This window comes from Acartia tonsa, chromosome 7, assembly GCF_053477335.1.
Source record: "Acartia tonsa isolate MP-2025a chromosome 7, ASM5347733v1, whole genome shotgun sequence".
Taxonomy (NCBI): Eukaryota; Metazoa; Arthropoda; class Copepoda; order Calanoida; family Acartiidae; genus Acartia; species Acartia tonsa.
This window is the reverse complement of record NC_137266.1, coordinates 6,420,501-6,492,589: the sequence shown is the minus strand read 5'-3', so window position 1 is coordinate 6,492,589 and position 72,089 is coordinate 6,420,501. Positions and strand designations below refer to the sequence as shown.

General features: G+C 32.5%; 3 protein-coding genes across 3 annotated transcripts in view; 2 read left to right on the top strand and 1 right to left on the bottom strand.

The window, feature by feature from the left end:
• Nucleotides 1-4,850, bottom strand: part of LOC145324745 (uncharacterized) — an 11,213-nt gene extending 6,363 nt beyond the window's left edge. Inside the window, exons 1-2 of the mRNA XM_080167352.1 lie at nucleotides 4,800-4,850; nucleotides 3,203-3,249 (exon numbers count right to left, since the gene is read on the bottom strand). Of these exons, the coding sequence (XP_080023478.1) occupies nucleotides 3,203-3,249; nucleotides 4,800-4,848 (96 nt within the window). The 5' untranslated portion in view covers nucleotides 4,849-4,850. The remainder of the gene's footprint in view (nucleotides 1-3,202; nucleotides 3,250-4,799) is intronic.
• Nucleotides 4,851-8,436: 3,586 nt separating this feature from the next.
• On the top strand, nucleotides 8,437-15,291 carry LOC145324744 (uncharacterized). Its single transcript, XM_080167351.1, has 2 exons — nucleotides 8,437-8,683; nucleotides 13,269-15,291. Exons 1-2 carry the CDS (start codon nucleotides 8,437-8,439, stop codon nucleotides 15,164-15,166), a joined length of 2,145 nt encoding a protein of 714 aa, XP_080023477.1. The 3' UTR covers nucleotides 15,167-15,291.
• Nucleotides 15,292-28,619: 13,328 nt separating this feature from the next.
• LOC145324076 (FMRFamide receptor-like) lies at nucleotides 28,620-64,535 on the top strand. Its single transcript, XM_080166701.1, has 15 exons — nucleotides 28,620-28,673; nucleotides 33,266-33,351; nucleotides 34,013-34,107; nucleotides 35,909-35,977; nucleotides 37,560-37,648; nucleotides 48,070-48,166; nucleotides 50,430-50,501; nucleotides 51,306-51,381; nucleotides 53,283-53,347; nucleotides 54,941-54,985; nucleotides 55,157-55,261; nucleotides 55,980-56,040; nucleotides 57,306-57,427; nucleotides 62,042-62,124; nucleotides 62,551-64,535. The coding sequence occupies exons 1-15, from the start codon at nucleotides 28,631-28,633 to the stop codon at nucleotides 62,715-62,717; spliced, it is 1,275 nt and encodes a 424-aa protein (XP_080022827.1). The 5' UTR covers nucleotides 28,620-28,630; the 3' UTR covers nucleotides 62,718-64,535.
• The last annotated feature ends 7,554 nt before the right edge of the window (nucleotides 64,536-72,089 follow it).

Genomic DNA, 72,089 nt, shown 5'->3' with positions numbered 1-72,089 from the left:
CGGATATTCGGCCGGATAACCAGATATCCGGCGTCAAAAATCAGCCGGATAACCTGTAACCGGATAGTTTTAATAGCCGGATTCCGGCCGGATATTGAAAATGGCCTGAAATCCGGCCGGATAACCGGCCCAACCCTAATTGTAATAGCCAATAGGAGTAACCCATGACTTTGGCGTAACAAGTAGCACATCCAATTGTTGTCGGGAAGGGGATAGGTTTGAATCTCGGCCAGACACAGCGTCATGATTAGAGACGTAAAAAATGGTTCCTTTTGCTGATTTGTCAGGTGCGCGACATAAATAGTTAGTTGTAAATTATTGAGTAGCTTTGATACGAAAAAGGACAGTAAACTGGTATTAACCAGAAAATCCTGTGACTTCTTTAGTATACATCAATAACAATAGTAAAATTCTCCTTAATCAATACAATATTGAAGTAAAATCTAGATTTCTTTTAGACTTTACAAAGAAAACAAGGATGACAACATCCATAAAAGCGAAGCACTAAAAAGGGTAGGACAAACAGACATGAACACTTATATAGTGTCAGAACTGAAAAATCTGAATATAAATGTATAAGAGTTGAAGCAAAATTGTAAGTAAATTTGTTGAAAAATTGCTTTATACAGGATAATGTTATGGACATACTTACATATTTAGGACTTAATTATAGAGTTGCTTCGCTTATAATATTATACTTTGTTGTCCCAGGAAACAATATACCAAAAATCAGATCAATCGGATGATTAGATAACATAAAAATTTGTTGTTAAAAATGTAAAAAAAAATCAACATGCTTAAAATAGACGTACGGACATTTTGGTAATGATTATAGAGTTGCTACGCTTTCTAAATCGTACCTTACTACTAAAGGAATCACCATGAAAAATTTGAAATCGATTGGACAATTCTAACATGCCTAAATTAACGAAAAAAGCTTTCCGTTACGGACGGACGGACGGACGTACGGACGGACCGACCCTAATTATAGAAAAGCTTCGCCTTTAAAAATTCCACTGAAGCTTTAGAAAAAGGTTTTCTTTGATAATCTTCTTAATAAATATAGTATGTATCTTTTTAAAGAAACACGGGTTTACGGAATAATAGAAAATTGTGTAATTTACTGTACAAATTCAGATATTAAAAACGAAGATTTTCTACAGCTAGGATCGGTCCATCTGTCTGTATCGGAAATATGTGTATTTTTAAATTGTTAAAAAATAAATTTAAAACTTTGCTTTATTATTCCTGAGACGATTATGTACAATTCAGAGCACCTTTAAAATATTTACTAAGCAACAATTTTAAAATGTTATTATTGGAATATGTTTTCTTGTATTCATTTGAAACCGATTAATGTCCGGTGGATTAGAACCGGTTCTCATCCATACAAAAATATATGTCTAGCATAGTATTACATCCAGTTTTCTACGAATATAAAAATGTACAATCATAAGATTAAAACAAAACTTTTTACCCAGAGCCTTCGGCATTTCGGGGCTAAAAAATGGTTTAATCTTATAATTTTTTATCCGCGGAAAGCTGTTTATAACATGATGCGAGAAATAACTATTACTTTTTGTACGTTAAGAAGTAATTAAATACATGATGTAGGGATTCTTAGGCTAATTTGTCTCCATGTACAAGCTATTAGTTAGTATTATTATACCAGTATAGCTTACATAATTTAAGGGATTAATAAGCAGGGATCTAAAGGGATAAGACAATGGCCGATAAATTGATGTATATCACAATGATAATACACAAAATTACCCCTCTGTAGAGTGTACATCCCAATAAGGAACTTTTTTCACTCAACTTAATGAACCAATCAATCAAAATTCAATAAAAGTTCTAAAAGTTGTAATGCCAATGAATAAGAAAACGTTATTATAAAACTTTGGGGACAGTGTAACAGCCCAATGTCCCCTCTCTCCTTGATTGATAAGTGTCTCAAAAATCAATTTTCGTTTTTTTAGAAGTGCGGCTGCTATTAGCTTCGCCTTAAGATATATTGTCATCCTTGTTTCTATCCAATTATATTTTCGTGCTGTAAGAAATATTTGCAATAGTCAGTTTAGCATGGGGATGGCAGAATGTATGATAAAATATGCATGTTTGCAAAACTTTCTCATAAGAAATATAAATAATATATTAAATAGATATATAGTTTTTAGTAGAGTAGCCTCTCTTTAATTAACAATGTCAGACTTTAACTTTTGGGGTTAAAAATGATTTTTCAGTTGTTATATCAGACATATGACATAATAGTTATAATTGGGGAAAATTTCTGGATATTTTTAAAAAGTATAATCTAAGTAGACCTGTTGAATTGTAATAGTGAATTAATTTACATTTAAGAGGAAAAGTTTATAATTAACGTAACGGATAGCTTTAGTCGTTAATTCATTAAAAAGGCATGTTAATTTACCCTATCGATCTCAAACCTTACAGGTTTATTCCTTAAACAAATAAGTATAATTTAGGTTCTAATTACTTTCTTAACAAAAATCATTTTTTGATGTAGTTGTACTGATTCCAAAGTTTTGAAATTCTGATTCCAAGAATAATTAGACACAATGTAATAAGCAATATATCTCTACAATTAATACTAGAACGTTAGTTTGTTTGTCTGATCTATTGAGCTTCGCTTTCATGAATATTGTCATCAAATTTTTATCTTAAGTGAAACAAAAAATAAAAAGTAAAATGCAATTTAAATTTTGATATTTAGATTTTAATATGTAAAGCATTACATATATCAAAATTAGCTATTCTTTTTCCTTAAAAGTTTTGTTGTTTACATAATTGAATAAACTTTTTTGTACAATACATACTATAACTTACTTTGTTATATATATACATCTGTCTTGCTTAGTTCCTTTATTGTTAAAAGCAATTTTTTTGAATTAGGGTGGGTTTGTCCGTCTGTCTGGACTTTTTAAAACTTTGCATTTGGATACCTATAACGCTATCATATCCGTTCGTCAAATGAAACATAAAAATTTATATTATAAGTTTATACAATTTTGTTCGTTAGTCTTGTAAATTAATATCCTGTTTTTTTTTAAGTTTTGTTACTCTACAAGTGTTAATGTTCGGTTGTCCTAAATTCTTATTTTAGAGTCTCGCTTTTATGGATGTTGTCATCCTTTTTACTATAGTATTAGCCTATTATTAGTTACAAATTGTTTTTAATTACCTTAAACTCCTTTACCGAGATTTTTCCATCTCCATTCAAATCAAACCCTGCAATTAAAATCTTTTTATCATAAGTGTTTTGATAAATTTAAAAATGAGTGTAACAAAAATACATTATAATTCTGGTATAAAAAATAATGTCGATTTTGTGTAGAGACAACCAGAGTTAATTTTAATCAGTATTTTATTAGTAAAGATGCTATTCTATGACCAAAAAAATTCGATTGTTTGATTGTCAAACAATTGTCCTCAAATATAGACAAACTAGCGGCTTCGCCCCTAGCCTCTAGGAGCTTTGCCACAAGAGGTTTAATCAAACCAATTTTTTGTATTTTGGATTTAAAAGAAAAATTTTTAAAAAAATTGGGGGGGAGTGGGGATTTTTTTTTTGGGGGGGGTAGTCGATCCCACTATTTTAATTTTAGTTTTAAGAAGAAAAAACAATTTTTTTTGGGGAGGGGGATTTTTAATTTTTTGGGGGGTTTGGGGTGTCCCAGCCCCAAAGAAAATAGTTAAAAACCTTCCCGGGAGTTATGAGAAGCTACCCTGTAAAGGAGAACCCGATCGGTTCAGCGGTTAGCGAGATCCTTCGCTACAAACAAACAAACAGACAAACATACAGACACACAGACATCGTTCTACCTTGTATTATAGATGGACATTTATATTTTGGGTCAGTTGGTCTGGCTGTACGTACCTAACGGAATTTTCAATTTATGAATATTAGAATTATAATTTTAAACTTTGCATGGTGATTTTTGTGAAATTTTGAAAAAAGTAGCAACTCTATGATTGTTATCTTAAGGTCTGTAGGTCCATTTAAATATGGTGATTGTTTCACCTACTTTTTTGATGCTACAATTAATTATGATCCGTATCTTCAATGATTTGTTCAATAATTATTGCAATGAAGATAAGGAACAATCTTATAAGCAAAGCATCTATAGAGCCATATCTTAAAATATAAGTGTTTTTTTATGCCTTCTTTAATTGAGTAATTTTGACTTTGAGATCGATTTACGAATGGATGGTTAAAAGTACGGAATAATAAACTGATAACACGTTTTTAAAAATTTTACTAAGTAACTCATTTAAATTTTCTTTATAACTGAAGTTTCTTTGTTCTCAATATTTTTATAAATCTTTTTTCTCCTTTATTTAAAATGTGCTTCTTTTATACTATTAATTTTCACATTTTAAGCTTACATAAATCTAGTCTTAATCAATCATGTCTTTACAACATGTTTAAAATATATGTAGTTGCTCTACAAATTTTATTTTCCGTCTGTTATTAACGTGCTTAGGTCAAAATAAGTTTGACACACAATCCAAAAAAGTTTAACAATTTCCATAACAGGCTTATCTTGATTAGAATATATATAATATGTAAAATGGCCTGAAGTCTAAACATTTTTTTCATCATTTTATATTGTAATAGTCAATTTTTATATTTAAATTATAATGTTTTTATTGTTGCGCTATTTAAATGCATTTTTCTATTGATTTGGTCATTTATTAAAGGCGTCATTTTATCTTCATAATTGTTCTTATATACCACGTGTTTTATAGTATCAATAAATTATAATTTGAATAAAAACCTTTGAAGGCATCTCTGAGAAATTCTTTGTTTTGTCCAACCTTTGACATTTTTATCTGAAAATTTCAGAAACATGTTATTACTTTATAATTTGTGTATTTTAGACTTAAGCAACACATTTGATTTAAATTCAATTTCAGCTAAAAATTCAGTTATGACCTTCACTTAGTGATTTTTTTATTCTCACTAACCCCATTTTTAAACACTACATGCTGATTCCTGTAACATTAATGCATAATCTTAAAAGTGCAGAAACTATATGATTTTCAAAAAAATCTCTTTATTACTATTTTAGTTCTTTTGCTTTTATTTATAAGTTAAGTTGTTATGAATGTTGTCAGCCTTGATTGCCCACTAAACATTAAAACCAAAGTGAACCCAAAAAATAAAATTAATGTTGTCAAATGGACGACAAATAAAAAACTAATGCATTCTATATTGTTTGTTGTAAATAAATAAATAAATTTTTGTAAAAGTATTTACAAATTTTAGCAAAAAGTCTAGTTTTTCCAATATTATCCTTCTTTTTATTTTTTTTCTACTTTCACTGTAGATAAATTCAACTATTAAAAATAAAATATTTTTATTTAAATCACTGTTAAATCTTTGCTTAATTATAAACTGTATTTTTTTTTTAAATTAACTAACCAAAAAAGCATTCAATTTTATGATGGTTTGAGGCTATTAATTTTTTTTTCCTATTTCTCAATTAAAGTCTACCAATCGGTTTTAGGTTTTCTATACAGAAACTCTCAACATTGAGAAGGCTTGAATAAAGATAAATATATTTCCTACTAGAAAGTTTGTTCTTGTTGTGTAGTATGGCTCTAGCCGCACGTTTTTGAGGTTTTCAATACAATCCTCTGCACTGCACACCCCCAACCCCCAAAAATCAGAGCCCCTAGATGGTGAATGTGATGTTTATTCTAAAATTTTATAAACATATCAGTCAGAACGATTTTCTATGTTTCAGTTCAGTATCTTAGGGCATTAATATCAAACTCCTGCAAAATGCTATTGTGTAAAATTGGATTAATTGTGGGCCAACTTTTGGGGAAATTTTTTGGACAATTTATTTGTTCCTTATTTATTATTAAAACTAGCCAATACTGGATTTCTTTCTCTTTGCCTGTTTGTATTATATTATATCTAACGGCTGCGCCCCTACGTATCTAAGAGTTCTGTATTTGAACGTTGTGTGTGATAAACAGCAGACAATAGACCAAAACCCCTAACTATTAAACCTAGAATATAATAACCTAAAACCATCCCAAACCCTATGTAACGCTTCCCTAAAATGCAAACCTCAAATAGTTCTCTAGTTATCGAAATCTTGAGCTGGTTCTAATTCAAGGCAATGTACATCGCCCCTATAAATATAAACTATTGCAGAAAATAAAATAAAAAGTAATAAATTTATTCCAAATTAAAGTTTTCTGTAAATTATAATTTTCCCTATAATTTAAATATTTTTAAACCAACCAAGGACAAGTTTATGTTGATCAATTGAGTGATGTATTGAAATATTTTTGGTAATAATGGCATACAAAGAGAGTTTAAAATGCTTAATGTGGAGGAATACAAAGACAGATAGACAAACATTCGTTGATTGTCGTTGATAGTTTGAATTTGAGGTGTAAGGTTGTGCTACACTCTTCCTCCTCCCTACCCACACTTCAACTCTGCTCCAGTCCTGTTTGACCGCCCCTGGCTCCCAACAGTAGCTCATACATAATCATCAAGAAATAAAAACAAAGATAAGTTCAACTTTTTAATTCTTTTTCTTATTATATATTATTTCTCTTAGTTCCAGTACTTAAAGGTAACTTTTTTACAACAATAATGGTTGTTTCTAAAACTGTCCCAACCTTTGCTGATGTTTTAGCTAAACACCTTCCAGAAAGGCGTGGTTCTATCTCAAAAAGGCCTAGACAAGAGTTAGAAAATGAAGCATCTAATGCTAAAAGTTGTCCAAAAGATAACTCGGATTTTGGGCCATTTACCACTCAGGCTTTTGAACATTGGTCTCTTGTCACTGAAGTTATGAGTCATGCCGATACTGTGTTCAATAAGGATCACCCCAATCATGCCATTTTTGAAAGTATCAAAAATGTCCTTAATAGCGCGTCTAACCTTCAGTTTACTATGGCTGTCGAGCTTGATGCACTTAAGAAAAAGGGAAATGACCATAGCTCCGTTATTGAACAACACACAGAGGTTCTAGATAAAAATCGTGCAGGTGGTAATCTTGTCTCTAGTGTAGAATGTTCTACTGCCTACCAAAAAGCTTGTGATGACATGAAAAATACAGGGACACTTTGCAAGGTACTTGACATTGACTTCGGTGCACAATTGAATGACTTGTCAGTAATCACAAAAAAGGCTAAGGAAATTCTAAACTCTCATGATGGAATTAAAGGGGTTTTAAATGATGCCCAAGTTATCCCTCTAGGAAAAACTACAACCCTTAGGGAGGGAAAACACTCCATTCCAATTCTTATTAAATCTCAAACAAAAGAGAACAGGGATAAGGTAGAGAAAGAAATAAAAAACGCAGGGTTTTCCTCTGCATTTCACTGGCCTAAGAATGCTTTAAACCACATTATATCTATGCGTAACCAACTAAAAACCTTCAAGGACGATAAGATTGATCTAACAAAAATGCAAATTATGATTAGACCTGTCTTTTCTACTGGCAAAAAGGTTAATATTCATTACAGAGAAGGAAACACTACTAAATGGAACATTTTGGAATCTGTCAACACTCCTGTTAACACTGATTTGCTCAGTCAATTTAAAGGGGAGCAAATTTGTAAAAGTAAATATTTTATGCTGTTAAATGACTAAATTATTTGTGCCCTTAAAGCCACAACCATAAATCTATTTGCAGAGTTCATTCTACTGCATGTAATGTCTTTTGCCCCCCCTTTTATTTTTGCTTTATGCGCCTTGCCCCCAATCCCTCTTCAATATCAATACAACCCACTATTTATAATACACCATACAAACAGCTGTCTTAAGTTTCAATCCCCTTACACGCACTTGACCCTCCCCCCTCCCCCTTTCAAATGTTTTGACCGCCTAGAGAGCCACGTAGTCTACATCAAACTTACATCGCCCCCCTCTCCAGCCATAACCAAATTGCCTCTCTTAACATTCCTTTCCCCCTTCTCCCCTAACATTTCTGTAACAAATACACACCATATTATTTTTTTTCCGTCAAGGAGTGTTGTGTGATCTATCATTTTTTTTGGTAAGAAACATTAATTATACTTTAACATATTTTCTATATATTCTGTCTTTAAAATCATTTAAACTTTTACAATTTTATTACTTTCGGCTTTTTATTATTATCTACAATAGGAATGATATTTCTAGTTGTATAATATTAATATTTCATGTTTCACCCACCTTTCCCATTATTTACAGCATAACACCCACACTTTCAAATTATTTCCAAATTTTCTCTTTACATACTAATAAAAATTATTATAGACTTTTTTATTACTTCCAACCTATGACAAAATTCTACATTGGCAATATCAATTATTATTGTATTAAAGGAAATCTTTTTGTTTCTTTTTTTTGTGTTTCAAATACAAATTTCTATAAACACCCCCTTCGTGACAATATTAGTAATGCCATTTCTTGTTTTATCACAAATTTGTTTCATGTATTACTCCCCTTGCCCCTTGAATCTTATTGTTACAGTTTTTTTTTGCATACCTTTTATTAACATTTATGTATTAGTCAAAACTATCTATAGGTTGACAGAAACCTTAATTGTTCACTATAATTTACTCTCTATTTTATTTTATAAGAATCTGCACAGCATGAATCAGCTTTCGGCCAGTGGACATTGTCGCTTCTCGCCCTACTCTAAAGGTTGGCTTTTCAATTATTTTTAGAAACATCTGTTCCCTCTTAGTTTGCCTTAAAATTAGTGGTAATAATCGATTCGAAAATAAATTTTTTAAATATCTTTACATATTCTCGATCATCCTTGACATAATCTATTCTAAGAAACGAGTAAATAAGATTAACAATGGGTGAAAATAATTTAAGGTTTGTTGTAAACAATATTTCAATTGATGATAGAACCAATCCAAGTATTGAAATTAAAAGCCTAGGAAATCTCACTCTGTTGAGTCAAAATTTAATCTCTTTTAACCTTAGTACCTTTAATCATAGTTCATATAGTTGTGACAAATTCACATCTAAATTAAATTATGTTTTAAAATTTAAGCCAAGTATTATTTTTCTTCAAGATTTACGTTTAAATTCTAACTACAACATTGTTAATAATCAATTCAGTTGTCATTTACAAGGTAACTACGAATGCATTTTAAACAGTAGTGGGGCAAGTAGGGGAACCGCTGTATGCCTAAATAAAAGTATTGATTATAAAATTTTAAGTACACATCTCTCCACTTGTGATAACATATTGATAGTTGAAGTAATAATTAATAATTTTAAAATTTTGCTATGTTGTATTTATGCCCCCCCTCAAACAAGGAATAATAATTTTTTCCCAGCCTTGAAAAATTATATTATCAGTTTAAACAATCCTAATTTTCTAATTTTTGGTGATATGAATGCTTGTCCTAGTGCCAGTTCACAATCAATCAATAACAATCTAGATATTATTAATATGACATCAATTTCAAATCCAATTCATAGTAAACATCTTTTTAATTGGGTTAATGATGGTTTTTGTCTCGATGCCTATAGATCTCTTAATCCGAATACCATTGAATTCTCATATGTACCTTTTCACTTACAAAAACTAACAGATCTTGCATTGATCTTTGTCTTGTATCACCCCCCTTAATCAACATTATTGATAATATAAGATATAATGATAGCAAATAATCAATTCTTGATCATAACTGTCGACACTTCTCTGCTTAAATTGCAGGGCCTTCTTGAAACCGTTAAATATGAAATTTATGAAACTATTTTAGATCATTATGACATTGAAAATAAACTAGAGCTTAAGCAATCATTGATTTCAATTTGTACTCTCAGCAGAGAACTTTTTAGTATGTCTAATTCTATATTTAAAGAGGATACTTTAGTCAAACAGTGGATATCTGAAAGAGAGACTATGATTGATAGACTATGTTCAAATTTTCCATCAGTTAATGACTGTTATAACTTCAATTGTAATATTAATCCAGAACTTTTTTTCGATACGATAATCAACAGAATTAACAATTGCTGTATCTCTTTTCAATCTTCTTTTATAAAGTCACAAAAAAAAGAAAAAAATGAAATCTCTAAGGAACTTCTCTCCTTAAAGAATGCTGTTGATATTGATAATGTAGATTTCCAAAGGATTTTTGACCTAGAAAACAAATTAACATTAATTGAAAATGAAGAAAATCTTAAGTCTATAGAAAATTCTAAATATTTTAATATTCTGAATACTGAAAAGGGTTCAAAGCCATATGCAAAGCTACTTAATAAAATTAGTAATCAAAATGTCCTGGGGCCCTTAAAAGACAACAATGGGCAAGACTTTAATACAATCAAGGATAGGGAAACTTATCTTGTTAACCACTTAAAAAATAAATTTGAAACCCCCTTCATTCCTACCATTACAATTGAACAATTTATGGGGGAGCATTATGATCACCCATTATGTAAGTTACATAAACTGTCTGATGAACAAAAACATGACCTTGACCTTCCCATTACCCTAACTGAACTAGATTTATCTTTAAATACATCAAATCTTAAATCTTCCCCGGGGGGGGATGGCATTAGCATTAAATTGATCGATGAATTTTGGGCTTTTCTTAGAATTCCTCTGCTAAATGCTTTAAATTTTATGTTAAATAAAGGGAAATTAAGCCAAAATATGAGAAATTCTAAAATTACTTTGATTAAAAAGAATGGACAAGTAGATAACAAAAAAATTAAAAACCTTAGGCCTATTGGTAATCTTAATGCCTGCTATAAACTTTTTTCGGGTGTCATTTCTAATAGATTGCAAAAGGTTATGCCAACAATTACTCATAAGAGTCAAAAAGCATACAGCAATATAAATTTAATTCAAGAGGGCATTATACATACGTACGAATTAATTGCTAAAACACTGCATTTCAATACTTCTTTGTCTATTCTTAGTCTAGATTTTAGTGCTGCATTTAATACTTTGAGCCATAAACATATATTTGAATCCCTTAAGTTTGCAAACTTCGGTAATTTTTTTATTTCTCTAGTTAAATTAACTTTTACAGATAGATTTGCCTGTATTTCCACTCCAGAAGGTGTCACAACTTCTTTTAAAATTAACAATGGGACCACCCAGGGGGATAGGCCGTCTCCTGACTTATTTAAAATAGGACTTAATCCTCTCTTGCTTAAGATAACTCTTGTAACAGAAATTTCACTCCCAAGAGAGATACATTTTAATATTCGCGACAATGACCCCAAACCCGATAAAGTATCTGCATTTGCTGATGATGCAAACGTTTTCAGTGTAATAACAGTTGAATCAATTCAACTCTGCACACTTATTTTACAAAACTTCAGTGAGTTGTCAGGTCTTTGCATCAATAATAGTAAGACTAAAGTTTGTAACATAGGACAACAGCCCCCTCCAAATAATTTCTTAGAATTTTGTAACAACACGGGCTATCAAATAGTCAATAGTTTCACTATGCTTGGCATTAAATTTGATAATAAGCTAGAAGAAATGGATGCAAATTGGGATAAAGTTCTTACAAAAATGTTAAAAATTGTTTGATTTTGGCATATTTTTAATCTATCAATAGTTGGCAAAATAAACATAACCAAATGTTTTATACTCCCCCAGCTAAATTATATAGGATCTATACTTACACCAAAAGCTGAAACCATTAACCATATAGAAGACATCATTACTAATTTTATCAATGTTAACAGTAATATTTCCAAGGAAAAAATCTTCTCTCCAGTAAATCAGGGTGGGCTTGGCATTCCTAAAGTAACAATATTTCTAAAAAGCTTAGACATTTTACTTTTTAAAAAATCTTTGTTCATTAAAGATACCTGGCCAAAAGAAATCCAAAACTGTGCTCTGGTTTATGACAACCCTTTGTATTTCACTGATAACCTTAATATCAGAACTAACCCTGTCCTACATAGAATTATTAGCTCATTCATATCTTTTCAATTTGAATTCTGGGTTAAAGGTGAAAATATAAGAGATATGAGAATTTTCAAAAATAAGTATTTTGTAAACCAAGAAGGGGGACAAATAAGTAGGGTCATATTTACGCTCCCAACATGGGCAGTTTTTGAAAAGCAAATTAAAAGTCTGAAATTTAATGATATCTTAAAAGATAATAACCAATTTATAAGTTACAATGAATTCAGACTAACAACAGAGATTGATTTGAGTCTTAATGAGTTTTTCCGTTTACAAACAATCTTTAGGCACAATATTAATAAATATAGAGAAATACTGGGGGGGCCTCAAAAAACTATGAGTCATATATTTAGTAAACGTGCCGCTAAATCTAAATATTACAGAAAATTTTTTGAAATAGGTCAATTCAATATTGAAAACACATGTACCTCTATAAATAGACACTTATGGGTTAGTAAAAATTTTGATCTAGAAAGAGAATTGGCCTGGCAAAATTGCTGGACCATTAGTTTTTTGCCAATGGAACTTAAAAATTTTTCTCTCAAACTTTTAAATAATTTACACAAACTAAATGCACATAAACATTATTTTGTTGCAAATACAAGTAAAGAATGTACGTTATGTACATTAAGCAATCTTAGGCCAGCTCCAAAGGAAACTCTCCAACATTTTTTTTTCAACTGTCCTATCAACACTAATTTTGCGACCAATTATTTTGATGACTTTCTACAAAATTTTCAACTAAACTTCGACTCCTCGTGGTTTTTAACTGGTTCTCCTAATTTACATAATTTCAAACATAACTTTATTATTAACATTGAAATATTACTAGTATGTTATTTCTTGTTTAATTGTCGGGCTAAAAAAACACTTCCATTGATGAGAAATCTTGTTTTGTACATAGGTTGGAATAGGAGACTTCTGTTAAGAAATAGCAGATATGAAATTTATTTCAACATATTTTCTAATCCCTATGATCCTGGATAAACCTATGATTCTCCTATCTTACTTCTCTCACTTTCTCATTTTTTTTTCTCACCTCTGTATTTTGTGTTTTTTTTATTAACAGAACATGTTTTAGAGATTTCGGATGAGTTGGTGGGAGGTGGGGGGGGGGGGGGGGGGGTGTTCAAACAAGCTCCAATCTGCCAGTCAATTTTTTCTTTTTTTCTGGCAAAGCTACTCAACAATTCAAAACGTCCGCCTTTCTGTCCGTCGGAATTCTGATAGCCTATAATGGTTGTTCTTTATTTACAATTAATTTTATTAAAAGATTCTGCCACTCAAAAATGTTAAATCATGTGCTCTAGCTAATTGTATTTTTTGTTTCAGGAGCAGTGGCCAATGACAACTACAGACACCAGAAGAAGGCCCATGGCACCAAGATGAAGACCCCTGCAGGGCACAGCAGCAGTACAAGTCGGCGCTTTCCAACAACCCCAAAATTCATCATACCTGACCAGCCCAACCTTGCCATCACCAGGAACTGTTATCTTCGTATTGGTCAAGTCAATGGAAACGTTGGAAGTTATAGAGTTTCGTATGAGAACCACAATGCACCCAAATTCTTTGGTTCAAATATTACAGAGAACCTAGCATGGATACTGCCAAAACCAAACTTTTCATTAGATGGATTCCCTACGAATACTGCAGTTACCTCCACGTTTTTTGGCAGCTGCTGCAACACCTGCTTTAGTTCAGGCGAAGGTCACCCAATAAACGACGCCCCTAGACTGCTTATCTTAGCAGACGAACACCTACCCTCAGTTCTAGGTAGTCGGGGCAGCTGCCTCCCCACCCTCAGAGTTGAGTCTGGCAGCTTTGAACAACTGCAATTTCTCCTTGATTATCAGCGTAGCCGCGGTTTCAAACTTAAACAAGGCAGTTTTGCCATAGTATGCCTCCTGTCACACCTCGCTTGCGTCGGCCACAGCGTATACTGGTCTGAATACTTAATTTTTTCTTCCTGGGCACAAAGATGCCTGAACTTGACTGTGTTGCCAGCGATGGTCCCTTTCCCTATGGGCTATAGCACATCTAGCTTAATCTCATTCACACAACTTTTTGTTAACATACAAGCAGCAGATGTAGGCGACAAGTCCGGTTCAGGCAATTTCAAATTCTGCCTATGGAAAGCCTTTCTATCGGCCTCTCAGAACTTTGGTGCGGGTGTAGCGGCTATACCCGCACCGCCAATTATGGTAAAAGAGGCGGGTTCTCTGTGTGAGTGTAGTATGGAATTCGTGACAGGATTCAGAGGCAACTGGCTGCTTGGACCGCCAAAACACATTGCTGCACAGTTTATGGAATGCGTTATATCCACACTCAAGGAGAATGACGTCACCAACACCTATGAACGTATCGTTCTACCAACTGCAGACCTTGTTCATAAATCCCTATTTAACGCTTGGTATCTTAGCAGAAAAATATTTCTGCTAGGCAACTCCATCCTGAGAAATATTGAAAGCTGCCTTCGTTGTATTTGCGCTGAATCCAGAGTGGAGACGGTCAACTGGTCTAAAGGAGGTGATTTTTTTGAGTCGTTCAAGAAACTTGACTTGTCTGCTTTAAAGGAGTGTAACAAAGACGATATTATAATCCTCCATGCAACTGGCAACAGTATGCTTGTCAAAGAGCAGCACCAATTAGTTAATGGACAGTACCACCTTCTTCACCCCCAACTCCTGAATGACGAACAAGCTGCCCTTCATGTTGTACATCTGTCACAAGTACTGGTAAAACTAACAAGTACCTTCACAGGGAAAATAGTCATGATTGGTCCCTTTCCCCGACACATAGAGACATGCTGTAACAACCGTGATCATGCTATTGTTGACGTCACAGGCAGCCCTGTTAACATGATCAACTACACACTAGCTGTCTCCAAATACATCGCCATGTCACCTGGTCTCAGCCATGAACATGTACACTACATTGAATATCCTGCTGTGTTTGGTGATAACTTTGCTGGCGTCAACCTCACTGATGGCGTCCAGCTACAGGATAGCGCCACTGAAACATTGTCTAATTTCGTGTTTGGTCTGCTAACAAAACTAAACAAACCAACTTCCAGATATAAGAAGAGTCTACAGGTACAACTCTCTTCCCTGCTATCAAAGAAGAATATCTTCAATAGCGACACCATCATCAACACTAACGACGATGCAGAGGATGACAACATCAACATGGAAAATGGAATCGATACAGCCATCAAACTTATTAACCAGTAGATCTATATCCCACCGTTTTTTTTATTTTACTTTATCTTATCATGTTTTAATATATCATATGCGTATTTTATCAATTTTTTTTATGTTTATTTTATAGAAAACCCAATAAATTATAGAATAATAATAATAACATTCAAACGAAAAAAATGTTGTGTTAAAATTTAGCATTATTTTTGCATTATGCTTCTATAGATACCAGAAGTTTCATTAAACATTAAGGTAATAATAGGTAATATTTTTACATGCGGTCTTTTCTTCAAGATTACAAATTGTGTTCAAACTGTCATTGACGTCTTTAGGTTAAATAGGGAAATAATTAGAGCAAAAGAATTAGAGAGGGGGCGTTTCAGATTACCTTCCCCGCATCTATAAGGGTATATGATCCACAAAAATAATGCCCATGAAAAATATGTAATGTTGATATAAATTATAAACATGTCAGCTTTAGAAATTAGAAAGTAGATAGGAATTATTAATTAAATTGTACCAGCTTATTATGCTTTTCTATTATTTATACATCAAACATATTTTTATTTAATTTCATAGTAAATATAAACAAAAAGAATAATTATTATTTACCTATTAAATTATGATTTATGCTTCTTTTGTATTTGTAGGTGCTATTTATTTGTGATTAATTGTTCAAAAATTATATTTATTACTTTACCTTTATTAATCATTAACATAACAAAGCTTATATATAACTTTTATTTATTTTCATTACCTCTCGCAGGATTGTTTAGTCCTTTGACACTGTACATAATTCTTATTTGAATGTTTTATTATCCCTAATTCTGATAGCCTGATATCTAGTTGCCGAAAGTGTACGCAGTTTCCTGGGTGTTTCCTCATCCTCGCTCAATATTTACTACTAGCTACAAATCTTCAAACTTCCCTTAAAAAAATCAAAATTTGAATGTGTAAACGATTTATACAATATACATTATAAATTTGAATTTTTTAAATTTTGATTTTTTTTTTTTGAAGTTTGAAGCTTTTTTAGCTAGTAGTAAATATTGAGCTAGGATGAGGAAACACTCAGGAAACTGCGTACACTTTCGGCAACTAGATATCAGGCTATCCTAATTCTTATTGTTTTTTCTATGAATATTTTTAAAAGCGAAGCTTTTCTATAATTAGGGTCGGTCCGTACGTCCGTCCGTCCGTCCGAGATATATAGCTTTTATTCGTTAATTTAGGCATGTTAGAATTGTCCTATCGATTTTAAACTTTGCATGATGATTCCTGTAGTAGTTAGGTACGATTTAGAAAGCGTAGCAACTCTATAATCATTACCAGAATGCCCGTACGTCCATTTTAAACATGTTGATTTTTTTTACATTTTTTAACAGCAAATTTGTAGTTGATCTAATTATCCGTTTGATCTGATTTTTGGTATATTGATTCCTGGGACAACAAAGAACAATATTTTAAGCGAAGCAACTCTATAATCAAACCCTAAACTCAATAAACATTATCCTGTATCAACAAGTTTTTCAACAAATTTACTTACAATTTTGCTTCGACTCTTATACTTTTATATTTTGATAATTCAGTTTAGACACTATACAAGTGTTAATGTCCGTTTGTCCTACCGTCTTAGTGCTTCGCTTTTATGGATGTTGTCATCCTTGTTTTACCTGTATTCTAAAATTATTTTCTTTGTTATATCTGTCATAAAATAATTAAAATAATAAAAATCCACTGCGAGCAAAATTTATAGTCCTTACAATAATTGCTGACTTATTTACCAAATCAGTAACTCTTCTACACCTTCATATGCCCGTAGGATTGTAGGATTGTCTGCACTTATCTTAGGTAAATTAAAGGTATAAGAGTGAGATCTGATTTTCGAATATAACTTCGAAACCGATTAATATCCACTTTAGTCCCTTATTTTAAATATCCATGAAAAGCTGTCAATAATCAGGGAGGAAGGGAGGGGACAATGGGCAATTAATTCAATTTTAGAGTTTTAACTCAATATCTTCAAAACCAGATATATCTGGAAAATTCCAAAAATTTAGATGGAGCAATTTTTATTATATTTGTATAATAAGAAATTATTAAACACTGAAAGAAAAGTATTTAACATTAGGTTATCCTGTCTTATTTTCCTGTGAATAGTCTGTAATTTATCATAAGAGGTATGACCTTAGTACTGGCACCATAATTGGGGTTTGTTTTCATATTTGACAAGGGGTTGATTAGAATGGATAGTTACAGAAGTATCACAGTGCAATTTCTGGTTTATCCCACCCAATCTTAGAAGAAAACTATTTTGTTTAAAAACCAAAATAAACTTGTTTTGATTTTTTTTTCAAATGGTCTGCTGGTATTTATATTGGTTAGTTCAGTAAGAGTTGTCCATTGTCCCCTCCCTTCCTCCCTGGCCAATAATAATATGCATTAAGTAACTAAATATTCCACAGCTCTTATATATGAAATTTTTTTTTTTGGTTTTAGTGAAGATTTCCACGACACATAGTCATAAAGTCTTTTTAAAAGCGAAGATTTTCTACAATTACGGTCGATCTGTCTGTCCGTAAGTCTGTCCGTCTGAAACAGTTAGCTCTTTTCGTTAATTTAAACATGTTAGATTTGTCCTATTTCAAACTTTGCATGATGATTCCTAAAACAGTTATGTACAATTTAAAAAGCATAGCCACTCTTTAATCATTACCAGAATGTCTGTAATTTCATTTTAAAAATATTGTTTTTTAACTTTTTTAACGATAAATTTTTATATTATAAATTATCTGATTGATCTGATTTTCGGAATACTGATTCCTAGGATAACAAAGTATAATGCTATAAGCGAAGCATCTCTATAATTAAGTCCTAAAAACATGTCCTTAGAGATTTTCCTTTATCTATGCAGCTTTTCAAGAAATCTATTACAATTTTGTTTTGACTCTTTTACATTTATATTCTGGTTGTTCAGTTTTGACTCTCTATAAGTGCTAATGTTCGTATGTCCTACCGTTTCCGAGCTTTACTTTTTGGATGTTGTCATCCTTATTATTATGTTCATAAATGTAGACCTTATTACATGATGTAACTCATATTAAACTTCATTAATATTTAGTTTTCTTGTAATATTATATAATTATAATTATCATATACAAGTGAATGTATCATTAAAATATTATAATTGGGTATAATGCATAACTATATACAAAGAAAGACAAATTGTATCTATAGTTGCTCTGTATCTGAAGGAGACCGGGGACATAAAAATAGCCTTAAACCATCACAAAACTAAGAAAATTTAATAGCTTATAACCTTTCTAGTACTTATGTGGGGCTTCCTTAAAATGGAAAACTCAATCGGTTCATCCTGTGCCTCCTTGTCATCCTTATATAAAAGTAACATGATCTGTGTCTGTTTATCTTTTCTGATCAGGATATCTGTAAACGCTGAACCGACCTGGTTCTCATTTACAGTGTATTTTCTTTACAATTATTTTTTGGGAAGATACCACCCCTCCAAAGATAAATCGTCCCTATGAAAACATTAACCCTCCCCCCCAAAAAATGTTTTTTTAATAAATATAAAAAGGGTCGACTCCAACCCCCCCACCAAAAAATCCAAACAAACAAATAACAGAAGTTAGAGAGCTACGGAGTAACTGGTATCAAATTGTGTAGGAGGGTTATCCCAAAATCTACGCAGGATGTAAATTAATTAACGCTTTTATAAAAAATGATTCAAAATTAGTGAGTAATAAATGTACCAAAATAAACAAGATTTTTGGGTTGGGTAAGAATTATTTCAATATGGCTTCGAAATCTATTAATATCCGCTGGATATTGTAAGGGATTCAACGCCCCCCCCCCCCCCCCTCCGTTTTTTTCTATCTTATTTTAAGTCTATGAAAGATAGAGGGCTATACCTGACTGACTTTTTAAATATGGGTATAACACATTACTGAGAGAGTGGGAATTTTTTAAATGGCACAGGATGCCAGCAAACCTGGCAGGGTCATCCATGTAAAAAGCAAACTATTTTTGACTTACCAAGATACTAAAATATCCTCTAGTAGTAAATCCTTATATTAAGTATAGGTGTTCAAGTCAATTTTTAGGTTGCAGGTATGATCCTGCAGGTCCTGACTCTCCAGGTCTCCAGAAATCTATAAAAGGCTCATTTGACCAAATTTTTTACTTAAGATTTAGCTTTTATTACATGTCTTCATAACATATTAAAATTTCATTAATATCTGCAACCGTTTTCTCGCCGAAAAAAAGTTTTATTTCTATCTTCAAGAATAAGAAAATTACAGCCGTTTGAAATTTTCAAGGAAAAAAGAACCGAAAAACAATGATTGTTAAATAAAAAGATGAAAGAATCGAAATTTGACTTTGACTCACCTAAAGTCGGAAATTCATTATCAAACAGGGGCCATGAACAAACATCTTTAGCTTTTTAGCTCCAATGGGAGCTGATATAAACGCCACCCCCCCCCCCCTTCTTTAGTTTCATTTAAAGTTTCATTTTCTTATTTTAAGATTCTGAAATTTATTGTAAATATTTCAGTAATTCATTTGGTACTTGAACTGAAATTTTTACTAATGAAATTTGATTCAAATTTTTCTCTGATTTTTAAAATAATTAAAGCGAACAAAATTCCATCAAACTCAAAGATTTAATATGATTCTACTTTTCAGTACTTTTTCTTCATAAAATTGTGTTTGATGTACTTATAACATGAAAGCTGCTCTATAATCAAAAGCTAACCTAGATGTAAGCATACAGGAAAGGATTTTGATCAGTTTGTACCAAACTATTAGTGTATAAACTTTTCAACTAACATTTTAATTTGCAGAAGGGGTAAATCTGTTCATCATATGTATTATCTGAAAAGTTGTCATTTAGATTGACATATCATATTGACATATTAATTTAAAGTCAACCTTAAGTGATACAAGTTTATACTTATTTTTATTAGGCTTATATTTTCTGATCAAGTATGGCTTCAAAACGCATTGATATCAGCTGAATAACAACCAGTTCTCAGCCATACTGAAAAATTATGTATAGCACCTAATTACAGAGAATTTTTCAGGAATATTAAATTAAAAATCATAAAATTGATTTCAGTTAATCCCATATTTTTTTATTTGAATATCCGCGGAAAGCTATCTATAATAAGATGCGATAAATGACTATTACTGTTCTAAGTTGAGATGTTTTGTAAATTGAAAAAATAACATATGGTACACCACCTACAAATATGACTTCAAATGTTCTGAATATGTTTGTACTTGTTTTCCCATTCAGCACATTTCCTTGATTTTTTCTACAAATGGGAAATCAATGGTATAAAGGTCTCAAGGGATTGTTAAAAAAGGATGGTTCCTTAAACTAATCTCCAATGTAACAGCCCAATAAAAGGTGTTTTAATATTAAAATATACTGTATTTTTTTCTAATACTAAGCAAACTGCAATTTTTGTTCAATATTGTTCGATAAAAGGTTTACAAATAATTATAATAGAATGATAAACTGTACAAAAACAGAAATTAGGTATAGCCAACAAGCGAAATAACTCTAAAATGATATTTGGGGGGGGGGGGCAGATAAAAAGGTCGTTGCCCACCAATGACAACTAAAAATCACGTATAGGTTTCATGATTTTTTTTTTTCAAATTAATTACATTGTTGGTATAAGCTGTTACAGAGGTGAGTTTTAAAATAGTTTCTTTACGTCTATACGAGAAGTAAGATGAACTGAAAATAGTTGCCGAATGTGTACGCAGTTTCCTGGGTTTTCCTCATCCTAGCTCAATATTTACTACTAGCTACAAATCTTCAAACTTCCCTTAAAAAAATCAAAATTTGAATGTATATACGATTTATACATTATACATTATAAATTTGAATTTTTTAAATTTAGATTTTTTTTTAAGTTTGAAGCTTTTTTAGCTAGTAGTAAATATTGAGCTAGGATGAGGAAACACTCAGGAAACTGCGTACACATTCGGCAACTATTTTCAGTTCATCAGAAGTAATGCCTCGACAATAAATAGTTTTACGGTATTTTAGCATTTGAAGTGGCCAAGTTAGAATGAAAATAAATCATTTTTAATAAAAAATGTACTTCTTTGCATTTATTTGTATTCTAAATGGGCCACTTCAAATGCGAAGATGTCATGAAACTGGTTATCTCGCGGCATTACTTCTCTTAAAGACGAAAAGAGACAATTTGAAAACCCACTTCAGAACTATACAATAAAGAGTGTGTTTCTAGCATTTAATTTCAAGGTAATTATTTTAACTAAAAAACTTTAAATGAAAATAGTTTTTAAATGGACTTGAGCGCAGTCAGTTTATATCAGCTCATACCAATAACAAAATTAATTCGGAAGAAAATCACGAAACCTTTACTTGTTTTTCAGCTGTCGTTGGGGGGCAACACATCGTAAAATTGACGACCTCTCCATTTGCCCCCCAAATATTATTTTAGATTTATTTTGCTTGTTGGTTATACCTTATTCCTGAGTTTTTATGCATGTCATTAGAATAGGAATGAAAAGGTCTAAATCTTTAATAACCAAAATATAAACAAGGATGACAACATCCATAAGTAGCGAAGCACAAAAATTGTGGATGGGAATACGTAGAAGTAGATTTAAAATCAATAATAGATTTATTGGAGAAAATAAACATGAAACCTTGTTTTATTTTGTATGATGAAGATGGTTAAAGTAAATTACATACTAGATGCACATAACAATGGGAAAAAATATTTTGAAACTGTTAATGCAAAAAAAGTTTTAAAATTGGACCAAAAATGCCAAAGATATGGGGAAATATATCAACATATAAAAATAGCCAAAAACCTGCTAAAAGGCAGTTTGGCCGCCATTGTTTCTTGTCATAAAACGCCAGAAATTTAATTTTAATATCTTTAACTGAAAAATTTATGAAAATTGAACCATAAACACCACAGATATGGGTAAAATATAAAAATAGCCAAAAACCTGCAAAAAGGCAGTCTGGCTGTCATTGTTGTTTTCTTCAAACGACAGGAAATTTAATTTTGATATCTTTAACTGAAAAAATTTCGAAAATCGGACCATAAACACCAAAGATATGGAGAAAAATGTGAAAAATATAAAAATAGCCAAAAACCTGCAAAAAGGCAGTCTGACCGTCATTGTTGTTTTCTTCAAATGACGAGAAATTTAATTTTGATATCTTTAACTGAAAAACTTTGAAAATCGGACCATAAACACCAAAGATATGGGGAAAATTTGGAAAATATAAAAAATAGCCTAAAACCTGCTATAAAGCAGTCCGACCGCCATTGATGTTTTTTAGTTAATTGTGCTCCTTAATGATCGGAATGTTGTCAAAAAATTTCAGCTCTCTATCTTTTATAGGAGCCGAGAAAATCACGTTTCCCCCAATTCATTAATTACGGACGGACAGACGGACAGACGGACGGACAGACGGACAGACGGACGGACATAGTGAATTATAGAGTAGCTTCGCTACTAAAAACACAAAAAATGCACAGCACCCAAAAACGCGCAAAAAAACAAGCAGTGCTAAAAAAAAAATAATGTAATCTGCCCAAAACTTTGCACTAAACCTAAAAAAATTGAGGTTTTTATTATTTCTATACTTACCGGAATATTCTAGTTCTATAGTTCGAAAATGAAAGAAAGAGAAAGAAAAATAAAGTGAATAGCAAAGCAATAGAAAATTGAACGAGAGAGACAGAGGGAGATGCAGAAAAGAGAGAGAGAGAGAGAGAGAGAGAGAGAGAGAGAGAGATAGAGAGAGAGGAAGGGGTAATAGAGAAAGATTGTCGGATAATAAGAGAAAGAGAAATGCAAGAATATAATTCAAATAGAGTTACATGAAATACCGCTGTTTTCTTAAAACTGTAAATAAATCATAAATTTCAGCAAACAGCAAGTATAGTTGAGAGTTGCTGCTATACTCATCTTTAAGCAGATATTTCATTTACATTGTATTAAAATCTAATAAAGTAACAGCAAAACTAGCGGGTAGCAAGTTTACAGAATTTATTTATAAAAGGTATAACAATAACAAACAAACAAAAAACTAATTTTTTTTATGAAATGCTTGTGGCTATTGTGTAAATTTATCTGTATTGTATAAACAGCCTTAATAATTGTATCTAGAGAAATCCTCTTACCCTTCTCCCAGAATTTTCTCCGCCTCTCTTTCACCATCTCTCACCCTACCTTATTATTCTCCTCCGATACAAACCATTCGTGCTCCGGCCAGAGCGGAGATCAGTTACGGAGAAAAATCAGTGAAAAACTTTTTATTTTATTTTACTTAAATTGTAGTAAATTCCTCTTTATATTTCATATTTATGTAAAAGATTTCTTTGTCTAGTTAATAACAATTATGTTAATTCATATCTAGCGATTAAGCCCCTAGCTGCCTCGACCTTCTTAACAATTTCAATTTCAGATTTTAACAGTAAAAACTAAATAAAAAAATTTATAGTCATTTTTTAGGGATGATTTCTCTTGAGAGGTTAGTGGTACCTGCCCCAAAATAGTTATAAACTTCCTGTAGAAGAACCATATCGGTTCAATGGTTAGCAAGACCCTTCAGTACAGACAGATATACACCCTGTTACTTTTATATGAGAATAAATTAAATGTCAATTTTCCCAATTTTGGATGCGCTTTTATATGATTTTAATACTTGAAAAGTCTACTCTGCCTATTGATGTTGCCATCCTTGTTTGAATGCACATACATATATGCAAACTAGTTAGAGCAAGTTTATTTAAAGTGCAATTGCAATTGGCACAGCTTCTCCGTATGTTGAATTATTGGGTTTTACCCAGGGAGGGAAGGGGACATTGGAATGTAAATTATACTGATCCCCAAAGTTTTATAAACATTTTATATTATTCGCTTGCTTTAAAACTTCGTAGACTTCTATTGTCAAACTAGCAGTGGTCATTTTTTTGTCAATAATATCAATCTGCAAAAGAGGCAATTTTGTTAATCATAATTGCTAGTTTATTAATAACTACCTGCTTTGCTCCAAGCCTCTAGGGGCTTTGCCCCAAGAGGTAACTACAAAAAAATTAGCTACCAGTAAGAAAAGATTAGTAGAATCCAAACGGTTCAGTGGTTACTAAGATTTTAAGCTTCAGACAGACGGACAGACATCAAGCTACTTTGTATTATAGATTTTGTATTTTTTTTCAATTAAAAGTTTAAATTGCAAATACCATAAATAAATATTTGCATTTTTTATAATCATAATTCTATTAAATAATGAAATATGGGCTAATTTTGAACAATTTAATTAAATATAGACTGAACAATTCACGCTGTTTTTAAAACAAACTAAGATATATGCACACAATTAATTAAAAATCTTAGTTGGAATTATTAAAGTTTTGAATGATTATAAAGCTGTTGAAAAGCAGTCAAGCTAAGTTTTCACCTACATTATATTGCAATAAATTGCTTGACCCTTAAAAGTCGGAACCCTTTTTTCTCACTCTTTTATTTTGTTTTTGGGTTCTTCTTTACTTAAAAGTTAAACGACTGAAAATTTTTTATTTTTTAGCTATAAGAACAACCCCCCTCCCCCCCCCCCAAACCGTTCAGGGTTAAACAATGTTTGATAAACATGCGTCTTGTTATAGAAATCTTAACAAAGAAACGCAAATCTATCTTTTATAGCACCTGAGTAAATCATATATGATTTAGGTAAAGTATGTTAACTACTAAATGTTTGGTTTTTTTTCCATAAAATTCTCAGAAAATATCTTAAAATTTGGACAAGAACCAGCAATAATATAAAAGTGCAGTTTAAAATGATTAAATTACAATCAAAAAAAAGTTTTGAGACGGGTGACTTTTACTTTCCAGTAATTTAAAAGTTTAATTTTAAATTTATATTTCTACATTAATTATCAACGGTGCAGTGTACTTTTTAATTCTTATTGCAGTTTAACTTTAATTAATTTCGTAAATTTTTAATCCATATTAATATTAATAATGTTATTATTTTAACTTAACCCTCTCTATATAAGTCAGCAATTGAACTGTTTTTGAGATCTTACAAACACACACAAACAAACAACTTGTTACTTGATCAAAAAGAGTGCCTGTTAACATACATTAATTTTTTCTTGGTTACTCTATGGTTTGTAAACATACCAAAATTACAATATTTGCTGATTAAATTATAAAACCCAATTTTTTAAGGAAAAGTACAGGAATGTCTGTTTGCACAATCATGACCAATTCTAATTACTTTAATTTTTTTAGTTTTACTGCATATATTTCTAATAAAAAATAGGATTTTTAAAACAATTTACTAAATTAGCAAGCTGTAGTTGTACCCATTAAGATCTATTAAACCACACACCAATTTTAAAATTTGAAATATGGGGCAGAGTATCGCATCCAAATACCTCTCTGAAACAAATTATTTGGTCATATTATTGTTCAAAAGAAAAAGTTATATCTAGTCATTTATTTTGATACAAAACACATGAGAATCAAATTGTATAACAAAACCATGATTTTTTTGCTTTTTTATGTTTTGTACTACTAAAAATGAAATATAAATACATAACTGAACTAAATATTTTGAAACATGTTATAATTTTGATTCTAATGATTACCATTGCTTTGTTATTTAAAAACGTTACACCTATCCAATCTTAGATTAATAGTTACATTTATATACAGCTCGACTTTATAATAGCATTTAGCATGACATAATTAAATGTCAATGAAAAAAGTTTCCAAATTTTCAACAAAAATGTTTTAAACCTAATTTGATAGTTCTATATTCTGTATCTTTGATCTTTAGGATAATAAGCTTTTGTTAAAATTCAATTTTGTTATATCACAAACCTACAAAATTAGGTTAGATGTTATGCCGGCTTGAAAGGCAGTCAATATTTTATTTTATTGCGATGTACATCGTTTCATTTCTTAGCATTTATGACAGGCTGATTTTTTCCTTTGAATGCATATAAATAATTTACCAACTTTATTTCCAATATAAAAAGTAAAAAAACTGTAAAATTCACTGAAAAGCTTCAGTAACTCCTCTAATGTTAATATTTGATCATACAATGACCAATAAAAAATACTCTACACATAAAATTATAATCTTAACAAGGATGACAACATCTAAAAACAAAAGTTGCTGTATACTAGGTGGCGCAGCCGCTAGTATAGAATATAGGCAAAGGCTGTTAATTAACATAATAGTTTTTATCCTATAATTTTCGAATAAGTTGTTTTTTATATCCTTGTATTTTCTATCAGACTGACAAACCAGCCAATACATAAAAAAAAACATTTTAGAATAGTCTTGCTACTCAAATGCAGCATATAGCTAAAAATATAATTTTTGATAGGAAATTTATTTCAGTTATGAAAAAGAAAATCCGGATCCGATTTCATAAACCTAAATCCGTGTAAGTAATTGGAATTTTGGGAATTTTGCTACAAAAAGGAAGTTTTTATAATATACAATAGTTTTAAATATAAAGTAGTAAAATTAATTTTGTCTCAAGGTACTTAACTGATCGAGATCTCCTTTATAAGGAAGCTTCACATAGAACCTGTGATAGTTTTAAGCTATTTTGTTTGTTTAGATTTAAACCTTGAACAAAATTATTTATGTTTAAATACTGTTTGTTGTCATCCTTGTTTGTTGATGGATTAATAAAGCTTGCCGTACTTTTAGACAAAATAACTTGATCAACACATATATTATCCTATTACAAATGTAATTAAATAACTTTGTTACATACATTACTATTAGTTACTAGTACTACTATATAATTGTACTAGGTTCCTTCGCCCCTAGCAGCAAGGGAAGGGCAGGGAAAGGCTAGAAAAATACCTTAAAACCACCAAAGACTTATTTTAAACTTTTCCAAAAATGAATAACCAATTATATGGAACTTAACTTTAAGAGATCTTTAGCTTTATACAACAAAATCATATACAGGTTTTAAGTGAAATTATACTTTAATAAATATAGTAAAGGTACTAAATCAAGTAATATTTTTAGTAGCGAAGCTACTCTATTATTCTAAGTGTCCGTCCGTCCGTCTTTCCTTCTGCCCGGCTATACGTCCGTCTGTCCGCCAGACAGGGAAAGTAAGAAAGCGATTTTCTCGGCTTCTATAATTCTAAAGATACATAAAGGAGCAAACATAATATAATTTACTTTTTAAGATTGAACAATGAAGATATTATTTAGATTATTCATTAAATATCCAAAATTAAATTGTTTGCTTTTATCATTTTATTTTAAAATGAAAGAACACAATATCTACGTCTTTCATTATTATTGTTAGAATTTTTAAAGGCGAAGCTTTTCTGTAAGTGGGGTCGGGCCGTTCGCACGTCCGTCCATAACGATTAGCTATTTTTGTTAATTTAATGAGGTTAGAATTGTCCAATCGATTCCAAACTTTGCGTTATAATTCCTATTATAGTTTGGTACGCCTTAGAAAGCGAAGCAACTCTATGATCGTTACCAGACAGTCCGTAAGTCCATTCAAAACATGCTGATTTTTTACTTTTTTTGACAACAAGTTTTTGTATGTTAAAATCATCCGATTCAACTGATTTTTGAAATATTGATTCTATTAAAACAAGGTACAATGTTATAAGCGAAGCATCTCTATAATCAAGTCTTAAAAATGTAAGTATGTCCTATCATATATTATACAATTTTGTTTATACTTCTGCATTAATATTCTCTTTATTTATGTTTGTTTGTCTTTACATTCTAGAGCTTCACTTCATGGATATTATCATCCTTATTTTTCAAGAAATTGGGTTTTGATCCTTTTTTCTCACACAACCTCGAATAGAAGATATATCTAGATATTTTGAAAAGAAAAACGCATTAAAATAAATGAATCAAAATAAACATATAATTAAAGGCTATCAAAATAAAAATGGAATAATAATGATTATTTTCAATGAAATGATTAGACGTATATATGCATGTACATCCAAAATAAAAAAAATAACAATAATTAACAAAACTCAGGCTTTTTATGTAGTTTATGTTTGGAAACTTTGCTTGGGGGGGGGGGGATTTGAACGCTTCTTAAGGAAGAAATTAATTTGGACTTCTACCCTTTTTCAGCCCAACAAGGTTTCACACCCTCCGGTAAATCTCTGTGTACGATAGATAGATCATCTTTTGCATGGATTTATTATTAATTGGATCTTACACCAGATTTTCATGTACTCTAATAAAGCGAAACTAAATAACGACCCCTATCAAAACTCTTTATCCCATCTCCTCCCTTCCTACTATATGAACGAACTGACCAATAAAGACAATTGTTCTCCTGTCCTAATATCCACGTATATTATACAGCCATTAGATATCTTTTACGTTCTTCATTAAATATTGATAAAAAACTTAAAATGAAATTATTTCAGTGAATTAGAAATAGAATGGATTATTCAACGTTGACAGAAATATATGAGAACGTAACAGGTGAGCTAGCCAGTCTTTTGTAGAAAAGCTACTCTTTATTATACTTTGTTCTTTAATTTAATTTGGGGAAATAAGGATTTTATGTCCACAATATCTAAAGCTACAAAAATTAAGTATGTCCCATTACATTCAGTTATTCGTTGGCGATTTTGGAGACTTTTAATTATATCTTAATTGGATGGCGCTAACTGAAAGTATCTAAACTTTTCCACCGATGATTTTAAACTTTAAAAACGGCAATTTTGTTTATCATATTTTTATGGTGCTTTGCTACTATTGGTTATCATTATATTTTAACAAAGTTTAAATATATATTTAGAAATGACTTATACTATTATGAAAGTTATACTATTTTTGTAATGATACTTTAAAAAAATAAATGTACATATGGAGTACATGAAATATGAACTATTGTACATAATATACATGTTCAGAACAATAATGTGAACGGACTGTTCCTATACTTGATGTACATCCCCAATGATTGCAAAGTTTAAATACTTAATTTAAGAAACCAACCAATTAAAATTCAGTAAAAGTACCCAAAAATGTTAAGCCAACGAATAAGAAAACGTTATTATAAAACTTTTGGGACTACTGCAATAAACAGTCCATTGTCCTCTCTCTCTCTGTAAAGGATCTGTTTATATTGACAATTCAAAACCCTCCAAAATTGTATAGGCAGTTGTCCTCTGATATGTAAATTGAATTATTGGTTATAAACCATAAACCATGGAAGACAATAATTATCTCCGTGGATTAGTTCCGTTATCATTTCGGTAGAAATACTAACTAACATGTTTGATTTAATTCCCCTTCGCATCGCAACAAAAATAATTACCAATAAATTGAAGCTTATTTTGTCTAAATTAGGAACTGACGTCTAAGTGAATGTATTTTTATACGTCACAGATGTACTAAGCTAGATAGTATGTATGCAGGGCTTTAGGATGATAAATATAGAACATCTAGGCCAGGAAAGGAGGAGACATTGATCTGTAAGTTGTACTGGTACCCAAAGTAATATGAATACCAAAAGTATTATGAATACCCAAAAACTTAAAACATACAATTTAGATTTTTCAAGAGTTTAAAGGTTTAATCAAATAAAAATATTATATATATGCTTTTATGCATATTGAAAAATAAATGTTCATATACATTTACTTTATCCATGATAAGAAATATTGTTTTTATACTGAATGAACAATATTTTGATAACTTTTAGTAGATTATTTTAGCCTTCGGTTTTTACTTTTTACTTATTTGAAAATAAGATAGTGGAGGGAGGGGGGGAGGTAGTTTCATAGAATAAGGAGGAATAGAAATGAAAAGCCTAAATATTTCTGGGAAATTTGAAGGAATCTTAGACTTGCGCAGTAAAGACAATAATGATATAGTACAAATTACAATGACTAGTTGGACAAAACTAGAAAAGTTTAATTTGTATCAACATCTAATATAAGAAACATAAGAGCGCAACCTAGTTTTATAATATAAATACTGAGACCAATATTTTTTTGTAAATTTTCTTACATAATTATTTTTTTAAGGCTTAATATGCACATTAAATTCATTTTTAATCCATTGTGAATAGGGAAGAGGAAGCTGGATTCTTGGCTACATGGCTTTTAGTAAATCATTGGAAAAGAAATTTATTTTGAATATTTTTTCTGAATAATTACTGAAATCATGTTATTTACTAACAGCCTTGTAGCCGTTTTGGTCTTTCAAAAGTTCCAATTTTACTTCAGGCTAGCCAGGCAGAATCTTCTACCTGGATTCTATTCTATACTTTATCTTCTTTGGGTAGTTTAGGTTAGGTTGGGTATTATTGGGTAGTCCTGCAAGGTTTAGTTCCTTTAAGAAAATTAGTCTTATTTGATAAAAAATACTCTCATTAAATAGTGAAATAATTAGATGCTTTTTATATTGCCTATAAAAAATAACGTCATGCAATTTAAAGTCTAGATTACCAATTGCAGGCCAGTATACAATATACATTTTAATTGACCAATGGTAGGCCAGTATGACTTTTTTTATAGGCAATATAAAAAGGCGTCAAAAAATTATATAACAATTTTGCTCAGTAATTTTCCTTCCATTATCAAGTCAATATTTGTACAACTATTAATATTATACTTAAACAAAGAAAAGTTATATAATAAAAAAACTTAAGTATTATGCTATATATTGCAGATTTTCTGATCATAGGAAAAATCCTTTAAACTTTCCTAAGGTATCTTTAGAGTTTACTAAGCGCTGTATACATCCCTAACTCCTTTTTGCTTTGATGAGCGACTCATTTTCATGATTATTCTTCATCTTAAATAAAAACTATCTAATAAAAACACATCTTATTATTATAAAGTTATAAGCTTTTTTTCTGCAGCAAAGGATCTCACTAACCGCTGAACCGATATGGTTCTCCTTAACAGTAAAACTTATTATAGGTCCAGGGAAGGTTTTTAACTATTTTTGGGAAGAGTATGTCTACCCTCCCAATTAAAAATGCCCTTCTCCAAGAAAAAATGGGGTGGTGGGTTCGACTTCTCCCCCCCCCCCCCATTTTAATTGCCTTCTAGGGCCGTAGCCACTAGTAATAATGTAATTATTTTGTACTCAAGGAAAGGATTAACAAGATTAGAAAAAAAACATGAAAATTAATTAATCTTGAATAGATAATAAGTTTTCATTATTCTAGATTCTTGCAAAATATTCATCTTCTTTAAAAAAAAATAATTATTAATAATCATCATTTAAATTACCAAGGAGGGTTGGGTCACCATATGTAGACTGCAAATTTTAATGATACTCAAACTTTGATAAACATGTTTATAACTTTATACATTCATCAGCTTAAAAATATTAATTACTTTTTATTAAATCATTATGGTTGCTTTAAATGTAGTGCCCACATTATTAATTTTTATCTAAAGAATGGGTAATTAGAGGCCTCTAGTGGCACTTTAAATGTTTTTTTATAGATAATGCGTTACCTATCTATGTTTTGGTTCAAGTCTCTACAATACCTCGCCATGTTGCGTTCAAGTCTCTTGCATAAACAAAAAAAAATTTGCGATTTCTTTTGGGAGGGTGGTGGTAAACTCCCCCAAAATAGTTATAAACCTTCCCGGGACCTTTGAGAAGCTACCCTATAAAGGAGAACCCCATCGGCTTATTGGTTACCAAGATCCTTTGGTACAAACATGCAAACACAAAGACAAACAGACATCCTGTTACTTTATAATAAGGATTTTACTAAGGTATTTTTTCTAATGTTATTTTTTTTATATTAACATAAAAGTTTAATTTATTTTCGACATAATAGTCATTGCTGCTTATATATTTTGAGGAAAAGAGAATTATAAAAACACAGGACAACTAATTAAATGTTGTATAAGGGTATTATTATAATATTATTCTCTTGTATAGAAAACACAACAGCTACCTTCATTTATATGGAAATACCTACACTGTTAAAAAAATATTCAGTATAAAAAATTCCCATATTTATTGTCCATAAACAGAGAGGGAGGGGACATTAGGATGTTTATTACATTAGTCCCCAAAGTTTATAATAACTTTTACTTATTTGTTGGCTCAACGACTTTGGGGACTTTTAATTTGTTTTGAGTGTTTGGTTCATTTCGTTGAGTATCCAAACATTTCAACTAATACTACATTCTACAGAACGGGTAATTTTGTATTTCAACATTGGGAATGAAAATAAATTTGTCGTCCATTGTCTTATCCCTTTAGATTCTAGGGTCATCAATAATACTACTAAATTTTTTGTTTGGTAGAAGATTGACAATTAAACTAATAATTTTTCAACACATTGCCATATGAAGACTTAAATTTTCCCTCCATTTAATTTTTAAATTGTCTTTCCAAAAAATGATGTTTGATCATATCTCTTTAATAAAATTGTTTACTTGTAAAGTTTTTAAGATAAAAAAGTTTCAAAATAATAAAACTTTTTATAAATTTTTGTTATCGTAAACAAAACAAAATATTTTGATCTGGAAAATAAGTGATGTACTATTTATGTAATTTTATTTTGTTTTTCATTACAGTGGAAAAGTAATGTTTATGATATAAAGAATTTTTTTATATAATTTTAAAACTGGCTCTCACATATCTACTAATTCCACCCATATTGATAAAATTTAGTACTATGAAATGATTAATAATTTTTTTTATTTATTTTATTGAAAATACTTTTATTCTAAGGGTAAATTATCTATTTATGAAAGTATCTTTAGAAAAAAAACTATGTAAGTAACTATATAGTATTTGTTGGAATATATTCTGCTATAAAGGTCATTATATTTTTTTTACAAAGGAAAAACATTTACTTAAATTCATTATATGTCATTTTGACTGTCAATAATGCTTTGATCTCTTTAGTAGATTTTTGTTCTTTGGTTAGGAATTGAATTCTGATTTTAAAAATTCAATAAATTTGTTTGCTAATTAAGCATCTACAAAATAACCTCGTCAGTCCATTTTTTTCAGCTTTTTCTTGATATCTTATGTATGTACTTATGTATGTTTTCATCCTTGTTTAACATTTCTTTTGTTTCTAGATCATGAAGGTATAGATCCCAGAGATTTATATGATGAAGAAGAACTTGGACATTGTGAAGTTATCCCTGACATTGCAACTATCAAGGTAAACATAATTCGGATCATATGAAGAAAATGAAGTCATTCCTAAAAGGGACAGATATCTTCTTCCTTGGGTATAGGAAGGCTATTTCCTTTCCTTTTCCTTACAAATTATCAGTAAGGAAGGTGATTTCTGTCCACTATCTTACAAATTCTCACTAAAGGAAGGTGACCTCTGTCCACCATCTTACAAATTCTTCCTAATTCTTAGAAATTCTTCCTTTTCCTCACCAGTATAACCATGTTTAATAAATCTACCTTATTCCCCCAAATTCTTACTTATTCTCAGAAATTCTACCTTAGATGATTTTTGTCCTTTTTGGAAGGGAATTTCTGTCCTTTTTAGGAATGACTTCACTTCCTTCATATGATCCCATAATTTTTAAGTTCACAAAGTCTAAAGTTCAAAAAGATGTGACATCAAGTAAAACAATTTAGAAGCCTTGATGATGAAACAATTGTTGTAAAACATAAAAATACACTGATATCATGCATAATGTAAAAATGTTTTATCTTATTGAAATATTTTCATTGCTTATATATACAAAATTCTACCCCCCATTTATAAAAATTCCTACTTCTGAAACAAAATTTGACAAATATAAAACCTTTTCTTTACCTTGTATCTTTAACACAAATGGGATTGATTAATAATTTTATTTTAGACCTGGAAATTCTGGTTATCTGGAGTTTTGACAGTATTAACTGGATCCCTGGGTCTAACTGGCAACACCATTAGCCTGTGGATTCTCTGTAAAAGGTTTGTAATTTTAAAAAAGTTTAATTTTGTTTTAATATCTGAATATTATGCAGTATAGAAGGTACAATTTGAAGTTTATTACATTGCAGCTACTCTATGTTAAAGTCAATTTAACTATTTAGTTAATAAAAAAAAATCTGCTAAAACAGCAGTCAGATGTAAGATAAAGGTATTGAAACAGCAAAAAATTACTTTTATTTTAATTCCCCCCCCAAAAAAAGAGTTTAAGCGTACAACCATTATTTGCATTGTCTTGTTGATAGCTCATAGCCAGTGCTCTATACGTTTCAAAGTTACATAATTTAGTTATTGATGCTGCTCTAACTATATATAATTATTCTTGTTTTATTAACGTAGAAAATTTACAGAAAACGTCAGAACAACATGCATGCAAAAAAATTGACATTTTTATTATGAAAAAATATTTGTATTTTTTGCGCTTTGAGTCTTAGTTTTAGAAATGGCAAAATCTATAACAAGTTCATGTTAAAATCAATGTTGATTTAAATGTTCTTTGAAGAAAAATGCTTGCTAGATTGGATTAAATTTTTTAAAAATATTATATTACAAATTTATTAAGAGCAGCTACATTGTCTAGAAAAACTAATGAAAAGTGCAATGACTGATTTTATCATTCTCTTTTCTCACACATTTCTTAATATAGATGTATCCAAATTAAAAATATGTTTGATTAGAAGAATAGATATTCCTAAAAACAATTGTAAAACATTCTTTGATGAAGGGAATATAATTTTTTTTATGAAATCTTAAATATGCTCAAAGGTTGGTTCTTGAAAAGATGAAATCATTTATTTTGTGGTCCAATTACTGTATTCTCTGCTTTTATTTTTTTTACCCATTTATTTTTAAGATTATTTGTCTCACTTTACCTGATGTAACATTCATTTCTGTTCTTAATCAAAAGCATTAATTAAACTTCCAAAACTTTATATTCTTTTTTTTTATGAAGATGATTAAAGTTCCTTCACAGATTATGACGTCATAGGATAAAATAACTAATGAGAGGCCAGCATAAATTTTACCATTGGTCAATAACAGTGTATATTGGCCTCTCATAGGCTATTCTATCGTATGACGTCATAATCTTTGGAGTGACTTTAATCATCTTTTTTTTTATATTCTATCTTCTTTTAGTGTCGCAGCTACTACACAATTATTGGCTATCCGTTCGTGTAAACAAAATAAATGACTATAACCTCGCAAAATTGACATCGAATACATGGATATTGTGAGAGATTCTTGCATACCCTGATAAAATGTTTCTCCCAGTTTGCTAATATAACGAACCCCATCCCGTTCATCTTTCTGACTTTACCACATAACATTATCTGACCTTTGATGAACGTATTGACCAATGTATGAGGACTATATTAGCAACCTAAATTAAAGACAAAATTCCCCTCTGGCATAATATCAACGTTTTCTATATCAATTTCTCAAAAGGCAATGGCAAAATTTCAAATTTTTCCAATTAACAAATGTTTATCTATTTGCAATACCTAACCTACCTGTGACTTTGTTGTTTATGGAATTGCTGCGCTTATTTTTTATGTGGATATATATATTCTTTCATTTTTATCTTAATCAGGGTCAAAAGGTTCTTTTTTAATTTGTGTTATTCACAAAATTAGAAAAAAAAGGTATATAAATAGATTCTGTTTAATTACGCAAAAATTATTTGGTCTCTTTTTAAACCAAATAATGTTTATGATTATACCTTTTTACTTCTTTGTTTTTTTGGTAGATAATAGGATTTTAAACTAATGAAATTCCTTTTAAGGTCTATGCGGAACATATTCAACATGCTTTTAATCACACTCTGCTTTGCTGATACAATTTTTATAATCAGGTAAAAATAATATTTAGTAAAATTACTTACCTACACACCCTTATTAACCTTTAATATTTACATAATAAACCTTTTTAAGTTTAATTATTTATAAGCTGAGGAAAACTGTACAGAAAAATAACATTGTATTTTAAATATTTAATGGATATTTAATGTCTACTTAACCCTTAACAGTCGGGCCCCTTGCCGCACCTTAATCAGTCGGGGGGGGGGGGGACGTTCAACGCCCCCCCATATTATCTCAGTTCCTATTAGAGCTAGAGGGCTAAATTTTTTTGTACAAGTCCCCTGTGTTATGATGAATTTCCGACCTTAACCCTTAACAGTCGGGCCCCTTGCAGCACCTTAATCAGTCGGGGGGGGGGGGGGGGCGTTCTACGCCCCCCCATATTATCTCAGTTCCTATTAGAGCTAGAGGGCTAAATTTTTTTTGTACAAGTCCCCTGTGTTATGATGAATTTCCGACCTTAAGTAAGTCAAAGTCAATTTTCGCTTCCTTCACCCTATTATTTAACAACCTTTGTTTTTAGGTCCTTTTTTACTTAAAAATTTCAAACGGCTGTAATTTTCTTATTTTTGAAGCTAGAAGAACAATTCTTTTTGCAGAAAATGTTTATCTTTATGTAAATTTTATATTTGAAATGTCAAAATATATATTTCAGCGGCCGCAGCTGTACTTGGCAGCTGCCAGCCGCCGCAGTCGGCGGTCGGCGGGAAAACGGCGGTAAATCTTTATGAAATTTTAATACGTTATGTAGACATGTAAGAAAAGCTTAAGTTTAAAATTTGAAGTCTCTAGGTCAAAAATTGAGGCCACAGGAGCCTTTTAAAGATTTCTGGAGACCTGGAGGATCAGGACCTGCAGGATCATACCTGGAACCTGAAATTGACTTGAACACCTGTATTTCATATAAGGATGTACTACTAGAGGATATTTTAGTATTTTGGCAAGATAAAATACTTTGTTTAAGTCAAAAAAATATTTTTGCTCTTTACCTGGATGACCCTGCCAGGTTTGCTGGCATCCTGTGCCCGCCAGGATGAAGATATTCAAAAAATTCCAACTCTCAGTTATGTGTCATACCCAAACTTAAAAAGTCACGCAGTTTGGGCTCTTTATCTTTCACACACAGAAAATGAGATAGAAAAAACCAGATGGGGGGGCGTTCAACGCCCCCCCCCCCCGACCGTTAAGGGTTAACTTTAAAATAGCATTTGCTTCTTTTCCTCATTTTCACTTTCATGATTTTGTCAGGGATACAAAGGGATAAGATAATGACCAATAAATTTATGTAAATCCCTTATGATGAAACGCAAAAATACCCCTTCTGTAGATTAAACGATTGAACACCTAACTTAGTGAATCAACAAATCACAATTAACTAGAGTCCTGAAACTATGTTAAGCTGATGAATAAGAAAACATTATTATTAATCTTTGGGGACTAGTTTAATAACAGCCCTCTCTGTTTTTTTTTGTACATTTTTAAGGAAGCTTCTTAAATTTGAAAGGTTACTGTATAGTGTATACTATTTCATTAATATTATTGATTTTTTAAAATGTTAAAATTTATATTTTTTAGTAACTTAGCACAGACCCCAAGATTTTTAGCTCAAGACTTATCCATCCTCAGATCTTTCTATCCAGTTATTGATACTGGGATCCAGCTAGGTAACAAGTTAAACATTATTTCCCATCTTTTTAAAAGTAACAGGATGTTTGTAAGTCTGTGTTTTCCGAAATATCTCGTCTACCGCTGACCTGACATGGTTCTCTTTTGCACTGTATGTATAACCATTAACTATTTTGGGGGAGCGTGCTATAACTTTCTAAAAAATTTAACCTTGAAAAAAATCTTTCTAATGTGGTATTCGGCAACCGTGAGCCATGCCTATGGCACCCCTGACCGGGGTTCGGGGAAGGGCCAAAGGCCCTCCCCCGAGTCCTGGGGAAGGGGTCTGCCGACCCCCTCCCTATGCCTAAAATTAATGATTGAATCTGACAGCCTTATTATGGTTAAGCTGTATTGTTAATTCCCCCCACCCTTCCCAAGGATGGGGGATCATTATTGCCCAAACTGACTATTGTATATGTATTATATTGCTTTTATTTATGATTATTTATTCCTATCTGTGTAGCTATTGTTTGTTGTATATAACTTTAGTAATCCTTAGACCTTCAATAAAGGAACAACTGAATAGATGCTGTTTATTATTTAGTGATTGCTAGAGAAGCGTAGCTTCTCTATAGTATAGGTGTCCACGTCTGTTCACACTGCCGTAGTCATTTTGAACTCTGGTGTCTGCCATTTATCCTAGGCGGATACCACAACTTTTGGTGACAGCTGTGTGAGATTACGGCAAACCACAAGTGTAGAGCAGACGCGCAGCTGAGGCTACTCCCAGCAGTGAAACTGGCAAAACTGACACAAGCAACCTGAATTACCCACCCTGGATAGCAAGGTCTAACTCTGCATCCGGCAGTTGTGGAAGCGAAACAGCGAAACTTGACGGAGAACCGCGAGAAGCGCCGACATCTAACGGAGAATTGAGCGCTCAAGGGCTGAAACAGGCCTGCGGACGGGCTGAAACAGGCCAACTAAGTGCAAACGGCTGAAAATAGGCCAACATTTACTGCAAGAGATAGCAGGATTCGAACCAGCGGCGCTGCAGGACGGGACATTCCCTGCCGCCATCAGCCGGATTCGGATACACGGCGCTGCAGGACGGGACATTCCCTGCCGCCGACAGACTGAAACAAGCCAAGGATTCGAACCAGCGGCGCCGCAGGACGGGACATTCCCTGCCGCCACCAGCCGGATTCGGATACACGGCGCTGCAGGACGGGACATTCCCTGCCGCCGATAGGCTGGAACACGCCAAATAGCTGCGAGCTGCGAGCCAACATACGAGTGTAGTGTACCAAGCAGAGGAAACTACGTCAACTCCAAGTATCCTGAGAGGCTACAGCGCAGCCACCCATCTAGAAAAAGCAGATATTATATCACATTGTAGGGATTACCACCCTAGTGTGATGGCTGAACAATAGATTTATGAGCAAAGATTGGTAAACAATTTGTTGTGTATTGTGATAAAAACTAAAAATAGAACAGGCTTGGTAAGCAAATCTGTTATGTATTGTGATAAGGCCAAAAATAGAATCTAGATGTAATATAACAATGCATTGATAAACAATCTAACCACCCAAGCCTCCAGCACAACAAATACACCCCTTATTCCAGAGGAAAGAGAGGGGCCCATCATCCATTGAAGAAAATACAATCAAGGTGACATAACAATAAGCCCAGGATTAAGGAGAAAGGGCACCATTACCTCACCACACAGTTACCTCAAACCCACAGCACTCCCCCTTCCCCACAGGGGGAACGGACGGTTTTACCCCGTCCCCTCACGCGCTTCCCCCCTCCTACCCACACTTGACTAAGTCCGCCCACGGTGTGGAGCTAGCGACCGGGAGAACGGAGCGCCATTTACGGGTCGCGCGACAGAGTTCGGTACATATCACAAAATTCAACGGACAAAGCGGACCAATGAGAGAGCGAGTTGAGGGATAAGTGCGAGTTTTACCTGTGTGCGCGGATTTGACGGTGCGTAAGCGCGCTGCAAGGAAAGGATATTTCACGCACACACACACACACAGGAGCGGAGCTACTCCATAGCATCTAACAGAGATATTTTTAGAAAATAAGAATTACAAGCTTCTCCCTCCTATCTATAGTGTGATAAAGGAAACCCCAATCAGTTCCTGACAGCAGTTCAGACCCTCAACAGCTATCTACCCCTACCAGCCTACTCTACAAACTCAGAAAAACAACTAGTGACAAGTACATCTAAGTTATATCTTTGTAGTTAAACTACCAACCTAGTGATAAACATTGTTGGCTGCTAGGCTAGAAAGCCTCAAGTGTAAACCATTTTTAATATTGACGTATAACTTTGTTTCCCGCTGCTGAACTGTTGACCCGATGGAGCAGCCGCAAGCGCCAGGAGGCGACCAAGCCCAAGGATGGCTCCAGGATGACCCCCAGCCGGCTCCAGCGGAGTACCGCAAGCTGATGCTGAGTAACCTGCCGGAGTATAGAGGACCGCCCAAGCAATCCTGGAGTTCCCACATCCGCAGACTCGAGATGTCATGGGCGGCTTACCGCGTGCCACCCCATGACACCCTCAACCGCCACAACGCCCTTTTACTGTCACTGGTAGGGCAAGCGGCGGAAATGGCTTCTCATCTGTTTGGCGAGGCAGGCCAAGCCTTGACATACGAACAAGTCAAGGCCGAGTGTGAAATGTTATTTCGTCCAGCCTTTGAATCCCAGACTTTGAAGCAAGCCTTCAGGGATTACAGGCAACACTCGACAGAACCTATACAAGCATACATATCCACAAAGTGTGCCTTGTATAGGGAGGCCTACAGCCATGAGGATCTCGAGTTATTAATCGATGAATTAAATCGTGGCATTCGTAACGCTAATGTGAAACGTGAAATGATGAGTCATGAGATCGCCTCTGTACCTGAGTACACGAGGCGAGCCATGTTCACCGTCACCATGATTACCAAGCAGCTGAAGGAGGGTGTGTGCCTAGTGGACGCCACCGACGGGCTCACGGGATCAGCCAGCGTCCAGTTGCCCAACTACGACGAGTCGGAGCCAATGGAGATTGGCGCCTTGGCTCCGGGTCTCCACCAGATGGGGAAGGTCGCCCCAGATGACAAGACTTCAGGCCGCTGTTTCCGCTGCCAAGGGAAAGGCCACCGAGCCCGAGACTGTCCGACGCCTATGGAAGTCAGCCTAGAGGAGAGACGCACCCAGCCACGCCGTGACCGTCCTGCCAAGTGCGAGCGTTGCCACTATGCTGGCCATACGGCGGCCGAGTGCAGAGCCGACTGGGACCAGGTAGCCGGCCGGAGGCACACTGCAGACAAGGGCGCTCCCCCAGGAAAGCCCAGCAGAGTAGCCCACATGGAAGGGAGCGCGCCCCCAGCACCACCGCAGCAAGCAGCCGCCCCCAACGCAGCGGGCCGAGCCGACGGAATGCCGCAGTTTGGAACCGTCCCAGCTAGAATCAACGTACTGGGAGGCGCGGCTGAACCCAACCGGGTTGGCCTGGGCTTCAGCCTCAACCACCTGGGGCCGGAGTTTGTGCAGCCCAACAACATTGCCGAGCCAGAAGTTCTGAGGCCCCAGCCCTTTAGCCTAAACATGATGGGGCCTGCCCGACCGAGCCTACCCAGCAAGAGTGGAGGGGCGCTACCCAGCGTCACTGAGACGGTGTACGGAGAGGCCCTGGCGGCCGTTGAACGAGAGAGGCAGGAGGCGCTAGCCAGCGCATCAGAGTCGATGTATGGGGCGCCACCCGGCACCGCCACCTGCGATGACTGGGGGGTGCTATCCAGCGCCTCCACCCTGGTGCCTGGGGCGACAACCGTCGCCGCCACCGAGATACCTGGATCCTGGAACGAGCCAGCAGTCCCAGAGGAAGGGGTGACACCCGTCACCCCCAGTCAGCCAGCGCCACCAGCCTGTAGGGAGAGCCCAGCCATACACCATCCAGCGCCCCCTGCCAGCCGAGGGAACCCAGCTGCCCAGCACTTCCAGTCGAGCCAGGATAAGTTAAATTTAACAAATGTATTGTATCCAAATTATTGTAAACCCCCAACCTTGCCTGTGCCTCCTGCACCAGAGGCTGGGGAGATTGAAATTTGGGGATATAAGGACTTGCCTGTGCCACATGCACCTGAGTTCCTAGGGCAGGGGAGGGACGTGAGTCAGGGCGAGCCTGTGCCACACGCACTTCAGCCCCATGCCACTGGGCATGCCATGGACAAGGGAAGGGACCCTTTGGGGCTAGGGGAGCCGACACCCAGGCAGGCGCCAGTCGCCTGTCAGTCTGTCATTGGGGAGGGTATCGGGGTGCCCCGGACACACAAAGATAACGCTGAATGGAAATTTGTATCTAGCCAGGAGCAGCCCAGCCGTGTCCAGCCCCAAGATTCAGCCGTGACCCGAGCCGAAGATCCCCAGCCGCGTGCGCGAGGTAGATGGCTGTCTGGTAGCTTCTCACACTGGTGGATGGTTCTGTGGGGACTACTGCTGGCAGCCGTGTGGCCTACAACTAGCTACGTCCTGGTAGGGTGGGACTGCGCCAACCCCACCCACGTCACCGCCTACAATAAGGAGAAGATGTGTAGCACGGAACCGCTACACCAGGAGGTGCCCCTGGGCCATGAAGTACATGTCCTGCAGCAAGTCAAGATTAGGGAAACAACAGGATACAGTTGTCAGCTCACCGTGTCCCAGTGGACATTCAGGTGTGGGGTATGGGGTCACCTCAAGGTGACCTCGGTCCCCACCCTCATGAGGCCAACCAAGATTGATCCAGAAACGTGCCGAGACCTGGCCAGGAACCGCGTCTACACGCTGCCAGGCAAGACCCAGCCACTGACGTTCCAGCTGAACCATCCCCTGTTCTTCACCCTCGACATGGTGGGCGCCTTGGTCAACAGCCCTGAGGGGGTGGGTTGTGAAGGGGAGGACGTCCACTTCGAGGGCCAGCTGTACCGCAATGAATTAGTGCTCCAGGAACGACGGATGCTGGTCAAGGAAGAGACCTACGTAGTAGAGGATGGACGGGTGGAGTCCCAATCCGACCACCTGACCCTAGAATGTCCCCATTCTGAGCTGTCTTGCATCACTGGGGAAGCAACCTACGTGTGGGACCACCTGGGGAGAGATTGCCCCTTGAGGCTGATCCGCAGCCTCCAGCCTAGCATAGTGATGGATGCGTTCCTGGTTGACCATCAAGCCCAGTTCTTCATCAACATGACCACCCCCACCTCAATAGTGAACTGCGACTTTGAGGCCCATGCCACCAACCACCCAGAATTGTTCATGGCAGCTGACCCGGCCGCGGCAGCGCTGCCCAGAGTATCGGCCAGGGATGTGGATGTCCCCCTGCAGGCCCAGATACATGCAGGCTACATTGGATTTACCCTGGAGACACGCATGAAAAGCACAGCGGCAGAAGAAGTAGCAGCCAATTGCTGGAAGCTCCAGCAACTAGACCCGGCCCACCCGGTGCGTGTCCAGGGGAGCACGTTCTCTGTGCTGAGGGGAGATGTCCTGCTCCAGCTTACCTGCCAACGCAACAAATATGTTGTCCGTGAAAGCAATGAATGTTGGGACAAAGTACCAGTGGAACCCACAGGATTTGTAGACGCCGTGACACGGGTGTATAGCGGCCATGCCACCAAGATTCCCTGCTCCTCCACCTACCCCCTGACTGTGCACGCGGAGGAAGCCTGGATAGAGCTAACCCCCGCACCTAAGAAGAGGCCACCCCCGCTGGATACGCCCAAGCAGCTGCTGACAGAACCCTTGGATGACTTTAGTTCGGGAGGCTTGTATTCGCAGGCTGAGCTGAGCGACTGGCAGCAGCTGCTAGCGTTCCCAGCGTATAAAGCCGCCATGCTGACCGGCCTGTCCTATGGCTCATGCGTTCAGCAAGGTAGCAAGGTAGGCCACCGGAGACCATGGGACCGTGTCCTACAATATCGACCGACTGGCGGAGGAAGGAGAGGCCGCCCTGGATGTCTGGGCTGGGTTCAGACAAGCTATTCATGAGTGGGGAGATGGCGCAGCCATACTGTGTTTGCTGTTGTTGATCCTCAAACTGCTGGGGGATCTGACCATCATTTCCCTGGCAGCCGCACAAGGAGGTGTACGGGCCGCCATGAATGCGATGTCACAAGTGTTCCTGTACCACCCAACCTTGTACAGGAAGGCCTTGGCCAGAGCCCGGCTCACCCATGCCAAGTCCCGGGACTTTTCAGTAGACTGGGATGCCATTCCCATCGGCCGGGAAGCCGCCGAGGAAATGGTGTCCATGCAATCAGCCGATAGCGGGCATGACCGCCCAGGCAGGCCTGGACCGCCCTCTGGAAGACCCCGCGGCCCCTCGGGAGGCCAGGCTGCCGCTCCGACGGTCAACTTGGCAGCCAGTGCCCCAGCCGCTGCCAACAACAACCAGAATGCCCCGCTGCTGACCGGCCCCGCAGCAGCTGTGCCCCACGCCAACCTGACACCTGCCGGCGCCGAGCTACGTGTCCAACCAAAGCCAGCCTCTACCTTCTATCCCACGTTGGGAGCCCATCAGCCCTGAAAATCACCACTAGGATTCCATTGAATCATTATCATTTGTATATATATCTTAGCCCTAAGGAGCGGGCCGAAGGCCTCAACCACTGTCGGAAGTCTGGCAGGGAGACCCCCTCCCAGCCTTCCGAGGGGAGAGTTGTGGTATTCGGCAACCGTGAGCCATGCCTATGGCACCCCTGACCGGGGTTCGGGGAAGGGCCAAAGGCCCTCCCCCGAGTCCTGGGGAAGGGGTCTGCCGACCCCCTCCCTATGCCTAAAATTAATGATTGAATCTGACAGCCTTATTATGGTTAAGCTGTATTGTTAATTCCCCCCACCCTTCCCAGGGATGGGGGATCATTATTGCCCAAACTGACTATTGTATATGTATTATATTGCTTTTATTTATGATTATTTATTCCTATCTGTGTAGCTATTGTTTGTTGTATATAACTTTAGTAATCCTTAGACCTTCAATAAAGGAACAACTGAATAGATGCTGTTTATTATTTAGTGATTGCTAGAGAAGCGTAGCTTCTCTATAGTATAGGTGTCCACGTCTGTTCACACTGCCGTAGTCATTTTGAACTCTGGTGTCTGCCATTTATCCTAGGCGGATACCACACTAACACCAAAATTCAAAATTAGGAAGATCGACTCCACCTCATCCATCTCGATGCCTCTAGGGGCGATTATCAACATTTGATAACAGACGTCGTCCTAAGTTCATTTTTTCAATTTTTTTCCTACTTTCCATTCTTGAAAAATTTAAACTAAAAACATTAAAAAACATGTAATCAACAAAATTCCACCAAAATAATAAACCCTTTCTTAAATATATAATAGTTTTCTATTCTGAAAATAGGAAAACCAAATATCTTTGTTGATTTTTCTTTGAAAAAAAAAAATATTTTCTTAAGAAGTAAATTAGTAAAAGTAAGTTCTGAAGATTTTTTTCACAATTGAATTATTTATTTAATCATCAAATTTATCCAAATAATTCCTAAAATTGTTGGTACTTAAAATTATTTTCTTAGCGAAGTTAATATAAAACTGAAAAGAGAAAATAATCAACAGTTTTAATTACTTACTTATCTAAAGTTAACAACTATAGAGCCTTATTTTTTTTGTTTAATAAAAAGACATGATAATTTTCATTAACTATATAGTTCTTTACTCTTAAACTTGCTTCAACGTAACATTAACTCCGCAAATATTGTATATTTAGTGATGTTGTCATCCTTGTTTTATTTTACTTGAAAGATTTTTTAATTTATTAATATTATTTCGATGGCCATTATTTTTTTTTTCTTTCAAGTTGTTATGGAAAATAAGATATAAAAAACGGATACTCTAAATATTTAGAATCATAATTGGTAGTGACGAAATAACAGTCTTTTATTTAAATTCTAATAGTATTTAACTAAATATTTAAAATATCTATACCATAGAATTGGCACTTGGTGTTATAATTGTTTTATAAAAATAATTAAAAATAATATATCCAAGAAAAATCACTTAAAATAATTGTATCATTCCAATTTCTCACTAAAATGCATTTTTTGCGTTGGAAGTCAGAAGTTTTATCAGTGATAGAAACAAATATTTGAACATTTTAAATTCAAACACTTTATGATTAAATGTATGTTTGACAACTTACAAAATCACTTATAGCTCGTTCAACAAAGGCTTTAGAATATAGATTCCATATTTTTAAAACAACAATAGTTCAATTATATTGAATTGAATAATTTTTTTATCAAATCTAATTTAGATTTATTAATTGATGTCCTTATTCCAATTAGAGTTCTTTTGCTAATTAATCTTTTCCTTCTCTTTTTCATCTAATATTAGATTGTGCAAATTGTCAAAAAAACAAGAAAATTAATTTTCAACACAGATGAAGCATTTTGGAGTTTATTGGTGTTAAAATTTAGGAATGAATAATAAATTAATCAATGATAAAAGAACAGACTAAATTTTAGCCAAGTGGACAAATTCTTGTAAACTTAAACATTCATAAATAAAATAACATAGGGTTCGGCAGCAGCCAATAATTGTTGACTGACAGTTGCCCATATTTATCTTGTAATTGCTACAATTGTAAAATTTAGTCTTCAGTCGGTCGAATTGTTTAACTTTCAGTAAAATTGACTTTCTTTTTATGGCAGCTGTACATTGTTTGTGAAAGGTTTTAGATAGTTCGTTTTGGTCACTACCGAAGTTTAGTTTTTAAAAATTGTATAATGACGAATATTTTCAATTTTAGAGTAACTTAGCGAATGAAACATTTCACAAATGCACAAAAAGACTATTCAAAACAGGATTCTAAGTTCAAAGGGCAAACGTTTGCCTACGATGAATACCAATTTGTATAGTACTAGATTTTTTTGCAGATTTTCAAAATGAAAATCATGCAATGCAATTTTAAAGAAATTTTTTCATTTCATATGCATAATAGTTCAATATATGAATACATTTTTTACGCAGATTGACCTATCCTACCCTCAAAGATATAAAAATCTGCATGATACCAAATTAAAGCTTCTATAAAAGGGAAAACAAAGAGATACATAGACATACCATGTTTCTTTTACCCTTTACCTTGTTTTGTCCAATGATTTTTATTTGATATATTACATGCATGATAAAATATTTATGAATCTCAGATAAAAAAAATCTGTATGGACAGGTACAGTGTGTCCCACAAATATTAATCTTAAACGAACAATATCATTTACCCTTAAAATAATCATATTTTTTACTACATTTCATTTCAGTTTTTTGATTAGAAAATAAAACTTTGGAGTGGGTATAAAATAATAGATAAAGTGACTCAGCTTTTTGAAAAAAGAATACTTATCGGGCAGGACAGGGGCGTCCAAGCTTTGGACGTCCCTTTGGACGTCTATGGGGCATGAGGTTATCGAGATCTATGCTAAAGACATACGGAGAGACATATAAACGTTACTTATTTTTACTATAAAACAATAGCCTACTAAAAATTTTAGTGACACCATATACCTTAATATTTATGTGTACTTTAAAAAAGTGATACATCAAAGGAAAATGTTTTTTTTAAATATTTTAATTACTATTTCAAGCTATGATAATTAGAAGTGGAAAAGTGTATTAAATGTTTTGGGTCATGGAAAGAAAACGAAGTTGCGGGTTTCGTCGCATTATCACAGTAGCTTTTAAAACTTTATAGGATACGTTAAATAGGCCCCGCAGGATTATAGCCTCCCGCAGGGGCTAGAAATAGATGAAAAGCTTCTGTGAAAATACGACGAAACCCGAAACTTCGTTTTCTTTCCATGATCCAATATTTTTTTTATTCTTATGCCACTATCCCTGACTTTAATGATATTATATTATTGGTTGCATGATAAAGAAATTACATGGTATACAACATATATGATCATCATAGTTTTACTTTACTAAAATAAAATATTCATATCTTATTTTATGAATGAATCATTCCTTACCAAATTTTTAGTATAATAATTCTATTTAACTATGATCTTTCATTCTAACTCTAATGCATACTAATGCCAAACTAAGATTCAATCACTATTATTGCCTGAATTCATATTATTTATATCCCAAGATTCAATCATTCTTTCCTCAATGTATAGTAATTCTAGCATAGAAATCTATTACTTTTACCTCAATTAACAGTAATTCTAAGCCAGGAATCTTACATTATCTCAATTCATAGTAACTCAATCATAAAAAAAATAATATTACAATTTATTTGTATTGTACAAATTTGTAAAAAGAAATACATGTATATAAAAAAACATTGATAATATGAATTATTTATTATACCCTGTCCTTTAAAAAAAAATATTATCAAAATTCAATTTAAAAGATACTTGTAATGAATTTTTAACTAAACGAAATTATCTTTATTGAAACAAATGTATTGTTATAGGTTTGGCTTTGAGTGTATTTTTGACAATAGTTATCACAATAGAGCGTCATCAATCAGTGTGTGATCCTCTACATTATGAGGCGAGGATCCAATCCAGGTAACTATCTATATATCTATCTATCTATCTATCTATCTATCTATCTATCTATCTATCTATCTATCTATCTATCTATCTATCTATCTATCTATCTATCTATCTATCTATCTATCTATCTATCTATCTATCTATCTATCTATCTATCTATCTATCTATCTATCTATCTATCTATCTATCTATCTATCTATCTATCTATCTATCTATCTATCTATCTATCTATCTATCTATCTATCTATCTATCTATCTATCTATCTATCTATCTATCTATCTATCTATCTATCTATCTATCTATCTATCTATCTATCTATCTATCTATCTATCTATCTATCTATCTATCTATCTATCTATCTATCTATCTATCTATATATCTATCTATCTATCTATCTATCTATCTATCTATCTATCTATCTATCTATCTATCTATCTATCTATCTATCTATCTATCTATCTATCTATCTATCTATCTATCTATCTATCTATCTATCTATCTATCTATCTATCTATCTATCTATCTATCTATCTATCTATCTATCTATCTATCTATCTATCTATTTATCTATCTATCTATCTATCTATCTATCTATCTATCTATCTATCTATCTATCTATCTATCTATCTATCTATCTATCTATCTATCTATCTATCTATCTATCTATCTATCTATCTATCTATCTATCTATCTATCTATCTATCTATCTATCTATCTATCTATCTATCTATCTATCTATCTATCTATCTATCTATCTATCTATCTATCTATCTATCTATCTATCTATCTATCTATCTATCTATCTATCTATCTATCTATCTATCTATCTATCTATCTATCTAGAAAATGTAAAATAATTTATCACTCCAAATCCCAATTGACACATAATTCGTTTATCCACTTTTACCACAGACAAAAGCAGCACACATGGACAATAGACAAACACTCATAATGTGTTCTTTTTTTATAACTTTCATTTTTGCAACTCTCTTCTTATATGGTTATGAAGATTTCTCATTAGTTCCGTTTATCTTCAATTCTACTTCTTGAACATTAAGTTTAGTGTTTGATGGTATGTTTCTAAAAATCTCGTGAACGTCTCGTGTGATTAAAAGACAATTTCTGTGAAGTTTAAGACTAGTCCAAGAATCTCCAGAACCTCTTGGGATCGGTGAAGCCTCTAGTTGCTATGTATAAAGCCTATTGTAGAATAAAGTTTAATCTATTTCCTTTCCATGTTCCTAAAAGTTGTAAATGTGAAGTGTCGCATGGCACAAAAAGAAAAGGGAAAACGAATAAACCAGAATTTTCCAGATTTTTGCCATACCAAAAAGGTTAAATGTACTTCCATTTACTTTTTATTTTAATCCTTCTTTAAATCCATTTCTGATTTTTAAATCAAAGATACCTTTCAAAAATCTATTAAAACTTAAACTAGTTTATAGGAAGATTATAAATTTTAAATTATATAAGAATTTCAAACATATAGTACTTGCTTAGTATATTGCTTACCTATCTATGTTTCATTATTTTATAGTTTATGAATAAAATAGTTTTAAAAAGAAAATGTAAAAATTATTTTTTTTTTAGTAGGGATTTTTTTTTATAGGTGCAATTTATCTAGGGTCATGGTATCTTCCCCTAAAATAGTAATAAACCGTTCCAGTACCCATAAAAACCAAAACTGTAAAGGAGAATCATATCAGTTCAGCGGTTAGCGAATTCCTTGATACAAACAGACCGATATAGACTCACATATAGCCTGTTACTCTAATGTAAGATTTTACAGCCCAGATTTTTTCTTCGACTTTTTTTATCCCCTTATAAAAAACACTTGTTTCAAAAATTATTTAAGGCTACTAACATTAAATATAGAGGAATCTTTGTACCACAGCTCTGAAACTGATAGACCCAAATGGGATATTACTTTTTTTTCCTGGCAAGAAAAATGATCCAGACAACAAAAGTTATAAATTATTGTACGTCATAGAACCAAATATATAATACTATAACTTATAAATGATTAAGGCTTTAGTAGTTTTAGTGGAGTTTTTCTATTTTATTACTTAACTGCTGGCTTCGCCCCTAGAGGCCTCTTGAAGCCCTTGGGGGAAGAGGGGGATGGAAATTTAGGTTTTCTGTAGAATATATATCGGTTCAGTGGTTGGCAAGAAACTATATTACTCATAGACATCCTGTTATAAGCTTTACATGGGGTTTTTAAACAATTTTGGATAAATTTTGCATAAAACTAATTTTTTATTTTTTTTTTAGGGGAGAAAGACGGTTAGCTCTGATGTATTTTATTCCTTCCCTGGTCATTGCAATTGTGGTTAATATTCCAAGGTAGATTTTTTATTGTTTTTTTAAAAGCGAAGCTTTTCTATAATTAGGGTCGGTCCGTCCGTACGTCTGTCCGAGATAGATAGCTTTTAATCGTTAATTTATGCATGTTAGAATTGTCTTATCGATTTCAAACTTTGCATGATTATTCCTGTAGTAGTTAGGTACGATTTAGAAAGCGTAGCAACTCTATAATCATTACCAGAATGTCAGTACGTCCATTTTAAACATGTTGATTTTTCTACTTTTTTAACAACAAAATTTTTATGTGATCTAATTATCCGTTTGATCTGCTTTTTGGTATATCAATTCCTGGAACAACAAAGAACAATATTATAAGCGAAGCAACTCTATAATCAAGTCCTAAAAATTTAAGTATGTCCATAGACATTATCCCGTATCAAGCAGTTTTTCAACAAATTTACTTACAATTTTGCTTCGACTCTTATACTTCTATATTCTGATTATTCAGTTCAGACACTACAAGTGTTAATGTCCGTTTGTCCTACCGTTTCAGTGCTTCGCTTTTATGGCTGTTGTCATCCTTGTTTTATAGCTACTCTATATGTCTCTTTTTAGGTGTAGTCTGTTGGTAATGCACGTTGATTTAATTATCAAATGCAAGGATAAACTTCATCTAAATGCAATCCAACTTGTTATTTTGTATTTAACGTCCAATATATAACATTACCATTAATACTTCAGTATTAGCTAATGTATCAATTAATAGAGAAATCATATCCAGTCCAACAAGACAATTAATTGAGTTTTAAATACTTAAAATATTTTAATTTGATTTTTATTTAGAATAATAGCAAAGTGTAGTATTGGTACAAGTCTCCAATCAAGTCCTTGGTTCATTAGATTTACAGTTTTATATCAGGTATTATAAGTTGTTGCACTGTTTATGGATGTTATCATCCTTGTTAAACCTTTCGGCATTTATGCAGTTTTTATTTGTGTAAGGGAAGAGAGAGTTTTTTCCCCAACCCCTGTGGAGAACTCTAACCCTGCGGGACCTACAACTGTTATGACTTAACTATCTAAATAATATGTATTAGGGCTACCCAAAATAACCTAACCCCTAAGTTAAAAAATATCTCCTCAACATATTTTTAAAAAAGAGGTTGGGTCTCTGAGCTCAAATAGTTACTTTAAGGTGATTGCCTTCTTTACTTTTATACTATAATATAATAAAATACTAGCTGTATAAAAACACCCTAGCCTACTTATAACAATGGTTATTGCCATCCTTGTTTAATTTAAAATTGATTTTAAAATATCTAAAAGTAATTTAAATTAATGTAAAGAAAATTACTTTCGTTTTTAATTATTTTAAGATATTGTATGATGAAAAGTTATCATTTTATACTCTCTTTAAATCCTAATATTTATAATTGGGTCTAAATTGAATTAAAAAAAAAATGAATTTGATGACGAAAATAATAAAATTAGATGGAAGGGGGGTAAAAAAAAAACAGTTAGGCTAAGTTTTGCTTTATTGGGTATAATAGAGTAGCCCCACATAGTTTAAGCCCCCTCGTAAGGGTTCGGTTTTGAAAAAATTTACCCATTCCCTTTATTACGGTACACCTACAAACCTCCTAATGGGACAAACCTCCTAATGGGACAAACCTCCTAATGGGACAGACCTCCTAAAGGGACAAACTTCCTAATCGGACAAACTTCGTAATGGGACAAACCTCCTAATGGGACTGACCTTCTAAAGAGACAAACATCCTAATGGGACAAACCTCGTTATGGGACAAACCTCCTAATGTGACAGACCTCCTAAAGGGACAAACCTCCTAATGAAACAAACCTCGTAATGGGACAAACCTCCTAATGGGACAGACCTCCTAAAGGGACAAACCTCCTAATAGGACAAACCTACTAATGGGACAAACCTCCTAATGGGACAAACCTCCTAATGGGACAGACCTCCTAATGGGACAGAAATCTTAATGGGACAAAGCTCCTAATGGGACAAACATCTAAAAGGACAAACGTCTCACAGGGACAAATTGTCGTAATGGGACATCTCCCAAGTAAAACTTCCTAATTTTTTAAAGATTTTTAAATCTTTCAAAAAAATCTTCCAAAAGTTAATGCAAGCAGTAAAACAATTTAGCAATCAAATCCAATATGGCGATTATACTCGCTGACCTTATTCAAATGGAATTTTTTTCTTGTGTTGGGGTGGTTTTAAGTTTTTGTCCTCACAAAAATCCTTGATCTACTCTGGCGTAAATATAAACGGTATGACTAAGTTATCTAGTAGCTGCGCTACTTATCAATATTGAGAATATCATTTCTAAAATTAATTTCATCAAATTATGGTGGCATTAGGTACAAAGAAGTAATCATCGTTCGTTAATATTTTTGTGAATTAAACGTTGATATTATTTTTATTAATTATGATACTATAGTTCAAAGAAACATGATGAATATAAATATTTTATATTTGAAAACTTTATCATAGAATTAATAGTAAAGTTTTTGTAAAGAAAAGTTTCTTTTAAAATAATTTCACGTGTTTATTTTATAATGGTCAAATGCTTTGTCAAAGTCTAACTGCTTTTAAAAACAATATTGATTACAATATTCTAAATTTACTAACGTCTTCGACCTTGGAGAACCAACAGTGCAGTGGTTAGAGAGATCCTTCATTGCTAGCTAAGTTCTAGCATTATAAAAAGTAAAGACAACACAAACAGACACCATTGTTTTTGGGGTAATCAGAAATATAAAAAAAAAACATAATAATTTTTTGTTTAATTTCAGATAGTTCATCCCATCACAACCACTGGCCTTATTCCTGTCCTTCTCCTTTCAATATTAAATTACAGGTAAAACACAACATGTTAAAAATGAAGGTACGGACACTTTGGTAACATTTTAGAGTTGCTACGCTTTTTAAATAGTACCTAACTACTACAGGAATCACCATGCAAATTTTGAAATCGATAGGACATTTCTAAAATGACTAAATTAACGAAAAGGGCTAACCGACACGGACCGACGGACGGACCGAATTATAGAAAAGCTTCGCTTAAAAAAAAACTAATACGTAAATTGAATTGCCTTTTTTTTGTCCACTTTTGCCGACTCTAAGTTATTAGGAAAAACGTGATCTTTATAAAATTCTGTAAAAAATATTTGAACAATCTGCCAATCTAAAAAGTTTTCTCCGGTTCAAATTATAGGATCCTAGTCATGTGATCATGGAATATTTCTGCTTATGTTTGGTATGTTAAGTCCAACCCAATTTTCTTTTTAAAAGCGAAGCTTTTCTATAATTAGGGTCGGTCCGTTCGTCTGCACGTCTGTAACGGACAGCTTTTTTTTGTTAATTTAGGCATGTTAGAATTGTCCTATCAATTTTAAACTTTATATGGTGATTCCTGTAATAGTTAGGTACGATTTAGAAAGCGTAGCAACTCTATAATCAGTACCAGAATGTCCGTACGTCCATTTTAAACATGTTTATTTTTTTACTTTTTTAACAACAAATTTGTATGTGATCTAATTAACCTATTGATCTGATTTTTGGTGTACTGATTCCTGGGACAACAAAGTATTATATTACAAGCAAAGCAACTCTATAATCAAGTCATAAAAATGTAAGTATGTCCATAAACATCATCCTGTATTAAGCAGTTTTTTAACAAATTTACTTACAATTTTGCTTCGACTCTTATACATTTATATTATGAATATTCAGTTCTGACACTATACAAGTGTTTATGTCCGTTTGCCCTACTGTTTCAGAGCTTCGCTTTTATGGATGTTGTCATCCTTGCTATTTTACAAAGAAAATAGCAATACTTACATAATTAAAATTACTGAATACCTGTCCATATCCACAAAGTAAATCCGAGTAAATAGAATTGGTTTTGATTGGATCTTAATACTTTTTCTTGGTAGGACAGACGAATCTTTTTTTATGAATATGGAAGGTTTCTCGTTTAATCTAGAATCTTATTTCGTCTGAAGTGAATCAGAAATATACAGTATATGTTCTATGAAAAAAAAATTTTGTTTCACTATCAAATATACGTACATACTTTAGAAAAGTAATATGACTAAAGAAAAATATATATTGCTTAATTTCTTACCAAAATAATTTTACTAAAACACCTTCCAAATTGTATAAAGTCTTGGTCCTTTTATGCTTGGTTTTATGGTTCCTTCCTTTTAATCTGTTACATTTCTAATTAATCTGAAAATATCCATCTCTACAACGATTATATTGATTGGATTTGAGATGAATTACCTATCTATCTATCTATCTATCTATCTATCTATCTATCTAACTATCTATCTATCTATCTATCTATCTATCTACCTATCTATCTATCTATCTATCTATCTATCTATCTTCATAGTATATTCATAGTATCATGCAATATGTAGGATTAATGAATTTTCAATGTTCTTAGAATTAACAAGAAGATACCAAGAACGATGTTTACTTCTTCAAGAAGGTAAGAGATTTGTATTTTTTAAAGCGCAGCAACTCCATAACTAACTAACATTCTCAAACGCTACAAAAAAGTGGCATCAGCAACCCCCCATTACATTAGATAACAATTTAATTTTAAAGGTTTTCTAACTTTTAGCCAATGAACATAATCATTGAATCAATATTAATTTAGACGAGCTAAAGATTTCAATCTGGCGCGACTGTGCACAATTTTGGTTGTTGTCTTCCTTGTTCTAAACCTTCCCAGGCTTCTCATTGGCATGTATGAGATCTCAAGGTAAAAATAAATAGATAGATAGATGGGTCATTGAGATTTAGGAGATATAAGTTTAGATAGAAAGATATATAGATTTGTTTACTTTGATATGTATTTATATTGTTAGGTTTGTAGATAAATAGTTTGGTAGTAAAGAGGTAGGTAGATATAAAGATAGATAGTAAGTTGTAGTAGATAGACAGATATATAGTGAGTAAGAAGATTTCAGTAAAAAGTATGGTTACATTTAAATATATATACGTGAGTTTTATCATTCTTATACATAAATACAAACATTTTTTCATGTTCATTTTCTAAAAATAAACAAAATACTCAAAATAAAACTATTTAAAGTAGTATGACTAAAATTGAATTAAAAAGGGATTAACATTTCTATAGGTATATCTATTTTGTATTTGTATTTAAATTATTATAAGATTTGAATATAACTTCAATCCCTTTTTTGACGTCTTTAAAGGAATCTGTTTTCCTTATAAATAGCTTAGCAACTCTGAAACTGCTACTCTGTCTATTAAATCTAATAATTTTGTAGAGGTTGAATTTAAAGTTTATGATCAAAGTGACAAAAAAGACAATTTTAGTTTATAATTCAGGCCGACATTCACTGCTTTTGAAATAGGTGCAAGAATGCAGCTTAAAATCATTTTAAAGGCTTGGTAAAACTGTCAAAACAAAGCTCTAATAGATGTAATTAAATTATATTATTGTAATTTTTTAGGATTGGAATAATTTTGAACTGCTATGACAAAGGCCTGAAATACTACACACCAACTTGGCAGGTAATGTATTACAATCTTAATTCTTAGATAAGTGTATCTTTTCTTAAAAATTGTCTGTCCTTCTATATTTGTAAACTTATCATATACGCCCCTAGAGACCTTTAAATTTAAGTTTTAAAAAGTAATAATTTTTATTATAGGGAGGGGGAATTTTTTAAGGGGTTCGGGATGTCCCATCTCCTAAAGAAAATAGCTTAAAACCATCACAGGACCAGTGTGTATATTCCCTGAAGAGTAGAGCCCAATTGTTTTATTGGTTACTGAGATCTTAAGCTTCAGACAAACAGACAGATGGACGGACAGACAAACAGATAGACAGACAGACAAACATCATTCTACTTTCTAATATAAATAGGAGGAGCTTGAACTTATATCAAACTACTGAAAAAGTTTTATTGAATTATGATTTTGACAAAAAGAAAACATTTACATAAAATGCAACCTTATTAGAACAGTATTTATATTCTCCCATTACAAATAAACAGTAGAAATAATTAATTACATCCGCAATAAAAATAATCCCTTTTTTCTTTCAGGTTTTGCTTATTATAAATCTTATTTTATTTTATTTTTCATTAGTCCTTTAACTTACAAATATTACATTCTAACAAGAAAAATAATCCTTTTAAAGTAGTATTTATGTTTCAGTGGTGTATAGACAGTGTTGCCAACTATTATATGTATAATTATATATATATCTGTGGTGTATGGACAGTGTTGCCAACTATTATATGGATATATATTTCAGTGGTGTAAGGACAGTGTTGCCAACTATTATATGTATATATATTTCTGTGGTGTATGGACAGTGTTGCCAACTATTATATGGATATATATTTCAGTGGTGTATGGACAGTGTTGCCAACTATTATATGTATATATATTTCTGTGGTGTATGGACAGTGTTGCCAACTATTATATGTATAGATATTTCAGTGGTGTATGGACAGTGTTGCCAACTATTATATGTATATATATTTCAGTGGTGTGTGGACAGTGTTGCCAACTATTATATGTATATATATTTCTGTGGTGTATGGACAGTGTTGCCAACTATTATATGTATAGATATTTCAGTGGTGTATGGACAGTGTTGCCAACTATTATATGGATATATATTTCAGTGGTGTATGGACAGTGTTGCCAACTATTATATGTATATATATTTCTGTGGTGTATGGACAGTGTTGCCAACTATTATATGTATAGATATTTCAGTGGTGTATGGACAGTGTTGCCAACTATTATATGTATATATATTTCAGTGGTGTATGGACAGTGTTGCCAACTACTTGGTGGTCATAAATTCCTCCATAAACTTTGTGATTTACTGTTTGGCTGGATCCCAGTTCAGATCTCAGTTGGCCAAGTCTTTCAAAGTTTTTAGGTAAATATTATATATAGGCATTTTTACATGAATCTAAAGAGATAAGACAATGGTTGATAATTTGATGTAAAGTCCAAATAATGATACACAAATTACCTCATCCGTAGATTACAATTAGTGCTTGAAACGTTTAGACACTCAACTTAATGAGCCAACCAATCAAAATTCACTAAAGTCACCAAAGTTATTATGCCAACGAATAAGAAAACGTCATTTTAAATCTTTTGGGACTTGTGTAATAAACGGCTCAATGTCCCCTCCATCACTGCATATTTATTATTTTACTTAATGTTTAAAAATCAACGATAAATGTAATTGAAATCCTTTGCCTGTAAAATTTTGCAGCTATTCAATGTAAGAACTTTTAGAATAGTTAAAAAAGAATAATAGAAAAAATTCTGAATCCACATGGTAAAAAACGTTCTAAATACTAATGTAACAATGAAAAGAATACATGTTTTACACATATCCATTTCTTAGTAATTATTATTTCCTTTTCCAATGAAAGAGATTTTTTTCTGTGAGGATTAGGTTAGCAAGAATGAATTTAGGAAAGCTGAATGGATGGGTAAAGGCTAACTTACTTCTTACTTAAACTGTTTTTAACCTATTTTTAAAACGTATATAAAAAATATACTATGACAACAGTAAAATCAGACTGCAGAGCCTAAATTTGAATTAAGTCCCCAATAAACTTTTTTTGAGGGATTTAAATATTAATTTTTACTGTTGCCGTAGTCATTTTGACCAAAGCAAAAGGTCTTTTTTTTATTTGGGTAAAATTCGTAGATTTTAGAGTGTTTTGCTTCATAAATATTGTATTCTGGTATAGAGTAAAATTAGGCCTTATGATTTTACTATAAAAATTCACTAAAAAGTTAAATCTTTACAATATACCAATGAATTAACATTAACATGTTTGTGTTCGTTCATTTATTTTAAACACATAAAAATTGACTGTAAAGGGTTAAATTTGATGTCAACATGACAAGATGTCAACAAATGTTTATGCAATACAACAAAATTATTTTTGACACATATACAAATATGATATAAAATAAGATTACACGGTTGGACCCTCAGATGTCAAAACTTTATTTTAGTGTTTGGCCAAAATGACTTAGCAATTGTATCTGTAAGTACGTCTAATAACACCCTTTGCTATTTTTAAAATCCTAGAAAATTTTTTTTGCAAGAAAATTGCATAAATTCGCAACCTTTTTTAGAACCACTACATAACTCGAGTTTTAAAACTTTTTATATAAAATCCTTTTTACAAAAAAATATCAATAATTACTTAAAATTAAACTTGAAAGAAAAAAAATCTCATTACACGTGTTAATTTGCATGTTTTAGGTCTTTTTTTGAGGAAAGTATAACTTCCACATTTTTGACAATAATATATTTTTTTAACATTTCAAAGTAAAATATAATAAAACTTAAACAATTTTTCTTGAATTATCAGTTGAAAATTTCATCAAACATGCAATTTAAGTGATGAAAATTTAATAAAATCATTTTTTGAATGTTTAGAATTGCCAATTTTCTACATTTAAAACAAAATGTTAACAAAATTTAAAAACATTCTAATATATAACTTTAAAAATCAATAACATTTTATAAAATGATGTTTTAAAAAATAAATCATTAAAAGGTATTAAAATGCATTTTAAGTTGCTTAAAATTAAAATGAGAATATCTTTTTACACTTTATTCTTTGTAATAGAGATTAATCGTTATTTGCTGAAAATGAAACATTTAATAAACTAATTGAATCTTTTTGTGACCATGTTTAAACTTTTTAATTTTTACACTAAGGTGTTTTTTAATGAAAATCTTTGTTGAATTCTCTTTTGCGACAAAACAAGAAAGGGAATTTTTTACTATTTCTAGGTTATCTTATGTAATTTAAACTATATAATATGAAATAATTTTTAATTGTCTTTCTTTTGAGCCACAAAACACTGTAAAATGTAACATATATGCAAAAATAACAATTTTTTTAATGAATATTATAATATCCTTATATGACGTTGCGTCAGAGCTTATTCTTTAGATCATATGTTCATGAAAAGTAGTCATAAACTTGGAGGGTTGCGTTATTTATTAGAATATTAAATAAACTTGAATGGTAAAAATATTAGCATAGATTTTGTTAATTCAAATGCTTTAGGTATATTATTCGGAAAGTTAGTTAAAAAAGAGAGAATTTGCTGTGTATACTGTTGAAAGACTTTCAAAAATGTAAATTACAAAGCAATCCTAAAAGATCGGGTCGTAGGCGAGTCTTAGTCGGGGGTTTTCTGATAGCAAATATTGCGTTATTGGTATACAATGTAAAAAAAAAACATTTTAAAGAAATTCTTTAAATAAAACCCAACGTGTTTTGGCAGTACAAACATCTTAATGCTAGCAGACATATGTTTATCAACATTTGCAGAAAACTATTTTCACAAGAAAAATTATTCAGGTTTCTACTTCACAATTTTAAATATTTCTTTCTGATAAAATGTTTGACATATATCGTTTAATCATTTACCAAAAAAAATATTTTGATAATTTAGATTTCAGAGAAGATTAATCCTTTCAAAAAACTAAGACGACATTTTGCATCTTCTGTCATGACATTTTAGAAAAAATATAAAAAAACAAAATTTAGTATGAAAACTATTTTCATCGATTTTTCTGAAGGTATTATCGTATTCTGTGGCTTTGTTATTATCATTTACTTATATCAAAAGTGCCAAACATTGTACCCTAACTTATTCATTTAATAAAAAACCAACCGTGATTATTCAAACTTATTTTTTTTAAATATTTTTAAAAATTATGTATCTTTTACGTGTATAGTTTTCATTCTTTTCATTTTAATTAAATAAAAATTATTTAACTACATTGTAAATAAGTCACTTTGTGAAAACACTCTTTCGAAGATTATAAAAAATTGAAATGAAACAAGAAACCTTATTGGTTTAACTTTAGCAAATGTGTCTTATCGTATTATGTTAAATTTTTTACAGAAATTGATTGTTTTAGAAAAAAAATTATTTCCATCGAACAGAGTAGAGTTTTTTTGTTATTGTATTGATATAAACTGAATCATATAAAATTGTTCTGTAAGAAACAATTTAATCCCAAACTAAAAGTTGCTATTGCTTCCGTCAAAATGATCACAGCAACATATAAAATTAATTTTTAAATCCCCCCCAAAAAGTTTATTAAGGACTTAATTCAAATTTGGGCTCTGCAGTCTGTTTCTACTGGTGTCATAGTATATTTTTGATATATGATTAAAAAATAGGTTAAAAACAGTTTAAAGTTTTGAGGATATTTTTTCTGCCCCCTACATACTCTTCATTTAAATACAGAGCCTATAGATGCAAAGGTCAAAGACACTATCTAAATAAACTATCGGCTATGCCCCTAGCATCTAGGAGATCTTAATTTGAAAGGGCAGAGATGGACTAAAAAATAGCTTGATACCATACCCAAGAAATTGTTTTCTGAAAATGAAATAGTCTTACTCCATCACATTCACAGGACCTATGTAAAGCTTATCTGCATTAGAGAACCTAATCGGTTCTGTAGTTTTAGAGATCTTAAGCTTAATAATCAAAATGTTGCATTAAATTGACACTTTAGCTGAAAAACCAACCATTTATCATATTGTAGAGAATCTTCAATAACAAAATAACATTTTCAATATGTTTTCTTTTTATTTCTGGTTAATAGTACATTAAATAATATTTACAATCTTAATAACTAAAAAGCAATTAATAAGATTAAAAGATATAATAAATGTCTGATAAATGTTTTTTTATGTACTTATTAATTTAATCCATAATGAGTAAATATGATCCGGTATTCATTTCTGTTTCATTGGAATAGGAAATAATTAGGATATATTTAGTATTTATTTGATGCAATTATTTCAGTCATGTTTTTTTCTTTATTTCATGTTTCATAAAGAGAAAAACAAGCCTGTCTTTTAACCCCCCCCCCCCCCCTATTATCTCTACTCCTATTAGAGCTAGAGTGCTAAAAAATTTTGTGCATATTTTTTGTATGCAGTTACCCGCGACCATGGCTCAACACGTAGCGCATTCGCTCGTCGTCGGGAAGGTGATAGGTTCGAATCTCGGTCCGACACCGCGTCAAAACTAAAGACGTTAAAAATGGTTCCCACTGCTACTATGTCAAATGCGCGACGTAAATAGTTAGAGTGGGGGGAATGCCTTGGCCCAAAACAGGCGCAACTCGTTACCATGCACAGTTAGGACTTCTCAGACAAAGGTCGTGCATCACACAGAGTTGGTTGTCTGTAATGTACTGTACTACGGGTATGAGGTGAAGGACCAAGAGTCTGGCCTTAAGTTGACAAGTTGACTGTTCAGTCCAGGTGCAACTCACCCAAACGACATTAGCATTTGTATGCAGTTGAATTTTCTACCATAAGTGAGTCAAAGTCAACCAACCCTTGTTTTAAGGTCCTTTTTTTACTTAAAAATTTTAAACAGCTGTATTTTTCTTATTTTAGAAATTTATATTGGAGTACAAACAAAATCATTTGATAAAGAACAAACTAAAAATACTGATCTAATATTTTAATTGTAGATTTATGAGTGCAGATAGTCCAGTGTTACAGAACAGTGGCAGATGTACAACTCCAACTATAGCTATTCATACAAGTATATCAGGTATATAAATTTATCTAACTGCCTGTAAAACAGGTTTTCAGCCATTGATAAAATTAAATATTCGGGCATATTCCCTTTCGTGGCAACGTCTCTTAAGGGGCATTTCTTCGTATTTTCGCAGTAGCTTTTCTCCTATGTTGCGGCGCTAATAGCCTGACCCTGCGGAGCAATCACCAAACCTAATATAACCTAACCTAACTTAAAATAACCTACCAAAGGCAATTGTGAAAATACGACGAAACGCCCCTTAACAGGCGTTGACACGAAAGGGACTATAGCCCTAAATATTATCCTAAATTTATTAAATGTTTAGTTATTGTAAAAAAAAATTTATTATACAGTTGTATTTGTACTAAATAATCATTATGTGCATGTGTCAAATGCTTTGTTCAATCTAAAAAAAACTAACAGTATATTTTGCTTCAGGTTTAAGAAATTCCAGCATGAACTTGAACGGCTTGGACACAACAATAATCAAGGGGTGTAATGCGCCCACAACTCCCTGTTCACTGGTGGAAACAAGCTTTGTTGTGTCCAAAGGAGGGTATGCCAGATCCAACAGCCTGTGTGTACCAAAACCAGTGAATATTTAGTTAACACTTCATTATTCTATTAATGGTTAACTTAAATGTGAATAAAATGATTAAATAAAAAAATGTACAATGTAAGAAAAAAAATGTAACTATTATTGCTTTAATAAAAACGTCCATATTTTCAAATAAAATATTGATATCTAATTAAAAATGTATATTTTTGTAAGATAAAAAGTTATGAAAAAAATCTACTTATTTCAAGAAAATATAAAGAAAAATTATTTTATTAAGTTTTATCTTGTTTTTATTGGAAATCTTGATAAAAGAATTTTTTTTACAAAGTATTAAAAAGGGAAAATGATTATAAAAAAAGACAAAAAAATAAGAAATACAAAGAAAAATGGTAAAATGATATCTTATGAAATAGTCAAATATTGTTGATACTTTACAACATGATTGAATCATTACATAATTTCTGACAAATTATCTTGCTCTGAATGTTTTAGGTAACAATTGTTTACAATAGATTCTTTGTTAGTATCTTTGTCCCTATATTTTATCTATAGAAAGTGTTAGGTAACTAATTGATTTCTTATTTTACATTCAAAACCTTATTTCATTACTTCTAATAAAAAGAATAAAACTAGGTGATTTCACATAAAGTACTTTTTGAGAACTGATACCCCCCCCCCCCACCACTATATTTTTTTAGTAAATTATAAATAAAGGGGAGGGAGGTAGTTTCTTCCTTTTTCCAAAATCTGCCGGGGGAAGAGGCATAACTCTACGGGGCTTCTACCTGCGGGTCCAAACCCTGTGAGACTACCCTTATTCGACACAAGAGTAATAAACAAACAAACTAAGAACTGCTGCTCCCCTAACTTTAATTTTTTTATCAAAATTAGGAAGGGGGGTATTAGTGCACAGAAAGGAACATTATGTGAAGGTGACCTAAACTCTTTTTCTATTATCTTCTGTTTATTTTCTCTCTCTGCACTTTTGGGAGCATAGCTACTCTTTAAACTCTTTTATGTGTATGCATAAAAATGTGCTTGTAAGTTGGATTATTGACACATAAAAGGGAATGGTTGATGGTTTTAAGAAAAATGCAATTAAGAAAACCAAATAGCTTTTTTCAAAAGTTCATTTCTATATCACGAGGTTATATCAAGTTAAACTAAGAATAAATTATTTTTTATCTCATCTTTTGCTCCACTTATCAAAAATATAGTCACCCTTGTTTTTCTTGTTTGTATACATCCATTGTTATCCCTCGTACTATTCTAATAAAATAAAATTTATTATGAAAATTATGTGTAGTTATAAAAAGAGATTAATAATTTAATATTATTAACAAAGGAAAAATTCACCCATAAGATTTTCGTTATTTGAAATTTAATCATCTTCTTTGCTAGTCCGATTTATGTATAGTAAAATAAAAAAAAACTATATTTTAATCATGATATTGATGATTTAGTCTTTCATTAAACAAATAATTTAAAATAAAAAGTAAAGTTTATATTTATGTATTTGGTTTATTATTTTGGTCAAAATCTTTAATAATTTTGGCAAGATAAAAAGATAAAAATATTAAATATTAATTTTCTCATACAAAAACATATAATATGCCATTATGGTTTAAATTATTTTCATATACCATCATTAGCTAGGTTACACAAAATATATTAGAATATTGATATTTCAAAGTAAACTTTATAAGGATATTAGATAAAAGATATGTTTATAATAATTGTGCCTTTAAAATATAATTTTGTCATTTAAACTAAAATTTGTACTCATGTGATACATGTTTTGTTTGTGGTAATATATTTATAAATGGAAATTAAATGTACAAAATAAAGTTTATTTATGTCTAAATGTCGTTTTTTATTTTCAAAACTTAGTAACAGTTTGACTTTTGTGTGTTAGATTACAAGAAACATTGAAAAAAATTTTGGTAGATAAATTATTATAATATTGAAGAACGAGTGGACAAGGTTACTTATGGAGCTAGCATATATCTTTTAGAAATTTTTTTTAAATTTATCTATAATCTATGGCAGCAGCTAAAAAAAATACCATACCGATTCATGATAAATAGATTGTGAGTGTAAGGGTGCGTCCTTGTTTGACATGCTTCTCAGTTCTTTGAATAACAAGTATAGGTGTATACATACGGACGTACAGATCACTAATTATAGATTAGCTACGATGATGTGGAATTATAAACCAGGTTAAGTATATTTTTGCATATATTGCTCAACGGTTCACAAATAACTGGCTACAAACATCAAATGTATTACAGTTCATATGTACAGGTATAAAGATATACAAAATTAAATTATATAGGCAAAACACAAGCAATTACAATGGTTCAATTAATGTCTATCTCTGTCCTTGGGGGATTCCCCTTCGATTTAAGTGATCATCTAGAGAATCCAGAGCATCATCCATGTGTAATGGGATGCGATATTCTAACATCTAATGATATTAGGTTAAGTAACTTCAATGAGACAACCAACCCTTTGATTACACGACCGTTGTCTGAGAAGTCCTAACTGTCCTTGGTAGTGAGTTGCGCCTGATTACGGGCCAAGGCATTCCCCCTACTATTACTATATATATCGTGCTCCTGACATAGCAGCAGTAGAAACAATTTTTACAGTCTTTAATTATGACGCGGTGTCAGCCCGTAATTCGAACCTATCACCTCCCCGGCGACGGTCGCGGGTCAATATGGCTATGTAGAATAATGTATTTTCTTCCGTCCGTCTTTAATGATCTCGCTAACTGCTTTTCAGTGAATGTACTTATTGATCCAGTAATGAATCAAGCAATTTTTTTGTGACACATTCAAATGAATAAAAAGTTCACCAGAAATTCTCCTTGTACTTTTCCGTCTATTAAAACTTTGTTCTATTGTAAAAGGATCAAATCTTTTGAAGATTTCTTCTATTGATACTAAAAAAACTTTTGGTTGGATTTTAAAAAATAATTTTAATGGAGATTTATTTTTCCTCAACGAATTATCTAGGTTGAGAATTTTTATTAAATGTTAGGAGTTAATCTGTCTGTCTGGTTTTAGAACAAAGTTTACAAGGAACACAGTAGGTATTACTTCAGACAAAATGCATGTTATACATTAAAAAAATTTTAAAAAAATTGTGAATTGTATAAAGTTAAAAGATGAAAGATCACAATTAAATATATTAGGCGTGCAAAAGGGGTTGTATCCTGGTAAAATTAATGAGGCCGAGGGTCAATATTTAATATATTGTGAGTTATTAAATTGAAATGCACTGCCAACATCTTTCGATTAAACATAATATAGGAGTCATACAAAGTATAGCTTAATATGTAGGCACCTTTCTGAATTAGTCTTGGGGAGAAGAATTGCCATTACATAGAACATAAACCAGTGATCAGAGTTTAATGCAACCACTAGTCTGGGTTCTATGTAACTAAACGTGATATTTGGTTACACAATAACTATTATCATTTCATTAAACAGATTCTTCTTTGATGACAAAGTATATTACAAAGAACATAAACCAGTGATCAATTCATAATATAACCAATGCTCTATGTTTTATGTAATAAACAAATGATTAGTATAATAAACTGCTCAAATTTTTAAGCATTGATAAAGTTTAATATTCAATTAATTCTTATTCTGTTGACATGTTGTGTGTTTTAATAATGTTTTATTATGAAGCAGTCATGAATTCATTAACACAGGGTTAGAGATACACTACCTTATAAGGAAATACATTTAATTGACGTGGGTTCACAGGTGAAAAAACGATTTTACAAAGAACATAAACCAGTGATCCATCATTATACAACCACTGTTCTAGGTTCTTTGTAACCAAAAATAAATTCATAATTAATATTAGATACATAGAAAACATGAAAATTTAACAAATTTTAATTCTAAAATATATCATTATAACCGCCGTTTTACCGCCGTAACCGCCGAAAATGGCGGTTTCCGTTATTTGCCGTTTTTCGGCGATGATCAGAAAAAGTAATATTTTTGTTATGAAAAATAAAAGTTCGTCCTAAAATTTGGTCATCCTAGCTGCAAAATTGGCCGCTCTACAGCTGTTTTAAAATTTAGTGGCTGGCCGCTAAAAAGCGGCTAAGGAGCGGTCTGACCGCTATGACTAGAAAAAGTAATTTTCTCTAAAAATACACATGAACCAACAGAAAAAAATTTTACGTCTTTATCTGTACCAGGAGCCGAGATAGAGGGGGGGGGGCTCTTGGAGCCCCCCCCCCCCCCACCCGATCTATTAAGGTGGGAATTGGAGCCCGATCTGTAAGGGTTAAAAAAGAAATCATCAGGGAGAAGATAATGGAAGATTAGAGTTTATAGTCAAAAATTCAGATAACCAAAAGAAAGTAAATAAAACATTAAATAAACCTAGCCAGTAGCGAGATAATTATATCGAGCACAACTCTAGTGTTTCAATATAAAGCAGTTTCGTGAATCTACAGGACTAGAGAAACACTACCTTATAAGAAAACACATCTAATTGAAGAAGTAGTTTCAGATAAAAGAATATTACTAAGAACTTAAACCATTATTCTAGGTTCTACAGTTAGGGAGTTGAATCCATTTTTATAGAAGCAGAAATATAATCTTTGATTATGGTTTGGACCCTCTAAAACTGTAATCTACCCTTCTACTTTCCCCTCTCTTGGTGAAGATATCTTCAACGCCGATACGATTTTTGAAAAATAAGATTCCACTTTTGTCTCTCTTGTTGAAGATATCTTCACCAAGAGAAGGGAAAGTAGAATCTTACATTTCAAAAATCGTATCGGCGTTGAAGATATCTTCACCAAGAGAGGGGAGAGTGGAAAGGTAAGTTTTAGAGGGTTCAAACCATAATCATAGATTATATTTTTGCTTTTATAAAAATGGATTCAACTCCCTAACTGTTCTATGCAAACAAATAATTAGTAAAATAAACACACTAATAAACTGCTCAAATTTTCAAACATTGGTAACATTCAATTAATTCTTAATCATTTTATTTTTATTATGAAGCAAAGTCTACGTCATAAACCTTTAAACACAGGACTAAATACATAAATTAAAGAAGTTGTTCTCAGATGAACAAGGATATTACAAAGAACACAAACCAGTGATATATTCAAAGAACAAAATAGTACAACCACTGTTCTAGGTTCTATGTAACTAAAAAATAAAAATAATAAAATACACTAAGAATTCTAAACATTAAATATTCGTAATATGAAACAAATTGGTATACTGATAACAATCAGTGTGTAGACATTGTATTTTATTATGAAGCAGTGTCTACTCTAGTCATGAAGTTATAAGTACAAGACTATAAAAACACTACCTTATAAGAAAACACATTTAATTGAAGTAGTAGTTCCTCAAACATTTAATTAAAGAAGTAGTTCTCAGATGAACAAGGATATTACAAAGAACACAAACCAGTGATATATTCAAAGGACAACCACCGTTCTAGGTTCTTTGCAACAAAATAGAATACTACATATTCTAATGCTAAAATACAAAACAAATATATTGTTATACTGATATAAATCAATGTGTAGACATTGTGTCTATACTAGTCATGAAGTTATAAATACATGACTATAGAAACACTACCTTATAAGAAAACACATTTAGTTCTAGAAGGTGTTATCAGATGCAAGATGATATACAATTATGACAGGATTTAAACCGAAGCTTATATTGATGAAAATGGGTATTACATAGAACATAAACCAGTGATAAAAATATGATACAACCACTGTTCTAGGTTCTGTGTAATTAAATATAATTCTGTAGATCATTCTATGTAGGTTTTATGTTTTTTAATGAAGAAGTGTCTACTCTAGTCATAAAGTTTAATCACAAGACTATATAAGCATTACTTTATAAGGAAACACATTTAATTGAATGGGTGAATGAAAAAAGGATATTACAAAGAACACAAACTAGTTATATATTCTACCACTGCACTACGTTATTTCAAACAAAATACAATCTCCAATATTGCCAAAAAAATACCTTATTTGAATACATAGGATATTATAGGATAGGCAAATATTGAAAAAAAACATATTACAAAGAACATAAACCAGTGATCAATTCATAATACAATCACTGTTCTAGTTTTTTTGTAACAAAATACAATAATATAGTATTAATGAAACACAAAAAATCATAATAATGAAACATGGAACAAATTGTTGTTCTGATATAGATCATACTGTGTTGGTATTATGTGAATAAAGTTGTATGTTTGATTATGAAGCAGAGTCTACTCTAGTCATGAATTTTTATAAACACAGGACTTTAAGAAAACACTTTTAATTGAAGAAGTAGTTCTCAGATGAACAAGGATATTACAAAGAACATAAACCAGTGATCCATTTAAAGTACAACCATTGTTCTAGGTTCTTTGCAACAAAATATAATACTACATATTCTAATGCTAAAATAATGAACAAATTGTTATACTGATATAAATCAGTGTGTAGACATTGTGTTTTATTGTAAAGCAATGTCTACTCTAGTCATGAAGTTATAAATACATGACTATAGAAACACTACCTTATAAGAAAACACTTAACATTGCAAAAACGCTATATTTGGTTCGACTAAAATTCCATTTAATTAGCTTCGTGGATTTTCTTTCAATTCAAATGATGATCTATCGCTCGCTTATTTATTAACTTAGGATTCAAATATTAATTTATGCTGAATTTTGTTTCATTAAATAATAGATAACTCATTTAATTTATAAAGTCGTGCTCAGATAACAAAATAAAATATACCTATATAAAAGCATAAATCATGATACGATTTAAGCTGGCTTTATGATGATAATGTATTGTATATTACATAGAACATAAACCAGTGATTAAAATATATACAAAAAAAACACTGTTCTAGGTTCTATGTAACTAATAATTATTTAATTTAGGTAGGTACATTCCCAATTAGAATTATAATACATTCTTTGGTTGATGAAGAACTTAACCTTGTTCATTGTGGGCGAAATCATTTAATAATTTTACTTTTTCAGTAAATTATAGAGAGAAAATATCACATTTAGTATAAATGGTTAGAAGAACTATAAATTGATATAAAGGTAAAACAACTGTGATATAAAACTACATCTCAGCCACTTTACCCAAATACAAATTTATAAAACTAATTGTTGAAAGTTAACTGATAAATAATTCAAGAAAATTAACATTATATACGTTATTCAAAGCATCAAAGATTCTTTTACGCGAGCCGTATTTGGCGGTCAAACTGGACGTTTATGGGCTTGAAGTTACGGCGCGAGCATGTTCCTAGTAAGATGGTTTGTTTACGGTAGAAATGATAAAGGGTACATTTTCTATTGAATATAGAAAACGTTTTTCATTAGAATAATGGCTTCGCCTCTATAGCATCAAGGAGGGTACAGACAAAATAACTTTAGAAATATAAAAGACTGCCAAGGAGATTTTTTGAAGAACTAGATTGGTTTTACTTATTTAAACAATCAATTTTTTAATATTTTTTTTTCTCGCATCGTATTATAAACGGCTTTCCGCGGATATAGAACGGCACCTCGGGGCTAAAAAAACTAGTTTTAATCTTATTATTGTACATTTTTATATTCGTAGAAAGCTGGATATAATACGATGCTAGACATAGTTTTTTCGTATGGATGAGAACCGGTTCCTATCCACCGGATTCGAATGAATATGAGAAAAACAATTTACCGTTTCATAGATCTTAACTTTTTACTTTACCCTATTTAAACTGTATACAGCGTGTCACAGGATTCAGTTATATTTATTTTTATGGTTGCAATAAGTTCTTTGTCCTTCTGTTTGTCTCAAAAACTGGATATCGCATCTTTTGGGATTCCTTGTGTTTCATTCTTTTATTTTTCAGTGATTCTTTTGACCTACTTTTTAAAAAAGTCTTCTGAACCATTCTTTTGAATATATAGTTCGATTTCAGATTCAGTTGAAACTTCATTCTTTTCAAAAATGAAAACAGTATAACGTAATATTTAAGAAGTTTTCCAAAACAATTCTCCTTTTTCCTTATCAGGAAAGAAGCCACTTTACATCAAACTAGCGCCTGCGCACCTAGCATCTAGGGGCTCTATATTTAAAAGTCTATGGAAGGGCAGAAAATAGCCTAAAATTATACCCATGCAGAATTAGTTAATACAAAATAAAATATCCCAAAACCATCTCAGGACCTATATGAAGCTTCACTGTTAGGGAAAACCATATCAGTACAGGGATAAGCGAGATCCTTCGCTATAGACAAGAAAAGCTTACTACTTTATATAATAGGATATCCGTATTATTTTCTATTAAATTCACAGGTTTTGCGCAGATTCAGGGGCGTGCAGAGGGTTTTGTAAGCGAGGTGCAGGAAGCGCACCTGAGTCTTGACATCCCCGTAACGATTCTTGACACCCCTTAAGCAAAAATCGTAGAGGGTGTAAAACATGTAATATCAACAACAAGAGGAGGTTTTTTACCCCCCTACTTTAATAACCTGATAAAAAGTTAAATAACCGCATCAGGGGAGTGTAGACCTTTGGTAAGTGGGTATAGATGGGGGTTGGATACCTAGAGGGGTAATTAATTAAGGGGTAGTAAAAGAGTCTTTGCCGCTTGGGACATGTACTTGTCTGGATTATACATCTATTCTTATACGTTTATTCTGAGCAGTACCAACTTTGAAAGACCAAATGATCTTTAGAGAAAATATGCATTTATTAGTTAAATCCAGACATATGTCTACTTGAAATCTATTCAATATATCTTTGACGATGGAAATTTGAAACTCACGGGTCAATATTTCTTTAATATTCCCCCTATTTTCGAACTGTCCAAAGTCGTTTATAATAATTAGGGAAAGGGTTGAATTTGGACATGAAACATAAATATTAAAATCTTTTCTAAATTTTTACGATCCTGAAAGTTAATATTTACTGATATTTTCCAATAAATTTTTTCGTTCCGTCAAAAGAAGGTGTATCAACTATTTTTTTATAGCTAGCCGGTTCTTTTAGTAAGTAGTAGATGTAAAATTTTTCATAGAATTCAGATATGCAATCGGTTTTTTTGTAGACCTCTTATTTTTTAAGTAATTTAAGTTTTTAAAAAAAAAAATTAAGTCGATTTTAAGGTACTAAAATGCAACAAAAAAAAGAAAGAAAATGGTCATTATGAACAAAAATAGTAAGATCTTTAATTTGACACCTTACTTTTTCAATTCTGTCAGGTAATTATTGAAAAAATCGATTTTTTTAAACCCACGAGAATAAAAACTTTGAACTTAATTTTATTATTTCACAAATAAAAAAATATGGGTTCATATATACCATTAGAATCAGAAAAATATTACGAATCCATTGTAAG

Bases quoted from the DNA above. Each gene is read 5' to 3' on its own strand.
- LOC145324076 (XM_080166701.1), top strand. From the start codon at position 28,631: ATGGATTATTCAACGTTGACAGAAATATATGAGAACGTAACAG. The intron at 28,674-33,265 runs GTGAGCTAGCCA...TTTTGTTTCTAG, and splicing joins AATATATGAGAACGTAACAG to ATCATGAAGGTATAGATCCC. The intron at 34,108-35,908 runs GTTTGTAATTTT...ATTCCTTTTAAG, and splicing joins CTGTGGATTCTCTGTAAAAG to GTCTATGCGGAACATATTCA.
- LOC145324744 (XM_080167351.1), top strand. From the start codon at position 8,437: ATGCCATTTCTTGTTTTATCACAAATTTGTTTCATGTATTACTCCCCT. The intron at 8,684-13,268 runs GTTGGCTTTTCA...TTTTTGTTTCAG, and splicing joins CTTCTCGCCCTACTCTAAAG to GAGCAGTGGCCAATGACAAC.